Below are 64,380 nucleotides of genomic sequence, written 5' to 3'. Positions count from 1 at the left end.
GAACACAGGGGGGGGACACAGGAGGAACACAGGAGGGAACACAGGGGGGAACACAGGAGGGAACACAGGGGGGAACACAGGAGGGACACAGGGGGGAACACAGGAGGAACACAGGAGGGAACACAGGGGGGAACACAGGAGGAACACAGGAGGGAACACAGGAGGAACACAGGGGGAAACACAGGAGGGAACACAGGGGGGAACACAGGTGGGAACACAGGAGGGAACACAGGGGGGAACACAGGAGGAACACAGGAGGGAACACAGGGGGGAACACAGGAGGGACACAGGGGGGAACACAGGAGGAACACAGGAGGGAACACAGGAGGAACACAGGGGGGAACACAGGAGGGAACACAGGGGGAAACACAGGGGGGAACACAGGAGGGAACACAGGAGGAACACAGGGGGAAACACAGGGGAGAACACAGGAGGAACACAGGGGGGAACACAGGAGGAACACAGGGGGGAACACAGGAGGAACACAGGAGGGAACACAGGGGGGAACACAGGAGGGAACACAGGAGGAACACAGGGGGGAACACAGGAGGGAACACAGGGGGGAACACAGGAGGGAACACGGGGGAACACAGGGGGGAACACAGGAGGGAACACAGGGGAGAACACAGGAGGAACACAGGAGGGAACACAGGAGGGAACACAGGGGGGAACACAGGAGGAACACAGGGGGGAACACAGGAGGAACACAGGAGGGAACACAGGGGGGGACACAGGAGGAACACAGGGGGGAACACAGGAGGGAACACACGAGGAACACAGGGGGGAACACAGGAGGGAACACAGGGGGAAACACAGCAGGGAACACAGGGGGAACACAGGAGGGAACACAGGAGGAACACAGGAGGGAACACAGGAGGAACACATGGGGGAACACAGGAGGGAACACAGGAGGGAACACAGGGGGGAACACAGGAGGAACACAGGGGGGAACACAGGAGGGAACACAGGAGGAACACATGGGGGAACACAGGAGGGAACACAGGGGGGAACACAGGGGGGAACACAGGAGGGAACACAGGGGGGAACACAGGAGGGAACACAGGAGGGAACACAGGAGGGCACACAGGGGGGAACACAGGGGGAAACACAGGAGGAACACAGGAGGGAACACAGGGGGGAACACAGGAGGAACACAGGCGGAAACACAGGGGGGAACACAGGAGGGAACACAGGGGGGAACACAGGAGGGAACACAGGAGGAACACAGGAGGAACACAGGAGGGAACACGGGAGGGAACACAGGGGGGGGACACAGGAGGAACACAGGAGGGAACACAGGGGGGAACACAGGAGGGAACACAGGGGGGAACACAGGAGGGACACAGGGGGGAACACAGGAGGAACACAGGAGGGAACACAGGGGGGAACACAGGAGGAACACAGGAGGGAACACAGGAGGAACACAGGGGGAAACACAGGAGGGAACACAGGGGGGAACACAGGTGGGAACACAGGAGGGAACACAGGGGGGAACACAGGAGGAACACAGGAGGGAACACAGGGGGGAACACAGGAGGGACACAGGGGGGAACACAGGAGGAACACAGGAGGGAACACAGGAGGAACACAGGGGGGAACACAGGAGGGAACACAGGGGGAAACACAGGGGGGAACACAGGAGGGAACACAGGAGGAACACAGGGGGAAACACAGGGGAGAACACAGGAGGAACACAGGGGGGAACACAGGAGGAACACAGGGGGGAACACAGGAGGAACACAGGAGGGAACACAGGGGGGAACACAGGAGGGAACACAGGAGGAACACAGGGGGGAACACAGGAGGGAACACAGGGGGGAACACAGGAGGGAACACGGGGGAACACAGGGGGGAACACAGGAGGGAACACAGGGGAGAACACAGGAGGAACACAGGAGGGAACACAGGAGGGAACACAGGGGGGAACACAGGAGGAACACAGGGGGGAACACAGGAGGAACACAGGAGGGAACACAGGGGGGGACACAGGAGGAACACAGGGGGGAACACAGGAGGGAACACACGAGGAACACAGGGGGGAACACAGGAGGGAACACAGGGGGAAACACAGCAGGGAACACAGGGGGAACACAGGAGGGAACACAGGAGGAACACAGGAGGGAACACAGGAGGAACACATGGGGGAACACAGGAGGGAACACAGGAGGGAACACAGGGGGGAACACAGGAGGAACACAGGGGGGAACACAGGAGGGAACACAGGAGGAACACATGGGGGAACACAGGAGGGAACACAGGGGGGAACACAGGGGGGAACACAGGAGGGAACACAGGGGGGAACACAGGAGGGAACACAGGAGGGAACACAGGAGGGCACACAGGGGGGAACACAGGGGGGAACACAGGGGGGAACACAGGAGGGAAAAAACCCCACAGTGAACAGATGAGCAGCAGGGACGAACCTTCACCAAACCTTCATCATTCTAATGTGTGTGTCAGTCTCCTGGATTCCCACCTAGTATATTTATAACTCTCAAGGTGTGTGTGTGTGTGTGTGTGTGTGTGTGTGTGTGTGTGTGTGTGTGTGTGTGTGTGTGTGTGTGTGTGTGTGTGGGTGTGTGTGTGTGTGTGTGTGTGTGTGTGTGTGTGTGTGTGTGGGTGTATAAGTCTCCACTACCACCTACTTGACACCATTGGGCCCTTGGGCAAACCTAAACCCTGGATTGTTTTTGTTGTATTCTGTCACAAATGTAATTCTCTTTGGTAATGTGGGCCAGTGATAGCTCAGTGGTTAAGGTACTGGACTAGTAAACAGAAGGTTGCCGGTTCAAGCCCCGCCACCACCAAGTTGCCACTGTTGGGTCCTTGAGCAAGGCCCTTAACCCTCAATTGCTCATCGTGTTCTGCTCATTGTGTAAGTCGCTTTGGATAAAAGCGTCTGCTAAATGGTGAAAATGTAAATGTAAATGTAATGTCTCAATGTTGTGAATGAGATTCAGGGAGGGTTAGGGTTAGTGGTTAAGGTGCTGGTTTAAGCTTCACAACCTTCAGGTAGCTCCTCAATGGCATAATATAAAGTTCTTTATATTAAAAATTAAAGCATTAAAACATTAGAACCTCAGAAAGGCTCTTTGCAAAAACAATTACAATTAAAAGAACATAAAATCAAAAATGTAATTAATTTTAATTCACTTTTGGTGCGTTCTCTTCACTGGCTTCCTGTACGTTTACATTTACATTTTCAGCATTTAGCAGACGCTTTTATCCAAAGCGACTTACACAGTGAGCAGAACACGATGAGCAATTGAGGGTTAAGGGCCTTGCTCAGGGACCCAACAGTGGCAACTTGGTGGTGGCGGGGCTTGAACCGGCAACCTTCTGTTTACTAGTCCAGTACCTTAACCACTGAGCTATCACTGGCCCTGTAGCTGCACGCATTCAGTTTAAAACACTTTTGCTCGCCTACAAAGCCAAAAATGGAGCAGCCCCAAGCTACCTTCGTGGTCTAATCAAACCCCGCTCTGTACCACGAAACCTCCGAGCCACCAACTAGTCTCGCTCGACTTGAGCCGCGACCCAGGACTAGAGGAAGACGAGCATCAAGGCTCTTCTCTGTTCTGGCATCCAAGTGGTGGAATGAACTTCCTCTATCTGTCCGAACATCTGAGTCTCTTGCTGTCTTTAAAAAACGATTAAAAACCTTCATCACCTTTTTACTAAACACTTAAGCTGACTTGTACTTATTTACTAACATTTTGGTTCTAACAGGGCAGTGATAGCTCAGTGGTTAAGGTACTGGACTAGTAATCAAAAGGTTGCCGGTTCAAGGCTCACCACCACCAAGTTGCCACTGTTGGGCCCCTGAGCAAGGCCCTTAACCCTCCATTGCTCAAAAATTGTGTTCAGTCATAATTGTAAGTCGCTTTGGATAAAGGCGTCTGCTAAATGCCGTAAATGTAAACAGGTTCCAGCAGATTTACATTCTTGGACTGTTGTTACTTAAGCTAGAGTAATGTAATGTTCACTATGGAAGCTCTTCTGTAAGTCGCTGTGGATAAGAGCTTCTGCTAAATGCCCAAAATGTAAATGTGTACAATGCAACTGCGTGACGTCACACCTCTAGCTCGAATGTGACGTAATAGTGACTCTTATTTTGAAGTTCCGGTTCGGCTGTGTTACTGTAAACATCACCGCGTCCATCTTCAGTCTCTGTACCGGAGTCCGCAGTGAGAGATGGGCGCAGTTCTGGGTCTTTGTTCTCTGGCGAGCTGGGTAAGTTTTATATTTTATTCTGGTTTATTATTCTGCATTTATCAATAATATATGAAAATAAACACAGATGTGAGAGAAATAAAGTGTCGCTGCATTAGTAGCTGTTATTAGACTCGCTGTCTCATCTGCTGGGTGGGAGAGAGACTCGTGTTTATTATTAAATTACTTTATTTATATAGAAATGTATTCTACAGTTTATGACTTTCTGTTTTTATACATTTATACATCATTGTTTGTTTGTAAATAATATCAGAATATCAATATGTCAGAATATGTCAGTGTTTCTCTGATTGGCTCCTGTGGCCTAACAGCGTTATATAATGTTATTAAACCTTAAATTGTCTAGAATAAACAATCGATCTAACCGTTACTGATCTATATAAGCTGCAGTATTTATATTCTGTATTAATCTGTAGTATTTATCTGGTATTTAAATGTAGAATCAGAGTTATTGTGATCTGGTCTGAGTTGTTATTGTAAATACGCAATAGCCGCTGATGCGGTTAGCTTAGCATGTTGTGCTAACGCCGTGTTGCGCCACACCGACAATCAAACAACAACAAACCAGATCCAGATGTTATATTATATTATATAAGATAAATATTAATAAATTACACTTTCATTTTATCTCTATTTATATTTTCCAAAAAACACATAATACAAAGAACTGATTTATAATGAAATTGTACAACAATCAATTTGATCAGATTTATTTCCTTATTAACTATTTTTCTCTGTTCGTTTTTGTTTAAACATTAATAAAGAATTTAGGAAACATAAAATATTTATATATATATTTCTGTCAAAATCATAATTCAGTTATGCTCTGAAATGGTAAGAACATTTACATTTTCAGTATTTAGCAGACGCTTTATATTCAAAGCGACATACAGTACAGTGACAGTATATGATCTAAGCAGTTGAGGGTTAAGGGCCTTGCTCAAGGGCCCAACTGGACCAGCACCTTAATCACTAAGCTACAGCTAACCCTAACCCTTCTGTATGCTGCTGGAATGTGTAACATTCTGCACATTTTATTCTTCTATAACACAAAACACACACAAACCTTTAATAACATGAGCTGTTTGGTAGAATCATTCTACATATGAGACCAGGTTCACCATGTTTAACCCATCAGGTTCTCATACACATGTTTGGCTGAAATAAAAAGTAAAATTATTTTCTGATGAAGAATAAATACTGGAACTCAGGATTATTTATTTATGATGATTGTAAAGTGATGTTTTACACTTTGGTTCCATTCATGACAGGACGGGTAGTTACTCATTACACAAGATGAATCAGTTCAGGTTTAATTAGTGTCATTAGGTCATTAGTGTCTCCAGTTCACCTCACTTACACGCCTCTGTACTGTGGGAGGAAACCCACACAGACACGGGGAGAACATGCAAACTCCACACAGAATGGACCCGGATCACCCCACCTGGGAATCAAACCCAGGCCCTTCTCACTGCAAAAACTAATTTGTCTAAATTAATGTTGCAAACTTCTCTTATTCTTATTATTTACTGTTCATTCCCACACCTCTATAATGGAAAGTTTTATTCAAATGAGTAAACCTTCATATAAATGAACATGGATGGTGGTTGTAATTAAATATGCAGGACGTTTGTTTTTGTTCAGTTTAAATGTAGTTTTTTGCTCTTATATGATGACGATCTGGATACCCTGGGTAGACAGATGTGACTGAAACACGTCTGTACCCCTCTGCAGGTCCCGTGCCTGTGTGGCAGCGCCCCGTGCCTGCTGTGCCGATGCTGCCCCAGCGGGAACAACTCCACCGTCACCCGCCTCATCTATTCCTTCTTTCTGCTGCTGGGAGTGGGCATCGCCGCCATCATGCTCATGCCTGGCATGGAGGGGCAGCTGAAGAAGGTACCAGTGATACTATCATCTGTATTATATCTTAAATAAATGAAACCACCTGCCCCCTCACAGCTGGATTCATTATGATTGTGTTTTGCTGCAGATTCCAGGATTCTGTGAGGGAGGGATGGGTTCGTCTGTCCCGGGGGTGCAGGGCCACGTAAACTGTGACGTGCTGGTGGGGTATAAGGCTGTGTATCGCGTGTGCTTCGGCATGGCCATGTTCTTCCTCCTCTTCTCTCTCATGATGATCAAGGTGAAGAGTAGCCAGGATCCTCGAGCTGTGGTGCATAACGGGTAACGACAGAGCTGGAGGGTTTACAATCACTGATGATTAAATATAGAGTTTAGATTTGCTTTGTGATTCAGCGTTGTTCTTAATTCTGTGCAGGTTTTGGTTTTTTAAGTTCGCTGCTGCTACTGCTATTACAGTCGGTGCGTTCTTCATCCCCGAGGGCCCTTTTACAACCGGTAATAATCACCAAATACTTAGATTTGTTTAAATAAGGGGACATTTTATTATTATATAATCTAAATCATGTCTAAACGGACGGAGCTGAAGATGCTTTATCTTACAGGAAGGGTTAAACGGTTCCCGTGTGTATTTTGCAGTGTGGTTCTATGTCGGGATGGCTGGAGCGTTTTGTTTCATTCTGATTCAGCTGGTGCTTCTGATCGACTTTGCTCACTCCTGGAATGAGTCCTGGGTGGAGAAGATGGAGGAGGGGAACTCACGCTGCTGGTACGCAGGTACGAGAGGATCCACCTTCACTAAACTAGATAAAACGTTTCACAGGACCCGCCCTGCTCCCCCTACCTACCTGATCAGCTCCTCAGTAGAGAGGATTCTAATAACACCTGGAGTCATAATCGGATTATTTACACGCTCTACTTATGTCACCGCTGTTTTAGCATACTAAGCTAACACAGTTAGCATCAGGACGTTCAAACTGACGCTAGCACGCCGGCTAACGTCTCCCTCCGTGTCCCGAAAGCGCGTAAACTGTCCCTGACGCCCCAATTTATAAATAAACCCACTCGTATAATTCCACCTTTATACAGATTACACATCAACCAGAATTTATTTACATGTGAAAGGAACTCTGTTGGTTGCTCCGCATTTCATTCGTCCGCCATGTTTGTATTTTTTTGTGAGGAAAGTCGTGCCGCACTGAATGCTGGGATTGATCTTCAGCGCTGAGGAGGCGTCGGACGCTCCCTCGTCATTCAGTCAGATCATCACTCAGAATTAAGAACCTCAGTAGGAGCATTTTAAGGGAGCTAAGGATTTAGACACGCCCTCTTCTTTTCTCGGGAGTGTAGGATGATGGGAAATGTGTCTGTGTGTAGAGAGAGAGAGAGAGCGAGAGAGAGACAGGTTATCACTTATTATGAAAGACTCTTGTAGGAATCCTGCACTGTATATAAATCATATTTACATTTTTGAACAGATGATTGGTTATTTATTCTTAATTCCAAGTTCAGCTTCTTACATCAGTGCACCAAACAGTGACAGTAAAACCTCTTCGTCCTCAGTCAGACAGGTTTCACTCCTGTGCTCACGTCCTGTTATATATTACAGTGTGGAAACGTGTCGGTACTATAATCTGACGATACAGAGCATCTCTCTCGTGTCCTGTAGCTCTTCTCAGTGCCACGGCGGTGAACTACGCCATGTCCCTGGTGTGTGTGGTGATGTTCTACGTGTACTACACCCACACTGACGGCTGCGCTGAGAACAAAGCCTTCATCAGCATCAACATGCTGCTGTGTGTGGGAGCCTCCGTCCTGTCTGTGTTACCCAAGATTCAGGTAACGGACCGCTGTCGTGCTCTTATACCACCTGTCTGGTTATAATGGCACTAATTTGAGATTGGGATATGCTTAATAAAATAACTGAGGCTTCATTTCTTATTTATTTATTTTATTTTATTTAACCAGGAAATTAATCTCACTGAGATTTACAATCTCATTTGCAGGAGAGTCCTGGCCAAGATAAGCAGCAACATAGTACATAGTTACACTTACACAAACAACATACGACAAACATGAATACATAATATAGACAATACAATGCTCATTTAAAACAATTACAAACCGTTTTACCTATGTCCATATTCAACAACATGTTTTTAAAATAACTTAAATTCACCAAATCCTGCAATTTTAAAACATTCTGCAGTGTATTCCAGTCTGATGGTGCAGCATGATTAAAAGCCTGTTTCCCTAATTTCGTACGTGCCAAGGGGACCTTAAGAAGATACAAGGTGCAAGAGCGCAGACAATAATTTCCAGGTTCTTTACGATTTATAAAATTGCATAAATATGAAGGTAATAAACCTAAAATAGACTTATAAATTAAAATGTACCAATGAGTTAATCTTCGTGTGGTTAATGAGGACAGAGCTGCTTTTTCATAAAGAACACAATGATGCGTAGAAAACGAACACTTTGTAATGAATCGCAGTGCACTATGATAAACAGTGTCAAGTGAACGTAGATAAGATATGGGTGCATACATATAAATAACATCTCCATAATCAATTTCTGGTAAAAAAGTGGCACAGACAAGCTTTTTCTTTGCTTGAAAGGATAAACATGATTTATTTCTAAAATAAAAGCCTAATTTAACCTTTAATTTCTTTGTGAGCTGAGTAATATGAGCCTTAAAAGTCAAAGAACTGTCTAACACTAAACCCAAATATTTATATGTGGATACAGTTTCAACCACACTCCCCGACAAGGTGATTATTGATGGAAGATTTAGTGGCATCTTATTTGACTTTTTAAACATTATTACTTTTGTTTTATCAGCATTTAAGACCAATTTCAAATTAAAAAGTCTCTGTTGTATAATTTCAAAATTTTCCTGCAGAATACTTACAGCCTGATTTTGAGTTTTAGCTGAACAATAAATAACAGTATCATCAGCATAATAATGAAATCTTGCATTTGGCACATTATCACAGAGACTATTTATGTAAATAGTAAAAAGCAGGGGCCCCAGGACTGACCCTTGAGGTACCCCTTTATCTAGTACCAATGAAGATGATTTAAAACCTTCAACCTGCACACACTGTGTCCTACCAGATAAATAGTTTTCAAACCATAGAATAGAATCCTTAGATACACCGATGTTCAATAATCTAGATTTCATTATTACATGATCAACTGTGTCAAATGCCTTTGACAAATCAATAAACAGTGCTGCACAATAATCACCCTTATCCAACGATAAAATTAAATCATTTATCACTTTTAATGCTGCTGTAGTTGTACTATGTTTTTTTCTAAAACCTGATTGAAACTCAGTTAAAATATTATTCACTGTTAAATAGTCCTTCAATTGCTCACTTACAAAGGTTATGTTTCTGTTGTGCAGGAATCTCAGCCGAGGTCCGGACTCCTGCAGTCGTCTGTGGTCACCCTGTACACCATGTACCTGACCTGGTCCGCCATGACCAACGAGCCTGGTAATAAATCTGAGCACGATTACAGAGTGTACAGTCTGTACTGTGTTTACTCTCCACCGTATCTGATCTCAGACCATTTAGAAAAGCATACACCACAGCAGCGTGGTAAAAAGAACGGGGAACTCAGACCACCACCAAACTCTAGGAGATCCATGAGATCCACCCTTCCACAAAAACAAATAGAGCTAAAAGAGACCAGGCCCCCACTCTCTAGGACTCTCATGCTGTGTGTAATATCAGCCATAACATTGTTTCTACACTCACTGTCCATGTTATCAGCTCCACTTACCATTGAGAAGCACTTTGTAGTTCTACAATTACTGACTGTAGTCCATCTGTTTCTCTACATGCTTTGTTAGCTCCTTTCATGCTGTTCTTCAATGGTCAGGACCAGTGACACTGACATGGTGGTGGTGTGTTAGTGTGTGTTGTGCTGGTATGAGTGGATCAGACACAGCAGCGCTGCTGGAGTTTTTAAACACCGTGTCCACTCACCGTCCACTCTATTAGACACTCCTACCTAGTTGGTCCACCTTGTAGATGTAAAGTCAGAGACGATCGCTCATCTATTGCTGCTGTTTGAGTCGCTCATCTTCTAGACCTTCATCAGTGGTCACAGGACGCTGCCCACGGGGCGCTGTTGGCTGGATATTTTTGGTTGGTGGACTATTCTCAGTCCAGCGGTGACACTGAGGTGTTTAAAAACTCCAGCAGTGCTGCTGTGTCTGATAAACTCATACCAGCACAACACACACTAACACACCACCACCATGTCAGTGTCACTGCAGTGCTGAGAATCATCCACCACCTAAATAATACCTGCTCTGTGGTGGTCCTGACCATTGAAGAACAGGGTGAAAGGGGGTAACAAAGCATGCAGAGAAACAGATGGACTACAGTCAGTAATTGTAGAATTACAAAGTGCTTTTATATGGTAAGTGGAGCTGATAAAATGGAGTGTAGAAACAAGGAGGTGGTCATAATGTTGTGGCTGATCGGTGTAAATTATTACTCGTATCTGACGATGTCTTTACCTTTGTTTTATTTAGACCGTAAATGCAACCCGAGCCTGCTGGGCATTATCGGCTTGAACAGCACCAGCCCGGCCACCCAGGGCCAAGTGGTGCAGTGGTGGGATGCTCAGGGCATTGTGGGATTGATCCTGTTTCTGATGTGTGTTCTGTACTCGAGGTGAGACCCCGGTGTTAAATCGTGATCAGTATTCATCACAGCATGCAGGACGGTTTAGTTTATCAGTGTTTGTTTCATCCCAGCATCCGCAACTCCAACAATTCCCAAGTGAACAAGCTGACGCTGACCACCGACGAGTCGGCTCTGATCGAGGACGGCCCCGCCCCGGACAACTTCAACGACGCAGACAGTTCAAACAGGGCGGTGGATAACGAGAAGGACGGGGTCACGTACAGCTACTCTTTCTTCCACTTCATGCTCTTCCTGGCTTCTCTCTACATCATGATGACTCTCACCAACTGGTACAGGTACGACAAAAATCTGATCCACCACAGAGCTGCAGCATCACACAGTAAAATGTGTTGCTCAGTGTGCTTGTGTCAGAAGGCTTTACTACTCTGGATGATTTGTTATAATTGTTAAAACTATATATTTGCAGAAAATACAGAAATACATCGAGCAGGTAGAACATTATGACCACCTACAGGTGAAGTGAATAACACTGATCATCTCTTCATCACGGCACCTGTAAGGGGGGGGGGGTATATTATATTAGGCAGCAGGTGAACATTTTATCCTCAAAGTTGATGTTAGAAGCAGGAAAAATGGACGAGCGTGAGGATCTGAGGACCAGATTGTGATGCTAGACGACTGGGTCAGAGCATCTCCAAACCTGCAGCTCTTGTGGGGTGTGTCCCGGTCTGCAGTGCTCAGTATCTATTAAAAGTGCTCCAAGGAAGGAACGGTGGTAAACCAGCAACAGGGTCATGGGCGACCGAGGCTCATTGATGCCCGTGTGGTCCGATCCAACAGATGAGCTCAAACTGCTGAAGAAGTTCATGCTGGTTCTGATAGAAAGGTGTCAGAATACACAGAGCGCAGCAAAAGGGGGACCAACACAATATTAGGAAGGTGGTCACAGTGTTATGCCTGATCGGTGTATAGTAAACATAGTAAACAGGATCAGCAGTGTGTGATATAGAGCTCTAGGTTATGCAGCAAGACTACGATCCAAAATAGAAGAGCAAGTCCACTTTTAAAGGATGAACCAGCAGAACCAAAGCTTTCAGATTGGACTATTCAAGGTCCTGATTTAAACCCAGTTAAGAGGGCGGCACGGTGGGTAGCGCTGTCGCCTCGCAGCAAGAAGGTCCTGGGTTCCATCCCCAGGCGGGGCGGTCCGGGGCCTTTCTGTGTGGAGTTTGCATGTTCTCTCCGTGTCTGCTTGGGTTTCCTCCGGGTGCTCTGGTTTTCTCCCACAGTCCAAAGATGTGCAAGTGAGGTGAATTGGAGATAGTAAATTGTCCATGACTGTGATAGAATCTTGTGTAATGAGTAACGACCCGTCCTGTCATGAATGTAACCAAAGTGTAAAACATCACGTTACAATCCTAATAAACAAACAAACCCAGTTAAGAAATAAATTAAAGCAAAAACCCCTCTGTTAAGCAGCCTAGAGCGACAGTGGCAGGAAAACACTCCCCAGATATTACAAGGAAGAAGCAATAAAGCTTAGCATGTCTCTCCATACATGATACGGCTCTGTGTGGGAATCCAGCGCTGGCAGGTGATAAGAAGCGGCGCAGATCGTAGATGTGTCGGAGGGGGCGTGTGGTGATCCGGCTCTCATGATCAGATCAGGGGTCGTGCAAGCAGCAGCAGATTCACCATCGGGAATTCCCCCGTCTCTGTGCAGCGCCATCGATCAGCCAGCAGAGGGCGTAACTGCAGCACTTATGAGGAATCCCTGTTCAGCCGTTGTCCCGCCTCTCGTGTTTGTATAGGTGCCCGGCAAGCTGCTAACAGAGCTGATATTACCGCTGTGCCACCTGAGTGCCCTCTGTTTTGTGCTTTATATGTATAATACTGTACAGATTCTCTGAGGATCCAAAACCATTTAGTTTAACACAAGTGTAAGTGAATACTTTCTTACAGCTCTGTATCGGTGGATCTGTTATGGATAAATTTTATGATGATATAATAATAACTCTCCTGTACTTTCAGCCCCGACTCCAACTATGAAGTGATGACCAGTAAGTGGCCGTCCGTGTGGGTGAAGATCTCGTCCAGCTGGATCTGCATCTCTCTGTACGTCTGGACCCTGGTCGCTCCGCTCGTCCTCACCAACCGTGACTTTGACTGATGAGCCTGAAGAGGGATTGAACCTCGCCCCTCGCCCCTCAGTGTTATGAATATGTGTGTGTGTGTGTGTTTCAGACCGGGGCGGGTGATCGGTGATTGTAAATAGCTGTATTAGGCCGTGCATTCCGCTATTATTAGCTCTGTTCAGGTTTTACTGCATGTGATGATGTGATATTTATTTGTGGTGATAATAGAATTATTATAAAGATAAATAAATAAAACTGTACTGTTACATTAGCCAGAAGATTTGTGAAGCTCTGTGGTTCCTGCACTTCATTTAGTTCATTCCTGTAAAATGAGCAGAATTAATCCAGTATTGCTGATTGGTGCTTTTTCATTTTTAATATTTATTATTTATGAAAGCACATGGATATGAGATGTGTGATGTTTCAGGAACATGCTACTGTAGGTTGGTTTGATGCATGCCGATGATTCCAGGCCTTTAGTTAGGACTGTATATGTTACAGTGCTAAGACTTATTTGCAACTTGCACAGGTTAGTTTAGTTTAGAAATGTTTTGCATTGATTTAACCTCACCTGTGACCTCATGGCACTGTTAGATGTTTTTATTTGCTTTTACACCTTTATATCATGTAGTCGTGAGTTCCCATCCCGCTGGAGTTCACTGTAGTAGCTGCTGTTAGTACTGGACTGATAACTGATGCTTGTGTGGTTATTGTACTAGTGCCATGTAATCACGTCTTACTGATTAAAGGTTTAAAACCCAACTAGTCGTGTGGTGGATTTTCTAAAGCAGGTTTTAACCATAGAAACCTGGGATATTTCACTTCATTATCAGTTACAGGCAAAGTAATGGGTAATTATAAGCTTGTATGGGAAAACATGCCATATATTTTTTTTTATAAAGATAAACATTTATTGCTTTAATGTATGGTGTGAAACATCTGTGGTTGTACAAACAGTGTAGTATAGTTTGCAGTAGCCGACTGCATCTCTTCACCTGCACGAGGTGAGTTCATATGTGGATCAGCTGTGTGTATGGAAAGACACACCCTTATCAACGCATTATTCCTCGACTCTGCAGCGGCATCAATCAGCCAGCACAGGTCATAACTGCAGCAGTCATGAGGTCCCGTCCGGCTCCCACCCTGTACGAACAACAGCCAATCGTTGTTCATGTAGCTGCCCAGCCGGATGGCAGAGCCAATGACAGTTGGGTTAACATTTTCTCTTTAGCCAATCAACAGTGTAGAAAAGATTTGGGTTCCAAAAACTGCACTGTGTCCAATTATTGTGTTGCTAGAACTGCAGAACTGACGTTGCTTTAAGATGGTTGGGTCAGCAAATATGACTTCAATCCCAAAAATGTTTTAAAAATCAAACACCTAAATAATTACTATAAATTACCGATTTGATAACAGAAGATATAAACAGTTGTAAGTAAATGTGGTCAGTATTTGTCCAGTTCCATGTACTAAATGTCCTTGATTTTATAGATGATTTTTGATTACAAGAAACACGTTCTTGAAGTGTCTGAAGAGCTGCTCCTAAATCTTCTCCTCTCTGGTCCTCTTTGTTAACAGTTTTGTCTCTTCATTCCTTCTGATATCTGATTAGAATCTCAGGCTACATGAGGAGATGTTTTGAACTTCTGGACGGTCCTTCCCGTCTGAATGTTCCTCCAGCTCTAGTGTAAGTACATTTTTACTGTTTGCTGTTTTCTGTTCTGTTTTCTTCTTTCTAAACTTTTTGTTTTACTGCCTCGCTGTGCAGCTTCTTTTTCATTCCAGTTTTGATGATGAACTCTTTAGTCTTAGAGCTTTATTCTTCTAAACCTTTGTGCTCTTCCTCATCTTCCCCAGCGAGTGCCAAGAGGAAGGGATTTACCCATGGAAGGCCTTAATGGTATTGATGGGCATGGGTTAGTTTAACCGGAGGCGTCTCATTTGTTTCTTTTGGCGGCTCCTGTATATGTATTAGGGGCCCGACCACAGTGGATCCGGTCCACCTGACTTTGAGTGAGTTTTTACACTGGATGCCCTTTCTGACACAAGTTCTTTATGTTTATCTGGGCATGGAACTGGCACGGAGAGCGCACGGCTGTTTCGACCAGCCCTCCTGACACTAGCCAATCATGTCTGTGCAAATGTTCGTTAGTTACAGTGGTGTTCAAAAAAATAGCAGTGATTTTAAAAAAGCGAATAAAGCACAAAATCATTATAATAACTTTTATTTCCATAAATGCAAATGCACTGAAAATACTCCACTTTCAATTCTAAATCAAAACATTAACAAAATTTAGTCAGTTTGTGTTCATCCTTTACAGAACATTAAGAAAAATGAATATTAGGCTGTTCAAAAAAATAGCAGTGCAGCATTTTTCTTTAAAAACTCAAAAAATGTATCTATAACATGAAAAATTTTTTGAGGTTTCACTTTACTTTAAATTACTAAACTAATATTTAGTGGCAGAACAATTGTTTCTGAGATCTGTGTTGCATGGAGTCGACCAACTTCTGGCACCTCTGAACAGGTATTCCATTCCAGTCCAGGATGAAACATGTTTCAGACGTCAGAACACAAGTTCTCTCTGGGATTGAGGTCAGGGGATTGTGCTGGCCACTATTACCTCAATCTTGTTTGTCTGTAACCAAGATGTTTTGGGTCATTGTCATGTTAAAACACCCATTTTAAGGACATTTCTTCTTCGACATAGGGCAACATGATCTCCTCAAGTATTCTGATATATTTAAACTGATCCATGATCCCTCGTATGTGATAAATAGACGTAACACCACGGTATGATAAACATCCCCATATCATCATGTTGTACCAGCATGCTTTACTGTCTTCACAGTGTACTCTGGCTTGAATTCAGTGATCGGGGGTCGTCTGACGTACTGTCTACGGCCACTAGACCCAAATAGAACAATTTTGCTTTCACCAGTCCACAAAATGTTCAGCCATTTTTCTTTGGACCAGTCAATGTGTTCCTTGGCAAATGTTAACCCATTCAGGACGTCTTTTTCTTAACAACGGGACTTTGCAGGAGTTCTTGCTGGTAAATTGGCTTCATTTAATTATCTTCTGTACTCACTGGTAAATTTAGATGTTCCTTGATCTTTCTGGAGGTGATCACTGGCTTAGTATTTGCTATTTTGGCTATTCTTCGATCCAATTGAACAGTAGTTCCACGCTTCCTTCTGCATCTTTCAGGTTTTGGTTGTCACTTCAAGGCATTTGAAATCATTTTAGCTGAGCAGCCAATAATTTGCTGCACTTCTCTGTATGTTTTTTCTCTCTACAATCAACTTTTTAATCAAAGTACGCTGTTCATCAGAACAATGTCTGGAACAACCCATTTTACCCAGTATTTCAGAAGGAAATGTGCTATGACCAACCTGTGCAACATTTGCCCCCCTCCTACCTTAAATAAGGGCCAAAATTGACACCCGTTCTTCTGCAGAATGAATGACTTCACCAATTGAACTCCTCACTGCTATTATTTTGAACAACCCCCTTTCAATCAATGCTTCGATTACTCATAATGAGCGGCATGCACGTCCTAATTGTTGGGTTTGTTTTGTTTTCATTACTCTACTACACTTTCAAGTCAATTTTTTGCTATGTAGAAATAGCATTTCTACTAAAAACAGTGATTTATCAGGTTAATGGTGTTGGACTGCTATTATTTTGAACACCACTGTAAGCCTATTTTTCCCATAAGAAATAATGTAAACAGAATTAATCCATGCCAGACCTCCCAAACCCCCCCTTACCCCTAACCTCTCTAATGTCTTAAATGCTCGTTTTTGTTAAAATACAAGTATATTTTCCCTTAATCTTAAATTATAGAATAGATAATACTGTAATAAACAATAATAAACAACAATACGCAATAATAATGTACAAACACACATCACATTTCAGTACAGTACGTGTGCTGCACCATACACCATAATACATTTCCTTCTTTATATATATAACATGTATCTACCAGAAACAACAATAATTCTCATATTTCTCTATTATTTCCTTCTTTATTTCAGTAATGTTGTATTTTGTAGGTGTAATTGCACGAAAGAAAGAATACTTTACTGAGCCGACTTCCTTTTTCTCTCTCACTCACTGTCCCCTCTGTCTGATACACAGTGACACCGCAGGAGTAATTATACAACAACAAAAAACGCTTCCTCTGCACCTTCTTTCTCTGGGTACATTTTAATATTGAATTTTACAAAATATAAAGAAAACACTGGAAAAACACTGTCCGAATGTTCGCTCACTGTATATATATATATATATAGAGAGAGAGAGAGAGACGGTCAGAGTGAACTTGTTTGTGACGTCATGTGTTTCGTGAATTTCGGTTTGTAATCTGAAATTTGTTCGTACGTTAAGTTGAAAAAGATCGTTCATAACCCGAAATATTCGTATGGTAAACCGTTCGTAACTCAAGGGTCTACTGTACTATTATATACAGTTATTACAGTACCAGAGCAGAAAAAATAACTGCTGGTTTTGTATTAAAAGTCTCTGGAGAAGAACCCCGGACGACCCTGTTAATTCTGACTAGGTTTGAATAACAGACATAAACCACCACTGACTGTTTTACAGCTTCTTTAATGTTAGTAACAAGCTCAGGCTACTGACAGCATAACAGGAAGAGCAAATCACTGCACCGTTTAAACATTATGGTAATAATAATAATAAGAGTAACTGGTTTATACGGAGATCAACATAAACCCACATCATCATCATCACCATCATCACACAATCCTGCGATATATAAAAAAGATAATAACACGAGTCTGGATCCGTGACAGTAACAGGAGGCGTAAATGAAATAAAGGAATGTCGTGACTAAAAATGTATAGATCATCATTTTGATGAGTATGTACAGAGAAGCTCTGGTCCGTTTTGTTCTCCTGTATCAGATGTTGAGTTGGGGCATGTCGACGGGAGGCAGGTTCGAGTCCAGTTCACACAGGTAGAAGAGCGTCTCCTCGCTGGCCTCGGCCTCGGTGAGGGGTTCCAGCCGGATCATGGAGCTGCGCCGGGTCTCCTCCAGGGGCGAGTTCAGCAGGTCCACGGCCTCCTCGATGTTCCTCTTCACTGAGGACGGGCTGAGATCCACGGGCTGCGGTGAGGAGACGGAGGGTAGAGGACTGCAGCCGTCCAGGAACGCCAGCATGGGGTAAGAGGTGTACTGAATCAGCCGCTTATCTAAAGGGAATACAAACAACAACAACAACAATCTCATGTCAGCCACTGACCTGTCAAACTACAGGATCTGTGTGTAACCCTATCTCTCTCTCTACACAGACACATTTCCCATCATCCTACACTCCTGAGAAGAGGGCGTGTCTAAATCCTTAGCTCCCTTAAAATGCTGCTACTGAGGTTTTTAATTCTGAGTGATGATCTGACTGAATGACGAGGGAGCGTCCGACGCCTCCTCAGCGCTGAAGATCAATCCCAGCATTCAGTGCGGCACGACTTTATTCACAAAAAACTACAAACATGGTGGACGAACAACATGGCGGAGCAACCAACAGAGTTCCTTTCACATGTAAATAAATTCTGGTTGATGTGTAATCTGTATAAAGGTGGAATTATACGAGTGGGTTTATTAGTAAATTGGGGCGTCAGGGAGAGTTGAAGCGTTTTCGGGACACGGAGGGAGACGTTAGCCGGCGTGTTAGCGTCGGTTTGAACGTCCTGATGCTAACTGTGTTAGCTTAGTAAGCTAAAACTGCAATGACGTAAGTAGAGCGTGTAAATAATCCGATTATGACTCCAGGTGTTATTAGAATCCTCTCTACTGAGGAGCTGATCAGGTAGGTAGGGGGAGCAGGGCGGGTCGATAGGTTCTCACACAGACCCTCAGTGTGTTGGATTAATAATAATTAATATTTCTAACTGCCCTTCCAGTTCACTGAGTACATTTAGAGGACTACGCATAATGGCTGTAGTTTCACATGTTCTCTGCAGAGCCTCTTAGCAGAGTCACCTGGATGAGCAACTCGTTCATGGTTCACACTGAACAGTTTAGTGCTGGAACCAAAGAAATGTTGTTAGAACAGAACTGACTGTCTTGCAGCGTGAAAGATGGGATGGTCAGGGTTGCAGTGGGTCCAGATTTCCCCAAATTGCCAGACCCAATGCAGTAACACACCCTGGACGGGTCACCAATATCACTGTGCCTCGGCCACCCCACCCTCAGACACAGCCAGTCATGTCTGTATGTACAGTACAGTATATGCGTGACCGGTCGGTAGCACTGCTGGGGATTCGAACCCTGGATCCCTACAGTAGTGGACCGGCGCCACTCAAGTGTCAGAGCTGCATTCTGTCAGTGATAAACAGACCGATAATGTTGGGTTAGCTTCAACCTCCTCTCAAACCATTACACGTAATGTGAACGGGTCCTGCAGCGCTGCAGTTTTATTTTATATCCTCACTCTAATGTTGCTCTAACGTTGTTCTGACGTTGCTGTAACGTTGTCAGCTGCAGTTATGAAGTTCACTTCAAAGCCCCGAAGCTTGTGATAACGTCTATACTAATCTGTGACGTACGTACCTGCGGCGTCGTTTACGTTCTTGTCTTTGGCAGGAAGGACGTCGTCTTTTAAATGTGAACTGATTTCCTGTAGAAGAGGAAGAGGATAAACACGACTGAGTAAAATCTGAGTATCTGATCACGACACACACACACACACACACACACACACACACACACACACACACACACACACAGTCGTACCTCTAATATACTGGAGTCAGCACTGAACTGTTTCCCGTACAGCATGGCCTGGAAGTCCTCCAGGGTGCAGTCGATACTGTCCAGATAATCCATCAGCTCCACTCTGATGAACACACAGCACACGATACCTCAGTCAGGCTTCACCGTACCAGTTCTGGAGCAGGAACGGTTTTATTTTCCAGGATTTTTTACGTGACCCAGGCAAAACAAACAGTGCATCTTACCTTCCCTATACTCGATGTACCATAAAGCCTCCACAAGGGGGCGTTCATGTGCAAGTGTGTTTATTTATTATCATCTTTCTCTGTGACCCATTTTAAGCATGACCGACTGTGGACGTGTTTAGGTGGTGCAAGAGAAAAATGATCATTTACACTAGAAGTATTAATACATAATCAAGGTAGGTATATTTAGGGCATTATTGCCAGTAGTCATATTCCAATATTCCAAGAGTTCTGTACTACTGTGGAGAAATTTCATTTACTGTGTGCGGTGGAGGAGACGTTTAATGTTTATTTTGGCGTGATGGTATAGTGGGATTACTGTGAGTCTGAAGCTCTGCTGGTGGTTACTGGAGCAGCACTGGTGCAGAACTGGGCTCTAGAACTTTAGTTAATTACACATAAAACACTAAGAACAGAGCGAGCCTCCCGACAAAATAAAGCCTCTCACTCATGTAAACAGAGAGACGTGCGCCAGCTAGTGGATGATTACTGAACTACTGGTCTCGGTTCTCGTCTCGTTTTAATTTTAAACAGTTTTTTCAGGTTTTCCAGATTTTGTCTGTTAAATTTGAAATCTGTTATATGGAGGTTCCTCTGTAATTTAGGTTTTCTTAATGACCCTGGAAATGAGACCACTGTTCCAAGCTGAAAGCTGATCTGTTGCTGTGTGTCCTAAATTATTTACAATCCCGCGTTGAGAAATGTTCTTTTTGTACTGATCGATTCTCTGATGTAGTTTGGAACGCGGTGGTGAGCCACGCCCCATCATCGCTTGTACAGACTGATCCTGATCCAGGTGGAGCCTTTTATACCCGATCATGATTCCCTCACCTGGTACCAACTCACCTGCTCACTGTGGAACCTTTCAAACACTGGAACTTCAACACTCCATCAACTTTTCACTCTTATTCCACCTCCGTCCAGACTTTTATGGAGTCTGTTACAGCATCAGATTCTAAACATGTTTCTATTTACAAACTTACAGGTGAAGTTGATCAGTGAAACATTAAAAATAAAATAAAAATGTAAGAGAATTAAACACATCACAGATTCCTATCGTTACTGCGCTTTAGTAAACGTCCCAACTTTTTTGGAAATGTGGTTTGTATATACAGTGATGTGACTCGTATATCTTGGGCTTTACCCTGAACTCTGGTGAACTCTGGTGAACTCTGGTGAACTCTGTACTCACCTGCCGAGCAGGTTGATGTTCTGAGAGATGGCGGCGCTGTCGTTCAGGATGGAGTCCATCATCTTCACAGGGTCCTCCTGATTCAGACCACAAAAGGAGGAGAGGTCGAGCTGCAGGGTGCTGCTGGTGTGGGGGGGGCTGAGGGTGCTCACCGAGGTTTGGTCCTGAGTCTGGATGGTAGCGTGAGCGGGAACTGTTCCGTACGTGTTCAGGGTTTCTGGTGTCGTGCTGTCGTCACTCCTGACATCCACCATCTCAATCTCACTGCAGGATCACAAACACAAACATGGCCGAACAGATGAGAGAGAGCTGCATCACCTGAGGAGTCAAAAATCAATCACCTGTCGACCAGATCTTACCCCTCATCCGTGGGTCTGGCTGGGTCCACGGTGACCTCAGCGTCCTGGTCTGTGATACAGATGATCACGTCGTCAGTCACGTCTGAGCTGCTTTTCATGCCGTTTGCTCCAGACTAACAGAGAACAAGAATGATTATAATAATAACCGACATTTATAATAAATAAATAAATACATAAATACACGTCATCATCAACCAGAAACACACGAGGACTCCAGGAACAAGTGTAGTCCTACACTGACAGATCGAGACGTCGTACGTACTTTACTGTGCTCCACCGGTTCTTCGTAGATCTCAGAGATGTATTTGGATTTCTTTCCGTTGCTGCTCAGTAACAGCGGCCTGAATGAAAGAGAGAGATGAGATGTATAGGAGTTAAATGTAAAGCCGTACTCATGCCTGTGTGACCCGGTGTGGTAACGGTACCTTTTACGCTTCAGGTTTAGCAGCCGGTTGTTCTGGACCAGCGTGAGAATAAACTGTACAAGCTAAGAGGGAATAAAAGAAAGGACAGGCGTTACAGCAGAACTGAATCATGGGTAATGAGGAGTGTAGACGTGATCGGGATTTAATGACGTACCTCTTTTATAGCGTGTTGCTGATGTGCATGTTTGTGTCTCAGCTCTGACATCTCCCTCCACAGAGCCTCGTTCTCACTGAGGAGATCAAAACCATCCACATCACCACGTTATCATGATAATAAACATCTACAGTAGTCATGTGAACGCCTGAAGTCACTTTCTGCCTGCTGTGCCACACTGAATAAGAAAGTGTAAGAAAACTGTTGTGATCGTTACCGTTTCAGGGTGGCGAGTCTGGCGTCCATGTTCTCCTGCCGGTCGTGTACAGTCTGAACACTGGAGAGGATTTTGGACAGGTCCTCCTGCCTCAGTTTGTTCTCCTCTGGTCTGGTACTGGACACCTGAAATACAAAAGCATTTTACACGTTTATATTTACATCATTCTGAGGATCCTGATTTTTGTTCTGTATGTTTAAAAGCTCCACCATGCTATCTTTAGACCTGAACTTTGTTCCCTCTTTAATAATGATGAACCCTTTTATAAAAAAACAGAACTGCAGGAACAGCTTTAACATCATCAAACTTAATACCGAAGTGACTCTCAGGTGGAGCTGAACATGGTGGAGCTGAACATGGTGGAGCTGAACATGGTGGCTATAACTATATTCTAAATCCACGGGGAAAAAAATCACAGATTTCAGGGATTTATAAAGAAAAGAGCCACATTTCACGTCAGTCATTAAATTTCACTCATAAATTAAATGATAGAATAAATGAAGCTAGAACACACAGCACAGCTACATTAATAGTTGAATGTAAACCCAGAACATCCAGCGATGGTGCGAGGCTTCATGTTTTGTCTCAAATACCAAAATCCTCCTCCGTGTTTTCCCCCAAATTCTAAATGAGCTGAGATGCACTGAAATATAATTTTATTATACTGTACATGTGTAGACGAATAAATGATAATAAAGACGTTCTGTTCTATGATCACAAACCGAATTCTGTCCATCATCAGTACTGACCTTCCTCTTTATGTTCTCCAGCAGGTCGTCTCGGCCGTGTCTGAAACACGGATGCTGGAATTCGATCGGTCCGTCACGCTCCTGCTTCACGATGCTCGTGTCCATGTGCATCGCCTTCCGAAATCCATCTGAGAAACACAGGGACAGAACGAGAAGATTAGAACATAATCAGAGGTAAATAATAAAATACAAATGTTTCTCGTGTGTGAACATCACTCACACATGTTGAGCTGTCGAACAAAACTGGCCATGTTATTGTGCTTAAAGAACTTGGGCAGGATTTCTTTAGAGAATCGCTGTTCATCCAGCACCAGGAAACTGTTCCCCTCCTGTAAGAAACAATCTGAGTGAATACGGGCCGTTCTACTGAATCTATATGTAGACATTTATTTAAAAATTTACTTTAAAATGTATTTTTAATAGAGTAAAGTTTCCTGCACATTCATCTAACAGCAAATGTAGTTAGATGGGGCAGTGATAGCTCAGTGGTTAAGGTACTGGACTAGTAAACAGAAGGTTGCCGGTTCAAGCCCCACCACCACCAAATTGCCACTGTTGGGTCCCTGAGCAAGGCCCCTAACCCTCAATTGCTCATCGTGTTCCGCTCATTGTGTAAGTGGCTTTGGATAAAAGCGTCTGCTAAATGCTGAAAATGTAAAATGTAAATGTAGGATCTATCATTTAAAGCATTCACGTCCCCTCTCTCTAACCCGACACTTTAGAATGAAATATAATAAATATAAGAGTAAAATCAGTCAGAAATGCTTTTCTCCTGCAGCGTTCGGTGACTCCAGATCACATCTGTGTTTTTAATCTTTATTTTATATCAGAAATGTAGAAGAATGTGGTTCAAATCCCCTCAGTCCTGTTACCCTCACATATTCATCCTCCTGATCATAAACATGTCAGAATATTCTCATCAATCAGCTCACATTTAGAACAGAAATGTTCATTATCTGTATCTACTGAAGCTCACGGGAAGAGCATTAGTAGGTTCTCCCTTTTCCCTCCTGTATGTTTGATCAAATTGTATCTCCACGTTCATTCCTGTTACCCACGTTTATTCTTAGTTCTTATTTGTTTATTTTTATATAAAAAGAATTTTTTTGATAAATCACTAGACTGTGCCTGGTCTTCTGGTGCTTTAGCATGTTCTCCATGCTGCTATATTTCATGTATTTACTAATTCTAGGTTAAAATTAGAACTCTCAGTCCTGTTACTCATGTACACTCATCTTCCACTCAGAAACCTTGTAGAAATGAAACAAAGGTGCCCGAGATTCGACCCAAACACATTCTGAGTAGGTAAGTGTGTCTGTTATTAGATTCAGTGTTAAACAAAGATTAAAAAAAGACATTTAAATTAAATTCAGTTACTGCACGCTAATGGCACACATTTGATGGAACGGCATGTTTAAAATGTTTGGTAGACAGAGGCAGCCAGAGAGGGCATGAGGTCACATCCCCCAAAAATATACAGTGGTGGTGCTGCCCACTTCAATTTCACACATTGGCCACTTTATCAGAAACGGCACATTTGCCCGCACGGTTCGGTGTTGGTGACCCTGTGCCCACTGTGACCCTTTCACACTGCTCGTTACCCTACGGCGCAGTTGCATCAGAGCCCTGCCCATCAGTTAATGATACTAAATGATAATCAGCTCTCTAATCCTGCCCCCTTGGCTGCTATAACAGCCTCCACTCTTCAGGGAAGGCTTTTCACCATGTTTTGGAGTGTATCTGTGGGAACTTGTTCAGTCAAAAGAGCTTTTGTGAGATCATTTACACAGCTGAGGCAATTTTAGTATCTGCAATCATCCTGACGGCATGTCTTTGTACTGTGGGAGGAAACCCACACAGACATGGGAGAACATGCAAAACTCCACCTGAGAATCGAACCCAGGACCTTCTTTTTGTGAAGCAACAGTGCTACCCCTATGGCATATCACGGTGCCGCCCTTATGGCACTTTGCAGACACTCTTTTACAAAGCAGTTTACAGATGTGACCACGCAAAACAATGCAAGCAATTGAGGGTTAGGGGTCTTGCTCAGGGGCCCGACAGTGTCAACCTGGCACTAATGGGGCTTAAACTGGCAACCTTGTGATTGTTAGTCCAGTACCGTAAACACTGAACTAATCCTAACGCTGCCCCTGCAGGATCTGATACTAAACCACAGGCCTGGATCACAGTGAAGGTTCTGATTCATCCCAAAGATGTTCAGAAGGGTTGAGATCAGGTCTCTGTACTAAACCACGTGTTTATTATATAAATAATAATAATGTATATTTAGTGCATAGATCGAGGCCCATACAGACACATGGGTTAGTGGTGTCGGTGTGGAGCAGCTCCAGCGGCCTGTATCGAACCCTGTCCATCACTAATGATGTGTAGAATGTAAACACGGTTATTAATAACCCGCTTTACTTTCGGTTATCAGTTACTATGCGTTATATGAGACTGTTGCTTAGCAACAAGCGAGCACTAACAGTCGTGGCTGATTAGCCAGTGATGCTAACGAGATTAAAAGCTCTGACCTGACTCCAGCAGATAAACTCATTGGTGTCGGAATCTTCCACCAGAGTCCACAGCTTGGTCAGGAACGCGGGGACGTTGGAGTTGTGTTTCATGTTGCTGGTGTTTATACAGCAGGTGTTTAGATCGAGTACCGTTAGCCTGTTAGCTGCTAAGAGACAAACACACCAGTCAGGGTAAATAACCACACACGTGTCCACGCCACGTCCGGCGTATGCTGATTGGTTCGCCACGATGCTACGTAATCGTGACGTTTACCAAGCACGTGTACTATTGTGCAATGCAGCATGATGCATGAACCTGTGTTTATTTATTTATTATTTATTTATTATTTATTATTTATTTATTATTTATTTATTATTTATTTATTTATTTATTTATTATGTATCTAGTTAATATTTTTTATGTATTATGATGTATTATGTACTTAGCTATTATGTATTTATGATGTATTTGTTTATTATTATTATTAATATTTTATTTATTTATTTACTATTTATTTATTATTAATTTTATTATGCATGAACCTGTGTTTATTTATTATTATTTATTTATTTATTATTAATTAATTTATTATTATTTATTTATTTATTATTTATTTATTTATGTATTATGTACTTAGCTATTATTTATTTATTTATTTATTTATTTATTTATTATGTATTTAGTTGTTATTAATTATTTATTTATTTTTTGTTTCTTTAATTATTATTTATTTATTTACTATTTATTTATTATTATTTTTTACTATTTATATATTATTTATTTCTTTATTATGTATTTTGTTATTAAAGCAATAAGCCACGAGAGGCCGTGCATTACTGTGATTTTAGCACGGGGACGACGTTTTTGGTACAACGCGAAGCGGAGAGCCTAAAACTTCTTTCCCCGTGCTAAAATCGTAACAGTAACGCACGGTCTCGAGTGGCTTATTGCTTTTATAAAACGGCGGTCAACAAAAAATATAATAAATACAACAATGTTTAATTCATAAATGTATTTATCGTGTATAAACTTACAATAAAGCGTTCTTCCGCGACGCAAAATACTGTAGTTCGATTAACAGTGTTGCTAGGCAACATGAGGGCGAAAATAACATTAACTTTTTCCATTCAGTGGCGTATTAATATGGAATGATGTGAGGTGGTCATAGGTGTGAGTTTATCGGGGATTTTACAACGGCTTCAAACGCGGCTCAGCCAATCAGATTTTAGGACCGGAACTATCCGTTTTATAATATTTCTTTATTTCTTTATTATGTCTTTAGTTATTATTTACAGTATTTCTTTATTATGTATTTTGTTATTATTTCTTTATGTATTATGTATTTATTATTTACTTATTTATCATTTATTTGTTTATTCATTTATTCTGCTTGTTAGGTGATTTTTGTTTTTCCACTTTGGTTCCATCCATGGCAGGACCAGTAGATCCAGGTTACCCATGATTCATCAGTATAGGTGCAGTATTAAACACTGTCATGCCTGATTTTTAAATCTCTAATTCACCTCACTTACACGCCTTTGTACTGTTTGGCACCAGAGAACATGCCAAACTCTACACAAAAAGGACCCAAACTGCTCTACCTGGGAATCAAACCCAGGACCTTCTTACTGTGAGAGCACAGTGCTACCCACCGAGCCACCGTGCCGCCCCTGAATCACTGTATTTCTATACTATACTATAGCCCATATCACACTCTATATATAATATACACCACATACCCAAAGTATGTGGACACCTGACAATCACCCTTGATATTTGACACTGATCAGGGTGTAAGGTACTGGACTAGTAATCAGAAGGTTGCCTGTTTAAGCCCTACCACAGCCAAGCTGCCACTGTTGGGCCCTGACTGTAAGGCTCTTAAACCTCAGTTGCATGATTTGTATTTTGTCACAGTTGTAAGTAACTTTGGATAAAAGTTCAAAGTCCTCGAAATACTGGATATGTAGGGTAAGTGGAGCCTTGAAAGGTTGCGAGTTCGAATCCCAGCTCTGCCGTGTAGCCCCTTCACTACTGCATTTGCTCATTTGTTTATTTAATTAAAATACATTTTGGACCATATATTTTTTTCTCAGGTTTTTGTAAACTAGTGCTTGTGGTTTTCACCTTCCAGAGGTCCAGGTAAAGATTTAGGTTTTTATTGTGTTTATATAAGGAGTAAAAAGTTGGTTTCCACTGTTCGGTGAGACAGAAATAAAACCTTTAGTCCTGAAGTAAAAATACCTGCAGAGTGAAGCTGCGGTTACATAAAACCACCACTAGAGGTCACCACCGGATCACCTGAATTATCCACAACCGCTCCGGTGCTTCAGGTTCAGGTTTGGTGTTGAATTGAGTTCAGCAGGTTCCTTTAACCTCTTCACCCCCCAAACACACACATTTTATCTTTTTACATTATACACCTGAAATGGCTTTAACATGTTTCAAGCCTTTCTTATTAAACAGGAAATCAGAAACTAGTTAAGAAAACAAATAAAAATTATGGATTGCTACAGGACGTCTCCATAAATGTATTTAGAGCTATTGAAAAATAAAATATGTTTAATGTTTAAATAAATAGGATTTTAAATATGCAGAAAACCACGACCCTGACCAGGATAAAGTTGATGAAAATTAAACAATAATAATAATTATTATAGAAAAAGAGTTTTTTTAGCTGCTTCTGTACTGGGGGTCAATACAGCAAGACAGTTTTTTCACTGGACGCCCCTCCTGGGGTTTCGGCAGTAAAAGTGCTGTTTTAATGGAACAGTGGGACCCTAGTGGGTGGAGCTTTGTGTGCTATCAACTGAGTTTGAATCCTGAGTTTAAATCCTGGCTCAGCCATGTAGCTACTGTTGGGCCCTTGAGCAAGGCCCTTAACCCTCTCGGGCGTTGTATGATGGCTGACCCTGCGCTCTGACCCCAACTTCCAAAACAAGCTGAGATATGTGAAGAAAGAATTTCATTGTACTGAACATGTGTACATGTATATATAAATAAAGGCGTTCTATTCTAGAGGAGCGACTGTTGTTCTATAGTTACAAAGATCACACAGAGAGTCTCTCTGTTTTAATATGGTTTGTTTTTGAAATGGCAGGCTCATGGTCAGGCGTCCACATACTTTTGGCCATATACCCACAGGAGGAGGAGACGAGTTTCATCCAGTTTAAATATTTACTTGAAATTTACACATTTCTGTCAAACCAGTTTAATCATGGTGATGGTGAATACAGATAAATGTTGGTTTGATTGTTAAATAAAGTTTAAGTTGTTCTACAGTTTTAGTTTGACAGAATAAAAAAGCGTCCAAGATGATTAAATAATGTAAAAACATTATAAAAGCACCAAGAAATTATGACGCAAGAGTGACTGTGTTTTACGTCATCACTTACAATTTTCTCATCATTCAGCAGCATTAATTAGGGTTGCCAGATTAGTTCAACAACAGGAATTTTAACTTGGGTCACTTTCAAGTCACCAAACGTTCAGAACAAAAACACGTGTAACATATTAGAATATAAATAAGCAAACATGAGTTAAACATTGAGTTTTTACTTTATTTTAATCTTATTTAATGTTGTCTTTAAATATTCATAAATTATACATAACTGTGCATGTGCTTAATTATTCCTTATATAATATGTGAACTATTTATGTACTTATACAGTAAACACATCGTCTTGGTCCAGGCAGGTAGGTAGAAACCTGGGTGCCAGGGTGCCAATCCACACCCTACACCAGAGAATCTCTCTCATATGGGCAATTTACTGCAAACAGTGTACTTTTTAATGGTGACACAGAAAGAACATGCCAAACTTATTACAGTTAAAGGCTGGAGGAAGGGATCAAAACTCTTACCTACAAAAACAAAACTAAACTGTTTAGGAACATAACCTATAACAATTAAAAAAATATATTAATAAATAAAATTTTCATACAATTTAGGAACACAATAGATAATTAAAAAGGCCTACTTGAATAACTGATGTTTGGTAAATAAAAAAATAAATAAAAATAATGTACAGTAGCTACAAAACAATTATTTTATTATATTTATGTATTTATTTCATTCTCTCAACTCATAGTATTTTATATAAAGTGCTTATGTTTTTATATTAAACACTTTTTTTACTTTTTGTCATATAATGTATTTATTTTTAGTTGTTCAGTCTTTATTTATGTATTTAAAATCTGTTTAGAAATATAATATATCTATAGAAAAAAATCTCATAGACTATAAACTAAAACTACTTGACAAACCCTTGTCCAGTCCCACTTTTTAACTTCTTTAAGAGGGAGGAGTAAGTTTTCAATCTGGCAACCCGTCTCCAGTATAAAGCGCAGAAAGTTGGATCTGTGCGGCTCAGTTTCTCCTCGGTGCTGCCGGTCGGAGTTTTAGGAAGTTTGCCGGAGAAAGTCCTCCAGGGCTCGGCGTTCCCTTCCTCTCACTCCCCGCTGTCTCTCAGGTACGTTCCCAAAAACGTTTCACCACACTTTTACACTCTTTACTTCTGTTTATTATTTATTTATTTACTTATTTATTTATTATTAGAACTGATCTGAATAATCACAGAGCGGCCAAAAACTTTTGCGCATCGGTGTGTGGAGTCTGGACGGGGTTTAAATTCGGAATTTTATTCATTAGAACAAGTTAAACTTTATCTATAACTTTCATCTCTTTATTTCTGTTTAACTTTTTAAAACTTTATTCACATGTTCATGTTGGGTGTTGCTGTGCTGGGTGTTGCTGTGCTGGGTGTTGCTGTGTTGGGTGCTGGGTGCTGCTGTGACCCCGCTGTGGTTTTTGGGGGCTGAAGGTGCGTAAAGCGCAGTTACTCAGCGGGTCTCTTACTGGGGTTAGTAATGTTTGTTCTGATGGATAAACACACACCACAGAGGAAAAAGTGATCTACATGTTCCATAAACCTTTTACTTTTTCCTTTAGTTAAGATTCCTTCTCTAATAGAAACAGTGGTGCAGATTTTTGGGGAGGAAACTGTTGAACATGACTGTGGGAATCCTGAGGATGTATGACTGTGTCTGTGGGAATGTGTGAACACTTAAAGACAAACCTGAGTTCTGGTATAAAAACATGTTTTGTGCTGTAATAATGGTTTTATTGTAAAACTTGAATATTTTATTTAGTTTTGATTATTCCTAGAGTCGATGGGTGCAGCTGAAGGACAAAACTTGCAGCTTTTATCCACGTTCTGTGTTTCGTTCTTAATTAAAAGCATAATTAATATGATTCTTATTCAGATGTAGATTATAATAACACCACTGGCTGTGTTAATGGGTTCATTAATCAGACCAAACCTCCAAACTTATTACTCTTATTTAAAAAAGGACTTTGTCAATATTTAGAATGATTTCTGCACATGTTAATGTGGACACTTTTACCCTAATTTTACATTTTATTTCCTTTTTTAACCCAAACATTACACTGTACTAATAAAGAGAGTTTATGGAGAACTTTTGTACCCGTATAAATGCAGATTATTTTAGTATTTTGTTTATAAATAGAATGCAATACTGTAATAATACCACCAAATACCACAACAAGATTTTATAACAGTAATTAAAAAAGTACATGCAGCTTTACTAGCACTGGGGTTCTGCACAGAAAGAACAGGAAAAGTTTGTGTCCATTATTATTATGATTAATTATGGAGCGTAACGACGGTTGGCACCTTAAAACTTAATTTGTTAGGAATAATTAAAGGACAAAACTGGTTTGAATAGCAGCTCTTGTAACTGTTGGCCTTGTAATACTGTGCTAGAAGATGGTTCAGTGTAAGAACATTGAAGTCCAAAACCAAAAAAACAACAAAAACTCTCCATTGTTGTGTGACTGCCCCCCGCCCCCCCCCCCCCCCCCCCGAACCCCCCCCCCCCTCCTCCCCCCGAGCCGCTGACCTTCACCTTCTCGGCTGTTAGGTTCGGGTTCCTGCTCCTCCGTGGGATGAAACACGACTTTGATCCTAAACTGCTCATCCTCAGGATTTTCGGAGGACTTTAGTTTCTCTGCTGAGCTTCGGTTCATGTTTTGAGCTGAGAGGAGGGCGCGGCCTCATACGCACCGGCCGGCTGCTGACAATTTACTCGGAGCATCGGCGCACATCTGGTCTCCTGTGGAAAAACAAAAGCTGTATTTCATATTGTGATGGAAAAGTTATTTGGGGATTGGAAGTCATGGCTCTAATAAATTCAACACATTTAGGACAACATAGAAGTAACGTAGAAGAAACTTAGCTCTTACAGGCAGGAGCTGCTCATGAACAGAGGGGTTTTGTGGAGAGTTTTGGGTGGCTGCAGGTCTGAGTCCTTAAGGAACATTAAAATGCACTTGTGCTGGTAGCTGGAACATCAATTCTGTTTTTAATTTGTATATTTTTACATAAATAGAATAGATTAGAATTCCTTTATTTGTCATATATACGTCTACACGTGTTCTGTAAAATGAGAGTATTTTTCTGCTCTTTTTTTTTGGAAGTTGGGGTCAGAGTGCAGGGTCAGCTATTGTTTGGCGCTCCTGGAGCCGAGAGGGTTAAGGGCCTTGCTCAAGGGTCCAACAGTGGCTACATGGCAGAGCTGGGACTCAAACTCTCAACCTTTCAATTGATAGCTTCACCCACTGAGCTCCCACCGTCCCGTGAAACTCCATTTTTAGAAAAGTTGGGACATTTTGTAAAAAGTCAATTAGTGTCTTCAGTTCCAAAAGCTGAACACACCTCCGTCCCAACTTTTATGGAGTCGTTACAGCGTCAGATTCTAAACGTGTTTCTATTTGCAAACTACAGTAAAGTTGATCAGTGAAACATTAAAAATAAAATAAAGATTTAAGTGAATGAAACACATCACTAAACGTCCCAACTTTTCTGGAAACAGGGTATGTACTTCTGTTGTAGACGTGCCTTCAGACATGGTAGGCTGGCATGATTTTTAGGGAGGCTTACTTACTGTACAGCTACGTAAAGTATGTAGACACCTGACCATGAGCTTGTTAGGCACCTGATTTCAGAACCTCGGCATTATTATAGTTGCTTTAATGTTTTATTAGTGTGATTAGTTCAAGATCTGGCAACCTGTGATGATTAAAGTCTATGATTCAGATTTTTAATACCCTCGACCCTTTAGTGACCCTATACAGAGGGTGCATAGGGGCAGAGGTTTCCTTAAAAAACCCTAAAATAATAAAAATGTTCCGTTATGTTGATCAGGTCAAACCTTGATGGACATTCAGGACAACAGAGCCAGCTACCCCAATCCCCCCTTCCTCCTTCCTTCCTTTCTGTAGGGGGTTAAGCATTCAGTCCTAAACCATTCTCTTATTATAATGTAACAAAATTAAGAAGTAAGGAAGCAGTTTTAGGGAATTCTGACCCCCTTCCCTCCCCCATACACACATTTTCTCTATATGGTGTCAGTAACCCTGGTGCTCATGTTTGAGACAGATCAAACCTAATATTATAATATAATAGAATATAATTTAATATAACGAACGTATTTATGATGGCGGTGTAGTACACAAACCTCTAAACTGCTCCAGCATCTGCACGGGGTCTTTATCCAAACCTATAAAAGCTGGTGTGGGTAACTTATAAACCAACGTTATTTTGTCCAAGTCTTTTCTTCTCTCTTGCCAGGTTGAGTTGGCATGATTTGGGTTTGTGTGTAAAATATCAAATGCGCAGCACGTTTTACTAAGATGCTTTAGCGGGACGGTAATAGCATGAAGCTAATAATATAAATACAATATTTATGCAGTGTAATAAATTAGGGTATCAGTGTGCCAGCTGAAATCAGTTTATACCCACAGCAGAACAAAGAAGAGCCCTAATGCCACTAATATTTAGTTTAGTGCCCGGAATACATGTTTACCTGGCACTGTTCCCATCTACACGTATAAATATTTTCTCCCTTTTTCTCCCAGTTTAGTCGTAGCCAGTTCCTCTTCCTCTGCTGGAGACCCCGATGGTGTACGAGGAGGGTATATTCTCCTGACACGCCCTCCCTCCGACGCGACCCCTTCTTATCCCCCTGTACTTCGGTGGATCGGTGTGTGAGGTCGGTCTCACTCATGGAGAGTCACGCGCTGATCTCCACGTTCCTCCACTTCTGTACAGGTGTCTCGGGCTACTAACCAGGGTCCTTACACAGTGTCCAAGACCCCGCCCACTTTTTAGTCCCATCTTTTCCACCCAGCAGACTAGCGGCTGATTTTGTCCGCTGCACTGCCTGGTCGAGAGCTGAAGGATCCAGAGCTGAAGTTTGGTCGTGGTCCTGTGTTCCATCCTCCTCCGGTCGCTCCTCTCCCAAACCCCCGGTATTGAAAGTGGGTTTGAGAAATAGATACTTATACCATGTCAGAACCGCTTACTGCTTTAACAGTCTCCGCTCTGTCTTTGTTACTTCCTTACGTTTGCCCCTTTGACTGAATGGGTACCATTTTTCAGATGCAGAAATTCATGCCAAGGGTTCCTGGGTTTTTGAAAGAGATGATTGGGCATCCAACAAGTTCATGGTCAGGTCTCCACATGTACCTGGAAGAAAACATGTACTTAATTGTTTTTAGACTAATTAATAATTTGGTGATTAGGGGTCAAGGGTCAATAATATATTAATTTCCTGCTTTTTTTAGCCACATGACTGGCGTTACCAATCCTGGCACCTTGTTTGTTTGTTTGTTTATTAGGATTTTAACGTCATGTTTTAACACTTTTGGTTACATTCCTGACAGGAAACAGTAGTTTATCTTCACACAAGATTCATCAGGTCACAAGGTTATATTGAACACAGTCATGGACAATTTAGAGTCTCCAATTCACCTCACTTGCACGTCTTTGGACTGTGGGAGGAAACCGGAGCACCCGGAGTAAACCCACGCAGACACGGGGAGAACATGCAAACTCCACACAGAAAGGACCCGGACCGCCCCACCTGGGGATCGAACCCAGGACCTTCTTGCTGTGAGGCAACAGTGCTACCCACATCCTGGCACCTTAAAGCTTTAAAAGCTGAAGTTTGTTGCTCGTGTTCCAAAAGCTTTTTGGACGGTGGTAGCTCAGCTGTTAATGTACTTTACTAGGAATCAGATAATTGCTTGTTTTAAGCCCCACCGCTACCATGCTGTCACTGTCGGGCCCCTGAGAGAGGCTCCTAATTGCTTGGATCATGTACAGTCATGATTGTGAGCTGCTGACTTTCTGGACAAACTTCCTTTCAGCTTAAGCGGACTGATTTGTTTTTTGTGTTTGAGCTTGGCAAAAGGCAAACTAGCCCTATTTATGTGGGCACAGAGAAGTCCAAAATGTTATTTCTTTTTTTTTTGTCATAAATAGTTTTGAGAATCAGGGTAATTTATTTTTAAGGCCCTGGCACCGTGCACCCGTTTGACAGTGGCATGAGACTGGTGCAACAAGCAAATTTAACTAACTAATTAAAAAGGCTGGACTTTTAGCGGTAAAACACCCCAGCACACGTGCCAGCACATAGCCGGGCACCTATACAGATGATGATTGGCTGGTCTGAGAGTGGGAGTGCTGATGGAGGGGATTCCTCATAAATGCTGCAGTTACGCCCTCTGCTGGCTGGTCGATGGTGCTGCACAGAGACGGGGGATAATAGAGATCAGTGCGTGACTCTACGTGTTAGAGAGGCTGTCTGGTGCAGGTGAAAAGAAGTGGTTGGTACTGAACACGTGTCGAAGGAGGCGTGTGTTAGTCACGACCCTCCACAGTCAGGAGTGGAGGTCTGCAGCAGTAGAGGGGAAATACCATCAGGGAATCGGATATGACTAGGCTGGAAATGGAATTGTGGACTATAAGGATCCTCTACCCTGTGACACTTTTATATTTTATTTCATTTTTCTTTCTTAGCAGCATCATCTCTCTCGAAGATGGGTGACTGGAGTGCGTTGGGTCGACTCCTGGACAAGGTGCAGGAGCACTCGACGGCCGGAGGAAAGGTCTGGCTCTCGGTGCTCTTCATCTTCCGCATCCTGGTGCTGGGCACGGCCGTGGAGTCGGCATGGGGCGACGAGCAGTCCGCCTTCAAGTGCAACACTCAGCAGCCCGGTTGTGAGAACGTGTGCTACGACAAATCCTTCCCCATCTCACACGTGCGCTTCTGGGTGCTGCAGATCATCTTCGTGTCCACGCCCACGCTCCTCTACCTGGCGCACATCTTCTACCTGACCCGCAAGGAGCAGAAGCTGAACCACCAGGAGGAGGAGCTGCTGGCCGTGCAGAAGGACGGCGCCGACGTGGAGGAGCCGCTCAAGCGCATCGAGCTGAAGAAGCTGAAGCACGGCCTGGAGGAGCACGGCAAGGTCAAGATGAAGGGCGCCCTGATGCGCACCTACGTCTTCAGCATCCTCTTCAAGTCTCTGTTCGAGATTGCCTTCCTGCTCATCCAGTGGTACATCTACGGTTTCACCCTGTCCGCCGTGTACACCTGCGAGCGCTCTCCGTGCCCACACCGCGTCGACTGCTTCCTGTCGCGTCCCACCGAGAAGACGGTGTTCATTATTTTCATGCTGGTGGTGTCGCTGGTGTCGCTGGCGCTGAACGGCGCCGAGCTCTTCTACGTTTTCTTCAAGCGCATCAAGGACCGGGTCAAGGGGAAACCGGGTCCGTTTCAGTCCAACACCCTATCCCACGCCCCCAAAGACCCACCCGGCTCCAAGTACGCCTACTACAACGGCTGCTCGTCACCGACCGCCCCGCTGTCGCCCCCGGGATACAAGCTGGCCACGGGCGAGAGGACCAACTCCTGCCGCAACTACAACAAGCAGGCGAGCGAGCAGAACTGGGCCAACTACAGCACGGAGCGCCAGCGCCTGGGTCAACACGGCAGCACCATCTCAAACTCCCACGCCCATGCCTTCGACTTCCCCGACGACACCCACGAGCACAAGAGGCCGGCCATGAGCAGCGAGATGCAGCCGCTGGCCGAACCCAGACCGACCAGCCGCGCCAGCAGCCACGTGAGCAGCCGGGCCAGGCCGGACGACCTGGACGTCTAACGGCGGCGTCCACCCACGCCTCGGCTGTGCTGTGGACGCTGGGGGGACGTGGAGAGTCTCCTGCGCCCGGGGGAAAGGTGCTGGCCGGTGCCTTGTAGACTCTGGACGCAGGGACGTAAATTTACTCACACTGCTGGAGGTACTATGTGTTAATTAACGTCGTCGTCGAAGACTAGCGGCACTAACGCGCTATTAACAGCTGAATTAACGGTGAAATGGGGGGGGGCGGAGGCCGAGAGGCCGAGTTTACGTCCCGGAACACCACCATTCCCCCCGGATGTGTTTAACTGGGTGATATGATCTGTTTCTGAACTGTTGTGTAACTCGTTAGCCAGTCGTTACGTTAACATGCCCGTCGTGTTCTTCATCTCTGTGGACTCCACGCGTCTCACGTTTGGGTTCCTGGTTCTGAAGTTCATGAATTAGCGTTTATTTATTCGTCGGTTACTACAGGATGTTCACCACTTAACGACTTGACGACTACTACTCCAGGTCATATCCATGTAAATTCTCATCACGTTTAGACAATAACCATGACTAGATCCGCCAGCATATTTATTGACCATAATCCAAATTCCAGCAATATACATCTAATTAACACTCGGTTGCTTTTATTAATCGTAGCGGACTCGTTGATTTTTTCCTGATAAACTTTGAATATATGTGGGTGTTAGTTTGATTTCTGTGTGTGTTTAATGGGTGTGGGGTGGAAACACGAGACCTCGTTCACACCCGGCGGTTCATGAGACGCGACTCTACCGAATTCTACCAAATTTAATCAACGTGAATTTACATTCTGCAGAACCAGATCGTAAACTGAACTTTTCTTTAATTCTTCTGCATGGCTGAGAGTTAGGGGCCTCACTCAAGGGCCCAACAGGGAGTGGCTTTGGCAGCTTGTAGTCTCAACATTCCAATCAACAGTCCAGTGCTTTAATCACTGAGCCACCACTTCTCCCCAGTAATATTAGACAGGAACCAGGGTGAGAATCAAACCCAGGACGCTGGAGTTGAGCAGCACTTACTTGCGGACCTGCTGAGGGGTCAAACAGTGGCCCCTCGGTGGTAAGTTTAAATTCCCAACCTTTTAATCAGCTTTTGGTCAAGTATTGCAACCACTGAGCCACTACTTTTCCCCGGTAAGATTAAATAGACAGGAACCAGGGTGAGAATCAAACCCAGGACGCTGGAGTTGAGCAGCATCTACTGCACTTTTATTCTGGGTGGTTTACAGTTGTGACCGTACACAATTCTGATCGGCCCTTCAGCAAAAAAATCGGTTTAAATTCTGATCAGCTTCCGGTCAAATATTGCACCCGCGTCACGTTTGTGGAAAAAATGTAGGTGGTGTTCATGCTGCACTGCATCCAGCGACCTGGGTTCAAACCTTACCACAAGATTAAGTGTAAAGTTTGTTTCTGGAACTTGCTATTTATCAGTCAGCAAGCCAGTGCTTTAGTTGGCGTTTTATCGTGTTTAAATTCTTGATTGGATGTGCTACAAACAGTTCCCCAAAAAATCACTCCCGTTCCCTTTAAATATGCTGACGTGATCCTGCATTCATATGAGCGGCAGGCGGTGTGGGTGATAAACATCAGCAGGGTCTCTCAGACCTGGGTTTGAGTTCCACTTCTCAGTGGAATCTCAGTGGTTTAGGTGCTGGACTAGTAATCAGAAGGCTGTCGGTTCAAGCCCTGTGATCACCAAGTTGGGTCCCTGAATGAGGCCCTTATTTCTAAATTTCTCAGTTTATAATTGTAAGTCACTTTAGATAAAGTATCTGCAGAAATGCTAAATATAAACGTTTGGGTTTTATTTCTGTACTTCCTAAGTAAACGTTCTAAACCCTGCAGGTGAATCGGGAGAGGTAAATCTGCACCCTGAGCTGTAAACACGTGACCCGCTGTTGGTTCCCCTGATTATCCTGAACCGTTGAGATTTTGATCACGTCGCTCCTCACGTATGAACTCTCCGGGTGTAAACGCGTCGGTTTCTTTTATTCTGCTGGTTCTCCTCGTCAGAAAGGCTTTATATGTTTATATGTTTTATTCTTTTGGGTTTTATTTGTTAGAAATGATTTTATTTGTTCTTTTTTGTTGTTCTTTGCTCGGTGTGAATGTTTTTCTCTCTAATTTGGATTTGTGTAATCGTGCTGCTTGTGAGGTAGAGATTTAGTACTGTAAATCAAGCTAACTGTCAGAAATGTGAGTTTTGTTTAGAAGACTCTGTAGTTAAATCGTTAGAGCTGGACTAATATTTAGTCATTTAATTGAAAATAAAAATAAGAACCATGTTTGCCAGTGTAGCGACAACAAAAACCACCAACTTACAGTAAAGTTAAGATGAAAATCCGGACCGGACGTATAAACCTTACATTACAGAATATCGGTACTCGAACCCGGTGCTTCTGGGATTTTTTGTTTTTACTGCTACGCCGGTGTTTGCACTGAGATTTGGGTGGAGACGTGGAGGGTGTCGTACCATGCAGATTTGGCAGCGTTATGAGCGTTTACTAATTTATTTGACCACACGCCAGGCAGAAAATCACTAGGCTGAAGGTTTTCACGTGAACCCGGGCGGGATATTGAACCGGAGCAGGATATACATCCACTGACTGAGGTGAATAGAGTTGTGAGAGCAAAAAAAAATTATTAATCATTCTGTGAACAAAAGTCTGTTTTAACCAATAAAGATTTTCTTTGTAATATGATCCTGTACGATCTCTCTTTTAAAAAAAAAAATATTATATTCAGGCCTAAACACTTTAATTACTGATCTACAACCTGAGATTTGTATAAACTTAACAAAAAAAACCTAATGTTTAAATCAGACGCTTACTGTCTTAATAAAAATCATTTAGATTAAATTTTGATACATTTTACCCTTCAAGATGAAGCGATCGTGTCTGATTTCTCTTTATTTATCTGTATAAAACGTTCTGGCCAGTTATTTAACGAGGTTAAGATCAGAACGAGTCTGGTTCGAGTCGGGGCGTCAGTTTTGTTTTAGTTTGTTTTTGGTCAGAAAGACGGATGTTCCTACCAGTTGGAGCTTTATTCTCTGTATTCATTTTTTAAATCAACCTTGTCCAGACTGGTAGTCCAATGCTACCTAAAAGTAGACGTCTGTATAGCACCACCGTCTCAGGCTACCACCACTATATTTTACAGAACAGTAGCAGTGGAGTGCCGTTACCCTACTGATGTGTGGTGTGAAATTTATCCCCCACATGATGATCACAGTTCAAACCAAAACCTTCCTCATTAATCCCGTCAGAACCAAAAACTTCCTGCTGTGTTCATCACACACTGATTGCTGCAATTTTTCCTTCTAGTTTAGACCTGACCTGACCTAGGCATCGTGGCTGTACTTTCATGATGTACTGAACTGAGCACTGAGGGTTTGTATCTTCAGATCTGTGCTTTTCCGTGATGATTAGATCCCTGATTTGTTCTGTGCCGCTTCTACCATACTGATAGACCTGATAAAGAAAGCTTGTTTGGGAAGTTTAAGGTACTGGACTAGTAATCAGAAGGTTGCTGGTTTGAGCCCCATCACTGCCAGGTTGCCACTGTTAGACCCTTGACAGCAGTTTGCTTATAGACTGTCCCAATTAAAAATGTAATTGTATTGTTTGATTAGTTTGTTAATTAGGTTAATGATCAGCAGTAATTGGTCCATTAGAGCCACCGGATCTCGACCCCATCAACCCGACCTGTTATCTTCATTCACCACTTAATTCAGGAAACGATGAAGTTCCATCTCTCTCATTCAGATCACAGAAGATCACTGAAGCTGCTCTAGAGGAAACACTATCTGACCCATGTTTTCATCAGTTTTCCTCCCTATTTAGTCATATCCAATTCACCTCTCCAGCTGCAGGCCTCCACTCCTGATACTCTGATTTATGACTGAATAAACAGGAGTCGTTAACATCGTTAGTGTTACTGTCGAGTTTTGAGGGGTTTTGGGGTCTGAAAATTAAAAAAAAAAAACTTGTGGACGAAACAATCCACCTGCTGCAGAAGTTACATGAGAGAGCTGCATCCTGTGAGCCAGTCTGGAGTGCTGTGATTATTATTTACTGCACTAATCCTTCATCAGATTCATCTTCATACTTTTCTATCTAGTAGAAAGTTTCTATTAAATAAAGAATTCTAAAATAAACCTATAAATAAAATTCTTTATTTATTATCATGTTTTACACGTTCTAAATAGTTTTATATTCTGATACAGATTTAAATACACCAGTTTATGAAAAGTGTGTCATTCTAACAGCTGCAGAATGTGTCTCAGAGTCTTTATTATAAATACAAAATAATGTCTAGGGTTAAGAGTTTGGTTTTGGTTAAGGGTTATAGTTTAGGTTTAGGGTTAAGGGTTAAGACTTAGAGTTAAGTGTTAGGGTTATGGATTAGGCTTAAGATTTATTGTAAGGGCTTGGGGTTAGGCTTAGATTAAGGGTTTAGGGTTTGGGGTTAAGAGTTAGGGCTTGGGTTAAGGTTAGATTTAGAGATAAGGGTTAATGGGGTTTTGGTTAAGGGCAAATGTAGCTTACTGGTTAAAGTACTGGACTTGTAATCAGAAGATTGCTGGTTCAAGCACCACCACCGCCAGGTTGCCACTGTTGGACCCTTGAGCAAGGCCCTTAAAACTTAATTGCTTAGATTGTATACTGTCACAGTACTGAAAGTCATTTTGGATAAAGGCGTCTCCTAAATGCTGTAAATGTAAATGTAAGGTCAGGGTTAAGATTTAGAGTTAAGGGTTATGGGGTTAGGGTTAAGGATAAAGGTTAGGGTTTAGGTTTAGGGTTAAGGTTAGGGTTAAGGGTTCAGACCACACACGTTGCTTAAAAAGTGTATTTTTACTGTCTGACGGTGAGTTTGTGGAAGGTCCAGGTCTCGGTGCAGTTAGACACGGACGCTTTATGAGTTTGTAGTTAAATCGTTTGGCTGACGATCGGCTCTCCAGTTAATCCAGTTTGTTCAGTAGCGCTGAGGTTCCTCCACACCAACACAGGACTGGACCTTCACCCACCAGACACGGCATAACTCCTGACCTTAGGCGACCCACCCACATTCCTGATTGGAAGCTCTTCTGATTATTTTTAACATTTTAATGAGAAGCTCGACTTCATTCCGGCGCACCGAGCATCCGGGTTTACGAGCTGTTAAACACGTCCAATCCAAAAATGACACAATGCTCGGCAATTTGTCTGGTGCCAGTATGAACTAAGGCTCGGTACAGGCGTTTCGTTTGAAAGAATTAGCTTTACACAGAAACCGCCGCACATAAACCCGGGCAACGAGGCCGAGCCGGCGAGCACCGCCAAAACCCAGCGCCAAGACTCGTACTTACAAACCAAAAAAAAAAAATAATAAAAGAGGTTTTTATATGTGTGTGTGGTTTAAAATGCCCCCGAAACATGAAAATTTCATCAGAGATTTAAATATACGTTTAAAAAAAAGACTTTTGTCTTATCCAAGTTTCGTATTTAACCTTTTCCACAGAGTTAAACAAAAGCACATGTCTGAGCCGAGCCGAGCCGAGCCTGTCGACCACATGTGGCTGGAGCAGAGAGCGCCGAGGGGAGAAAAACACCGGGCTTTGATCTAGTGCTAATTAATACAGATCGTTTATTCACCCAGGCTTTTTATCAGCTTTATCAGCTTGGTGTTGTTTTATGAATGAAAGACTCCCCAAAAATTAGGTCAGGAGGGATTCATTAGTGCAGAAATCATGTTTAAATCAGAAAAACATGAAAAAAAAAGAAGGTTCTTCGTGTCTGTTCCTCCTCGTCATGTCGGCACATCATGTTAGGTGAGGAATACAGCAGGCCGGGTTTTCGGCTAGAGTAAGGACCCCTCTCGGACCTTCTCGGACCCCCTCTGACCCTCTCTGAGGTGGTTGGGTCTCTTTTTACCAGAGGTGAATTGGACGAGGACAGTCACTTCTGTCCACAGTCTTTTGGCAAAAGTATTGGGACGCCCCTTCTGATTACTGAATTCATGCACTTTAGGCACAACAGTTGCTAATAGGTAAAATAAAGCAATCATATAACTTTGCAGCAACAGTTTAGGGAAGGCCCTTTCCTGTTCCAGCATAAAGAAAAGCTCACTTTAAAAAATAAGAAGCTCCAGCGTCCTGCACAGAACCCTGAGCTCAGCCCCACTCAACAGCTCTGGGATGAACCGAAACACTGACTGATCAGTCGCTGCTCTTCTCTCACGTCTGTTCAGGGTTTGTTCAGGGTTCTTTATTAGAACCCTGATTTGTCAGGGTTGCTTTTAGACTGGGGTTTGCTTTTGAGTTTATCATACTGATAGACCTTGTAAAGATGAGCTGTTTATCCTTGAAAACACACTAGCACACCAGAGCTGACATTTCAATTCGAAGCTCAGCTCTGCTATCCGGCTGGACTGGGCGGCTGCATATACAACGATTGGCTGTGGTTTACACAGGGGTTGGAAAGCTGGACCAGGGTTCCTCATAACTGGTGCAATTATGACCTCTGCTGGCTGAGTGATGGTGCCTTATCAGGGTGTGGCTCTCTGTGCACAAAGCTGATCCGCATATGGACTGTACATATGTCGGAGGGGGCGTATGTCAGTCTCACTCTCCTCAATCAGGGAGGGGATCAGCATCAGTACAGAGGAAGCGTTATGCAACAGGGTAATTGGATAAGACTAAATTGGGAGGATAATTGGGAAAAGTATTAAAAAAAACTGTATTTAAAAATGAATGAAATCTAATATTAACTACACCGATTTATTTGATGTATTTCTTTATTTTGTTAGGATGAGGCTGTAATGCTGATGTGGGATCAGACCAACACACCTCCTCCTAAAGAGCACATATCAGGTCTCTGGGGGGGGCGGGGTATACTGAGTTTCACCAACACTTCCTTCCCTGGAAATAAACACTATAGATATTTAAACGTTAGGATAAAGTCCGGGTTTAAACTGAAGCTCACGGTTTAATAGATAAATAAAATGTTATTCATCCTGAGGGAAATTGTCAGGTCTGCTTTTTTGACGTGTTGGCTGGTGGCTGCTTGTGTTGTTTGCTAATCTTTGTGTTTACTGTTAATTACATACTGTCACTCAGTCACTGGCGCCCCCAGGGTTCGATGTGCCAGAGGGGGGCGCTGGACGGGTGGCACACTCATCACAGAATTAGTATTAGTATTAGTATTAGTATAAGGGCGGCACGGTGGCTTGGTGGGTAGCACTGTCGCCTCACAGCAAGAAGGTCCTGGGTTTGATCTCCACCAGGGCGGTCTGGGTCCCTTCTGTGTGGAGTTTGCATGTTCTCCCCGTGTCTGTGTGGGTTTCCTCCCACAGTACAAAAACATGCAGTCAGGTTAATTGGAGATACTAAATTGCCCTATAGGTGAATGTGTGTGTGTGTGTGTGTGTGTGTGTGTGTGTGTCTGCCCTGTGATGGACTGGACTGTTACTGTGTGCCTTGTGCCCATTGAAAAGCTGGGATAGGCTCCACCCCCCCAACCCTGATTGTATAAGCGATTAAGAAAGTGAGTGAGTGAGTGAGTTGATGAGTGAGTGAGTTGATGAGTGAGTGAGTGAGTGAGTTGATGAGTGAGTGAGTTGATGAGTGAGTGAGTGAGTGAGTAAGTCAGTGAGTGAGTGAGTTGATGAGTAAGTGAGTGAGTAAATGAGTGAGTGAGTGAGTGAGTGAGTGAGTAAATGAGTGAGTGAGTGAGTCAGTGAGTGAGTGAGTGAGTTGATGAGTGAGTGAGTGAGTTGATGAGTGAGTGAGTTGATGAGTAAGTGAGTTGATGAGTGAGTGAGTGAGTGAGTGAGTTGATGAGTGAGTGAGTGAGTTGATGAGTGAGTAAATGAGTGAGTGAGTGAGTTGATGAGTGAGTGAGTGAGTTGATGAGTGAGTAAATGAGTGAGTGAGTGAGTTGATGAGTGAGTGAGTGAGTGAGTTGATGAGTGAGTGAGTAAGTGAGTTGATGAGTGAGTAAATGAGTGAGTGAGTGAGTGAGTGAGTGAGTAAGTCAGTGAGTGAGTTGATGAGTGAGTGAGTGAGTGAGTTGATGAGTGAATGAGTTAGTGAGTGAGTGAGTTGATGAGTGAGTGAGTGAGTTGATGAGTGAGTAAATGAGTGAGTGAGTGAGTGAGTGAGTAAGTCAGTGAGTGAGTTGATGAGTGAGTGAGTGAGTGAGTTGATGAGTGAGTGAGTGAGTGAGTGAGTTGATGAGTGAGTAAATGAGTGAGTGAGTGAGTGAGTGAGTAAGTCAGTGAGTGAGTTGATGAGTGAGTGAGTGAGTGAGTTGATGAGTCAGTGAGTGAGTTGATGAGTGAGTAAATGAGTGAGTGAGTGAGTGAGTGAGTAAGTCAGTGAGTGAGTTGATGAGTGAGTGAGTGAGTGAGTTGATGAGTCAGTGAGTGAGTTGATGAGTGAGTAAATGAGTGAGTGAGTGAGTGAGTAAGTCAGTGAGTGAGTATCAGTATAATAAATAGTAAAAGTTAGAATGAATTTTTCCCTGGATGGTCGGCACTAGAAAATTTTGCTCGCACGGTACCACAATAAAAACTCTTAGTGTTTTGCAGATTAACGTGCTTTGTGCACAGGGGCGCCCGCCGTCCCCCCCGCTATTAATGTGAATTTATTTAATAGGAGCTGGAGTAGTTCTAGTGGAACTGAACGCTCCTCTTATCAGCTGTTTAAAAACTTCCTTCCTACATTTCTCACGCACATGATCACACATGAGCCTCACGTTCATATTTTCATCAGGTTATATTACAGACACACAAACCACCGAGCGGTAAAATCCTGATGTGAGGCGAGGCGAGGCGAGGCGAGGGCCGGCTCCTGGACGGAGTGAAGTCGATCCGGTCGGAGAACGCAGAGCTTCTGCACTCGCTGGAAAGCCCACGGAACCAGACGGAGCCAGACGAGGACGTCGTGATCGTAGATTTCTGCAACTGTTCTGCTTCTGTGGCTTAATCATCACCACCAACACCTTTGTTCCAAATCGGATTCTTTTGGCTTTATTCTGTCTTTAGGTTTTATAATATACTGTATATATACACTGATAAGGCATAACATTAAAACCACCTCCTTGTTTCTACACTCACTGTCCATTTTATCAGCTCCACTTACCATATAGAAGCACTTTGTAGTTCTACAATTACTGACTGTAGTCCATCTGTTTCTCTAAATGCTTTGTTACCCCCCTTTCACCCTGTTCTTCAATGGTCAGGACCCCCACAGGACCCCCACAGAGCAGGTATTATTTAGGTGGTGGATGATTCTCAGCACTGCAGTGACACTGACATGGTGGTGGTGTGTTAGTGTGTGTTGTGCTGGAGTTTTTAAATACCGTGTCCACTCACTGTCCACTCTATTAGACACTCCTACCTAGTTGGTCCACCTTGTAGATGTAAAGTCAGAGACGATCGCTCATCTATTGCTGCTGTTTGAGTCGCTCATCTTCTAGACCTTCATCAGTGGTCACAGGACGCTGCCCACGGGGCGCTGTTGGCTGGATGTTTTTGGTTGGTGGACGATTCTCAGTCCAGCGGTGACAGTGAGGTGTTTAAAAACTCCAGCAGCACTGCTGTGTCTGATGCACTCATACCAGCACAACACACACTAACACACCACCACCATGTCAGTGTCACTGCAGTGCTGAGAATCATCCACCACCTAAATAATACCTGCTCTGTGGGGGTCCTGACCATTGAAGAACAGGGTGAAAGGGGGTAACAAAGCATGTAGAGAAACAGATGGACTACAGTCAGTAATTGTAGAACTACAAAGTGCTTCTATATGGTAAGTGGAGCTGATAAAATGGACAGTGAGTGTAGAAACGAGGAGGTGGTTATAATGTTATGGCTGATCGGTGTATAAAACAACTTTGATCATTAATCCTCCAGCAGAACTTAAACTTGTGTCGTTTTACTCAGAGGAAATGAAGCAGCTGCAGAAATCCCAGAAGTCCTAAATCTGTCCTAAAACGGGACTCGTGACGTGTGGTGGACGTGGAGAGGAAACGGAGCGGGACAGGAAGCGCTCGCCATGGGCTGGAGTTGAAGGAAAGGGCAGCCGGGACTACAGCGGCTAAAACCACGTCAATATAAGCAACGACGAGGATGTGTGGAGAGTAATCCAGCGTTTAAACCGCTCCTCACCAGCGCCATCACTCCGGCGAGGCTGTTTTTACTCTCTCTCGCTGGCTAGCTGGACGTCAGGCATGTGGGACGGATTAGCGTGTGGTCCCATCACTGTCCTGTAAACTCGTACTCATCATTCCTGCCTCGCACCGCCAGCGGTCACGCTCCAGCCCCTCCGGTGAGGCGGTCCAGGCGCTGTCCGGTATCTGCAGGCCAGAGATTCGTCACCGGCTCCTCAGAGGTCCACGAGAAAGAAAGCAAAGCCGAAGCCAATAACGGGCCGCTCGGCATAAACAACATATTTCCACGGCGGAGCTTTCGTGCAGCCGAGCGGATTTTCCTGACACGTCCATCAGAGCGGCGCTGCTCATTCCTCATCACACAAAACATGCAGGAACGGTCGCGCTCATTATTCTAAATTTAGTCAGATGGGCCCCAGTTTTCCACTGCAGCATCCAAACGGGCAGAACGGAGCCAGGAATATTCTGAGGACGGAGGAACCAATAACCAATATCTATGTGAGGAATGCCTCAGATTTAATCAGTCTCAGTTCTGCCGATATGTATTTACCACAGCTGGAACTGCGCTGCCACAGAGAGAGAAAACAGAACGACGTCCTCAAGCAACCAGAGAGGAACCAGGGGAGAGGATTTATCATGGGGGGACGGGGTTCGGGACTCGATCAGATTCCCTACAGGACTCAAAAGTTTACATACACCTGTAGAAGACATGGCGTTTGTGACAGTCCTTATGTTTACATTTGCAGCATATAGTGGAATCCTTTATCCACAGCATTTTTAGTTATGATGAATACAGTTTAAGCAGAAGGTTAAGGGCCTTACTCAGGGGCAGACAGTGACAACTTGGTGAAGGTGGGGCTTGAACTGGCAACCCTCTGATTACTAGACAGTACCTTAAACGTTGAGCTACCACTGTCCTGTTTGGTCCTTGGAATTCAAACAATTCCTCTCCATTTTTATTGTGCATTTACAAAAAATAAACGGGGTCGAATACATAATATGAAACTGACCAACCAATTCTGAACTGTTTCTGTGGGAATTTTGGGTCGCTCTCTACACAGACAGCGTTTTACATCATCTACGTGCTCCCGAGATTCTTCTCAATTCTTAATCAACATTTCAGAGCAGAAAACCCGAAGCTTTCTGTACTGGAACCTCCAGCCAAAATAACAAACACGCCTGTAATCATGTCAACACTCAGCAGTGACGCTCCACCATCTTTCATCTGGGTAAAACGTGTCCATAACTTTTCTGTCCACGTCCACTAATCCATCACTGAATTCATTTTCATTTTGGGTAAAATTAATTGACTTGATTTATTATATTGTGCTGCTGTTATAGTGGCTAACAGAACCGTGATGACTGTAACTAATTGTAATATCGTTTACAGTGTCGACTACTAAACGTCATGACGTAGGCCTGAGTACATCTATTTTTTTATTGGCTGCTCTCAGCATGCAACCGACATGATTGTCAAGTCAGTTTTATTAGTACAGCACTTTTTACAATAGACATCGTCTCAAAGCAGCTTTACAGAATCCAGGACCAACAGACCAAAACCTCCTGTTGAGCAGCTGAGGGCGAGGAAAAACCCCCTTAATAATACAGGAAGGAACCTTGAGAGGAACCAGACTCAGCATGGACCCCTGTCCTCCTCGAGTGGCCTGGAGGAAACTTTAAATAAATAGAATTTACACAGATCATACAAACACACAATTAAATTAAACTAAATGTTATAACTAGCAAAAAAATTATAACGTGAGTTCTTCATTATTCAGTCCAGTCTGTGATAAATCCATTGTAAGTTCTGAGCATTTTTGGTGCAAACATGCCAGGTTTCCGTCACATCTAGCAGGAGCAGCATTGTTGGCACGGCAGCCTCGACAACCTCAGGTGGGTAAACAGGTTTGGGTCAGAACCACCTCGTTAAGAGTAAAATATCAGTTCTACAGAGAGCAGCTGTAGACTCCGACACCCCGAATTATTACAGCAGAACTAAATGGGAGAGCGAGCAGGTAACAGATCATGAAGGCTGATTCGCTGATTGTGCCCCACATTTCGTTTGGTAAGCATGTTGACTCCTTGCTTGGTTAGACGAACGCTGAGGGGCCCCACGCTCGCCAAACGAAGACCGCTGGGAGAAGCTCCGGCCTTTACATGAGTACAGGAAGATTTTTGGAACGTATCAGACAGTGAATATGAGTGAATCCCGGCTCTGCCCTGCAGCCACTATTGGGCCCTTGAGTAAAGCTCTTAACCCTGAATACTCCAGGGGCCATACAATGGCCGACCCTGCGCTCTGATTCCAGCTGGGATACATAGTAAAAAATATTTCATTCTACTGAACACGTGTAGACAAATTTATGATAAATAAAGGCACATGACAACATTATTTAGGAAGAAAAAATAGATTGATAAATGTTATAGCCGTCTGGTGGGGCCCCATCGGCCCCTAATGTAGAGACACATCTGAGGACGAGGCAGCAGGACGAGGCTTTGTTAATCAGTTCTGAGCTGCTTTACTATAGTTATATTATAGATCCTGCTCCTCTAGAGTGGTGCAGACGTGTTCTCTGGAGTGACGGATCACGGCTCTCCGTCTGGCGATCCGATGGACGAGTCTGGGTTTGGTGGTTGCCAGGAGAACGGTACCTGTCTGACTCCAGTGAAAGGAACTCTTAATGCTTCAGCACACCAAGAGATTCTGGACAATTTCCAGCTCCTAACTTTGTGGGAACAGTTTGGGGATGGCCCCTTCCTGTTCCAACATGACTGCGCACCAGTGCACAAAGCACAAGCTCCATAAAGACGTGGATGAGCCAGTTTGGTGTGGAAGAACTCGACTGGCCTGCACAGAGTCCTGACCTCAACCTGATAGATAGAACACCTCTGGGATGAATTAGAGCGGAGACTGTGAGCCAGGGCTTCTCGTCCAACATCAGTGTCTGACCTCACAAATGCGCTTCTGGAAGAATGGTCAAAAATTCCCATAAACACACTCCTAAACCTTGTGGAAAGCCTTCCCAGAAGAGTTGAAGCTGTTATAGCTGCAAAGGGTGGTGACATCATATTAAACCCTGTGGATTAAGAATGGGAGTCACTCAAGTTCATATGTGTGTGAAGGCAGACGAGCAAATACTTTTGGCAGTATAGTGTATAATATAGTGTATAATATAGTGTTTAATATAGTGTATAATATAGTAAATAATATAGTAAATAATATAGTGTATATATATATGTGTTTAATATAGTGTATACTATAGAGTATAAAATAGAGTATAATATAGTGTATATATATAGTTTATAATATAGTGTATAATATAGTGTATAATATAGTAAATAATATAGTAAATAATATAGTGTATATATATAGTGTATAATATAGTGTATAATATAGTGTATAATATAGTGTATAATATAGTAAATAATATAGTGTATATATATAGTGTATAATATAGTGTATAATATAGTGTATATATAGTGTATAATATAGTGTATAATATAGTGTATAATATAGTGTATATATATATAGTGTAAAATATAGTGTATAATATAGTATATAATATAGTGTATATATATAGTGTAAAATATAGTGTATAATATAGTATATAATATAGTGTTTAATATAGTGTATAATATAGTGTTTAATATAGTGTATAATATAGAGTATAAAATAGAGTATAATATAGTGTATATATATAGTGTATAATATAGTGTATAATATAGTGTATAATATAGTAAATAATATAGTAAATAATATAGTGTATATATATAGTGTATAATATAGTGTATAATATAGTGTATAATATAGTAAATAATATAGTGTATATATATAGTGTATAATATAGTGTATAATATAGTGTATATATAGTGTATAATATAGTGTATAATATAGTGTATAATATAGTGTATATATATATATAGTGTAAAATATAGTGTATAATATAGTGTATAATATAGTATATAATATAGTGTACAATATAGTGTATAATATAGAGTATAATATAGTGTATAGTGTATAATATAGTGTATAATATAGTGTATAATGTAATGTATATATACTGTATATAGTGTATAATATAGTGTCTAATATAGTGTGTATATATATATAGTGTATTATATAGTGTATAATATAGTGTATATATAGTGTATAATATAGTGTATAATATAGTGTATATATATATAGTGTATAATATAGTGTATATATAGTGTATAATATAGTGTATAATATAGTGTATATATAGTGTATAATATAGTGTATAATATAGTGTATATATAGTGTATAATATAGTGTATATATATAGTGTATGATATACAGTCGAATCCGGTTAATTGGACCACCGGTTAATCGGACCAGCCGCTTATTCGGACCGAATCCTAAAGTACAGAAACAAATCCTATTATGTACGTGTAATGTTATTCGCTTATTTGGACCAAAATTCCGTTTAATCGGACCAAAGAACGTGAGAGCGAATAAGAAAAAGAAGCCACAAGTCGCCACTTAGAGCGGATGCAAAGCGGGTCAGCGAGATATGGGAGGATTCCTGGGCTCCCCGGGAGAATTTATGCTTTTATCAAAGGTCAGGAAATCCGAAAAGTTGTGTTGACAAGAGCAAAACCAGCGGGAGGTGAACACGCACACCACTTTCTTTCCCACAACGAAGCACCCAGTAGCCAGCAGCGTGGTTATTGGATCCATCTGCATCTCCGCTTTTCGGCGAAATGAAGTCAAGCGTAAACAAGAGTGTCCGGCAACACGTGCAAGGAATTCCCTCCCGTCAATCACGATTAAAGTCTACACGAGAAAGCTATCATTCCACTATCAGTCCTTGTAACATAGGGCATGTTCGTGTAATCGGACCAGCCGGTTATTAGGACCAAAACGATCGCGTCCCGATGTGGTCCGATTAACCGGATTCGACTGTAGTGTATATATATAGTGTATAATATAGAGTATAATATAGTGTATATATATGGTGTATAATATAGTGTATATATATAGTGTATATATATATATAGTGTATAATATAGTGTATAATATAGAGTATAATATAGTGTATAATATAGTGTATATATAGTGTATAATATAGTGTATAATATAGAGTATAATATAGACTATAATATAGTGTATATATAGTGTATAATATAGTGTATAATATAGTGTAGAATATAGTGTATAATATAGTGTATAATATAGTGTATATATATATATATAGTGTATAATATAGTGTATAATATAGTGTATAATATAGTGTATAATATAGTGTAAATATAGTGTATAATATAGTGTATATATATAGTGTATAATATAGTGTATAATATAGTGTATATATATAGTGTATAATATAGTGTATAATATAGTGTATATATATAGTGTATAATATAGAGTATAATATAGTGTATAATATAGTGTATATATATATATAGTGTATAATATAGTGTATAATATAGTGTATATATATAGAGAGTATAATATAGTGTACATATATGGTGTATAATATAGTGTATAATATAGTGTATAATATAGTGTATAATATAGAGTATAATATAGTGTATAATATAGTGTATATATATAGTGTATAATATAGTGCATAATATAGTGTATAATATAGTGTATAATATAGTGTATAATATAGTGTATATATATAGTGTATAATATAGTGTATAATATAGAGTATAATAAAGTGTATTATATAGTGTATATATATAGTGTATAATATAGTGTATAATATAGAGTATAATAAAGTGTATTATATAGTGTATAATATAGTGTATAATATAGAGTATAATAAAGTGTATTATATAGTGTATATATATAGTGTGTAATATAGTGTATATATATAGTGTATAATATAGTGTATAATATAGAGTATAATAAAGTGTATTATATAGTGTATATATATAGTGTGTAATATAGTGTATAATATAGAGTATAATAGTGTATAATATAGTGTATAATATAGTGTATAATATAGTATATATATAGTGTATATATAGTGTATATATAGAGTGTATCATGTAGTGTATAATATAGTGTATAATATAGAGTATATATAGTGTATAATATAGTGTATAATATAGTGTATATATAGTGTATAATATAGTGTATAATATAGTGTATAATATAGAGTATAATATAGTGTATAATGTAGAGTATAATATACAGTAGTTTATAATATAGTGTTTAATATACAGTAGTGTTTAATGTAGTGTATATATAGAGTGTATCATGTAGTGTATAATATAGTGTATAATATAGTGTATATATATAGTGTATAATATAGTGTATAATATAGAGTATAATATATTGAGGAAGTCCAGAGGAAACGCTGTCTGCGTCGAGCTCGCAGCATTCTTAAGGACTCCTCCCACCCTGCACACAGACTATTTGCCCTCCTGCCCTCTGGCAGGCACTTTAGGAGCCTCCGGACAAGGACTACTAGACTGAGGAACAGCTTTTTCCCCAGAGCTGTCTCCATATTGAACTCTGTCCCCTGTTAACACCCCCCCCCCCCCCCCACACACACACACTACAAACATGATCATTTTTATCCTTTTTCCGCTTTGTATTTCACTGGTACATACCTCATTTGTACATAAATCTCATAAATACTGTATATATCTGTTTATTATGTTTTTACGTACTCATTCCTTGATCGTGTCCATAGCACCTTAATCACTTTAACCTGCATAGCACCATAATATTAATCTGCACCTTAATATGTATATTGTTTTCAGCTACATATCTTGTTTATAGTATAGTTTATAGATCCTGTTTATACCACTGCTATTTACCCACTGTAAATAATGTATATCATAAATACTGTTTATTCTGCACTTTCTGCTTAGATGCTAAACTGCATTTCGTTGCATTGTACTTGTACATGTGTAATGACAATAAAGTTGAATCTAATCTAATCTAATCTAATAATATAGTGTATATATAGTGTATAATATAGTGTATATATACTGTATATATAGTGTATATTAGAGATGTACCGATCGGGGTTTTTGGCACCGATTCCGATCTCCGATCTCCTTTCAGGGATATCGGCTGATAGCCGATTCCGATGAATTACATGTTGGAATTCATGTTTCCCTCAATGAACTGCAGCTCCCCAGTGCCAGCAACACTCATGCAGCCCAAGACCATGATGCTACCACCACCATGCTTGACTGTAGGCAAGATACAGTTGTCTTGGTACTTCTCACCAGGGCGCCGCCACACATGCTGGACACCATCTGACCAAGTTTATCTTGGTCTCGTCAGACCACAGGACATTCCAGTAATCCATGTTCTTGGACTGCTTGTCTTCAGCAAACTGTTTGCGGGCTTTCTTGTGCGTCAGCTTCCTTCTGGGATGACGACCATGCAGACCGAGTTGATGCAGTGTGCGGCGTATGGTCTGAGCACTGACAGGCTGACCTCCCACGTCTTCAACCTCTGCAGCAATGCTGGCAGCACTCATGTGTCTATTTTTTAAAGCCGGATATGACGCTGAACACGTGGACTCGACTTCTTTGGTCGACCCTGGCGAAGCCTGTTCCGAGTGGAACCTGTCCTGGAAAACCGCTGTATGACCTTGGCCACCATGCTGTAGCTCAGTTTCAGGGTGTTAGCAATCTTCTTATAGCCCAGGCCATCTTTGTGGAGAGCAACAATTCTATTTCTCACATCCTCAGAGAGTTCTTTGCCATGAGGTGCCATGTTGAATATCCAGTGGCCAGTATGAGAGAATTGTACCCAAAACACCAAATTTAACAGCCCTGCTCCCCATTTACACCTGTGACCTTGACACATGACACCAGGGAGGGACAACGACACATTTGGGCACAATTTGGACATGTTCACTGTGGGGTGTACTCACTTATGTTGCAGCTATTTAGACATTAATGGCTGTGTGTTGAGTTATTTTGAGAAGACAGTAAATCTACACTGCTATACAAGCTGTACACTGACTACTCTAAGTTATATCCAAGTTTCATGTCTATAGTGTTGTCCCATGAAAAGATATAGTGAAATATTTGCAGAAATGTGAGGGGTGTACTCACTTTTGTGATACACTGTATATAGTGTATAATGTAGTGTATAATATAGAGTATAATATAGTGTGCATATATAGTGTATATATATATAGTGTGTAATATAGTGTATAATATAGTGCATATATAGAGTATAATATTGTGTATATATAGTGTGTAATATAGTGTATAATATAGTGTATATATATATATAGTATAATATAGTGTATAATATAGTGTATATATAGTGTGTAATATAGTGTATAATATAGTGTATATATATATAGTGTATAATATAGTGTATAATATAGAGTATAATATGGTGTATATATATAGTGTGTAATATAGTGTATAATATAGTGTATATATATAGTGTATATATAGTGTATATATAGTGTATATATATATATATAGTGTGTAATATAGTGTATAATATAGTGTATATATATAGTGTATAATATAGTGTATATATAGTGTATAGTATAGTGTATGTATATATAGTGTATAATATAGTGTATATATATAGTGTATAATATAGTTTATAATATAGTGTATATATAGTGTGTAATATAGTGTATATATACTGTATATATAGTGTATAATATAGTGTATATATAGTGTATAATATAGTGTATAATATAGTGTATAATATAGTGTATATATATAGTGTATAATATAGTGTATATATATAGTGTATAATATAGTGTGTGTGTGTATATATATATATATATATATATAGTGTATAATATGGTGTATATATACAGTATATAGTGTATAATATAGTGTATATATATACAGTATATATATAGTGTATATTATAGTGTATATATATATAGTGTATAATATAGTGTATATATATACAGTATATATATAGTGTATATTATAGTGTATATATATATAGTGTATAATATAGTGTATCTACAGTGGGGTCAAAAAGTATTTAGTCAGCCACTGATTGTGCAGGTTCTCCTACTTAGAAAGATGAGAGAGGTCTGTAATTTTCATCATAGCTACACTTCAACTATGAGAGACAAAATGAGAAAAAAAATCCAGGAAATCACATTGTAGGATTTTTAAAGAATTTTTTTGTAAATTATGGTGGAAAATAAGTATTTGGTCAATAACAAAAGTTCAACTCAATACTTTGTAACATAACCTTTGTTGGCAATGACAGAGGTGAAACGTTTCCTGTAAGTCTTCACCAGGTTTGCACACACTGTAGCTGCTATTTTGGCCCATTCCTCCATGCAGATCTCCTCTAGAGCAGTGATGTTTTGGGGCTGTCGCTGGCCAACACGGACTCCACAAATTTTCTATGGGGTTGAGGTCTGGAGACTGGCTAGGCTACTCCAGGACCTTGAAATGCTTTTTACGGAGCCACTCCTTTGTTGCCCGAGCTGTGTGTTTGGGATCATCGTCATGCTGGAAGACCCAGCCACGTTCCATCTTCGATGCTCTCACTGATGGAAGGAGGTTTTGGCTTAAAATCTCACGATACATGGCCCCGTTCATTCTTCCCTTAACACGGATCAGTCGTCCTGTCCCCTTTGCATAAAAACAGCCCCAAAGCATGATGTTTCCACCCCCATGCTTCACAGTAGGTATGGTGTTCTTGGGTTCTTCTTCTTCCTCCAAACACGACGAGTTGAGTTTTTACCAAAAAGTTCCATTTTGGTTTCATCTGACCACATGATATTCTCCCAATCCTCTTCTGGATCATCCATATGCTCTCTGGCAAACTTCAGACGGGCCTGGACATGTACTGGCTTAAGCAGGGGGACACGCCTGGCACTGCAGGATTTGAGTCCCTCTCGGCGTAGTGTGTTACTGATGGTAGCCTTTGTTACTTTGGTCCCAGCTCTCTGCAGGTCATTCATCAGGTCCCTCCGTGTAGTTCTGGGATTTCTGCTCACCGTTCTCATGATCATTTTGACCCCACGGGATGAGATCTTGCGTGGGGCCCCAGATCGAGGGAGATTATCAATGGTCTTGTATGGCCAGTGATAGCTCAGTGGTTAAGATACTGGACTAGTAAACAGAAGGTTGCCGGTTCAAGCCCCGCCACCACCAAGTTGCCACTGTTGGGTCCCTGAGCAAGGCCCTTAACCCTCAATTGCTCATTGTGTAAGTCGCTTTGGATAAAATTTACACCAACCTGCTTGCCTATTGTAGATTCACTCTTCCCAGCCTGGTGCAGGTCTACAATTTTCTTCCTGGTGTCCTTCGACAGCTCTTTGGTCTTGGCCATGGTTGAGTTTGGAGTCTGACTGTTTGAGGCTGTGGACAGGTGTCTTTTATACAGATAACGAGGTCAAACAGGTGCCATTAATACTGGTAACGAGTCGAGGACAGAAGAGCTTCTTAAAGAAGAAGTTACAGGTCTGTGAGAGCCAGAAATCTTGCTTGTTTGTGGGTGACCAAATACTTATTTTCCACCATAATTTACAAATAAATTCTTTAAAAATCCTACAATGTGATTTCCTGGATTTTTTTTCTCATTTTGTCTCTCACAGTTGAAGTGTAGCTATGATGAAAATTACAGACCTCTCTCATCTTTCTAAGTAGGAGAACCTGCACAATCAGTGGCTGACTAAATACTTTTTGGCCCCACTGTATATAGTGTATATTGTAGTGTATAATATAGTGTATAATATAGTGTATAATATAGTGTATAATATAGTGTATAATATAGTGTATAATATAGAGTATAATATAGTGTATAATATAGTGTATAATATAGTGTATATAAATAATCTACTTATTATTAATAAAGGTTACCCGGTGTTTTGGGGAAGGTCCTGTATCATTTTCCATATTTGTGCATCTCCAGTGTCAGATCCCTTGGTGGACGCTCTCTACCATACTGCTAGATCTCACACAGTTATTATATTAAATGAACGAACTAAACATTTAGATTCAAGATTCAAGAGTTTTATTGTCATGTGCACAGAAGAACCGGCAGTTACACTGTACAATGAAATTCTTACTTTGTTCGTCCTCCAAACATCAATAAGTATTATACATAAAAAAACAATATTAAACTAACAGAATAAAAACACTTAGTATAAAAAACTTTTTTAAAGGATACATAAATTTAAACTATAAAAAAGACGTTTTATATATTTTACAGCCAGTTTCGGGGTGTGAATACTTTTATTAGGGCGTGGCAGCACTGCTCACACTGTTATTATCATCCCTACCTAACAGAAGAATGTCTCAGTGTAATCAGTCGAGTGTTTCTTCAGCTTCTTCACCTCTGAACATCTCAGAACCTGAACCCTCACAGCTGAAGCACCTGGGGGGTCCTGGGGGGGTCCTGAGAACCGCCCGCTCCTGAAGGATCCACTTACAGCAACACGGAGAGAGAAAAGAGAAATAAAACACCTCACAGCATCACCCACCGCCGAATCTACCCAACCTTCACCGCGGGTGTAGCTGTGTGTTGTTATTAGGTGGAGCACAGAGACACGAGGATTAAAAATAATAATAAATAATAATAAAGAAAAATAAATAAAAACGGTGAGGTTAGTGTGTGGAAGAGTGTACATTTTTATTATTAGAAATTAATTAAATACTTTGTGTTTTCTCAATAATTAAGAAATATTTAATATTTTATTAATAAACTTTTTTACTTGTATTGTTATTTTTTTTTTTTTTTATAAATTACAAATTTTCCACCCACTGCGGCTTGGTGGGGAGCACTGTCACCTTACAGCAAGCAGGTTCTGGGTGCTTGTGAGCATTTAGCAGACGCCTTTATCCAAAGTGACTTACAGTACAGTGACAGTATATTATATAAGCAACTGAGGGTTAAGGGCCTTGCAGTGGTGGGGCTTGAACCACCAACCTTTTGATTACTAGTCATGTACCTTAACCACTAGGATACACCTGTTCCGAAACATCTTTTACATCCCTGTTACATTGTACTCCTGGTGTGTTCTATGCAGGAATTGTTAGTAATCACGGTTAATTACCTGGATCTCATGTAGCTCCTCCTGATCTTCTCTGAAACTGGTTTGATTGGTTACAGACCTTCATCCTGAACTGTAGATGATTAATGACCGTGCTGCTAAATACACTAAAACATAAAACTAATCATTATTTAAAGGGTTCACAAACTTTTTCCTTTAATGTAAATGATGTGTATGATGAAATAGACTCATTTTTCTCTTGTTATTGTTGCAATATTATTCAGAACTTTAAGCTCCTGGACCTTCACGAAGCCCCCGGAAGCGTTTATCTCACGTTTCTGAAACCCTCGCAGAAACGTGTGACCGGCAGCATTTTTAGAGAAACAAAGGTATCCAGGCCGAGAGCAAACAACACCCCGACCGAGCCAACGGAGCCGCCGGAGCGCTGATTAGCAATCAGTTCACGCTGGAACACAGTGATCCAGGAGGAGCCTGGCAGCACGGCAACAGCACGAGCAGAACCACCGAGCGGTTGTGTTATTCTGAATCCAACAGAGCAGTCCATTCAGAGCACAGAAGCACAGACAGGGTTCAAATAAAATCACTATTTATTATTATTTTATAATCTTTGGTACTTTCTATTGTCAGGCTGATATTGAGAGTCTGTAAATGATCATTACATGTAAAGTTAATGCACAGAACAGAGGAGGATACGTAGTGTTTATAATAATAATCTCACCCTCTCAAAACTCCTGCTTTTGTCTTTATTTTACACATTTTTATCATTTACATTTTGGGCATTTAGCAGAAGCTCTTATCCAGAGCGCCTTACAAAAGAGCTTCCATAGTAAACACTACCTTACTCTAGTTTAAGTACAACAGTCCAAGAACACAAATCTGCTAAAAACCTGTAAGAACCAAAGTGTTATTTTTTTAAAGAAATAAATGAGAGTGTTAGTAAGTAAGTACAAGTCAGCTTAAGTGTTTAGTAAAGAAGTGATGAAGGTTTTTAATCGTTTTTTAAAGACAGTGAGAGACTCAGATGTTCGGACAGATAGAGGAAGTTCATTCCACCACTTGGATGCCAGAACAGAGAATAGCCTTGATGCTCGTCTTCCTCTAGTCCTGGGTGGAGGATCAAGTCAAGCGAGACTGGTGGCTCGGAGGTTGCGTGGTAAAGAGCGGGGTTTATCATCAGTAAAATAACATTAAGAAATCTAAAAATTGATTATTAATGTACTGAACCCAATGGAATCATTTTGAATCCGACTAACCTGTAATTTAACCTGGAAGGTGATTGGTTGAACCAGATATAATTGGTTATAATGGTTACTATAAAAGCGCATTCACATGAGAAGCAGCAAAACCACTTTTTGTGCTGCTGCGCCGTTGTTTCTTATAGTTTGGCAGTGCTGCACTTTTGCTGCATTGGAGTCGCGATTTCTGCACTTGCTGCGCCACTCAAACTACACCTGATTGAACTTTGACCCAGTTTGCTGTTCGCTGACCTTTTCAAAGCTCCTCCAATGAGACGAACTGTTTGATATGAGACTTTAAACTAAAACAGAGAGTGAGGATTGTGATTAGTGGAGGAACTTATGAGCAGTAATAATGAAGAGAAGTTTAGTGCTCCTGTCTCCTTCTTTTACTACATTAAACCACGTTAAGCTTTATTTTCAACCAGAAGCGTTTTAGACTCTGGGAGAAGCTGATTCTGATTCTCACCATTTCTCAGAAGCTGGAGCTGTAACACAAGTTTAAAAGTGAAACAGGGAGGAATAAACACAGATACATGTGGAGCTGTAACCCAGGATCTGATGGAGATTCGTGTTGTGTCACTTTGATGACGTTTTATTGCACCCATCAAACCAAGTTCTGAACAAAGCAGCTGTTTGTGCCGAGGCTCGCGGTGAGCACAACGCAAAACGCTTCTCATGTGAACACGCCCTAAGGTACTGGTTACTGATCCAAACCAGGTATTTTACCACCTAAATTAGAATCATTTCATGATTTAATAATCATTTTCATGATATAATGTTACAAGGATTTAGACAGAGTCTGATGTCTAGGAGCTGTATTATAAGTGTTAAAGAATCATGGTTCACACATTTCTGGATAATATAATTATAATATAATATAATTTTATGTTTACTCAAGGGTCCAAAAGTGGCTTTATTCAGCAACCAGTAATCAGCGGTGGCTTTAATGAAACCATTTTCATCATGTGGGTCCTGAGTAACTCCTCTTCTGCCTGGCACTCAGGCTCCGTAATCCTGGAAACAACACGTCTGACGAACACTTCAGCAGAACGCCAACGCAAGCTCTAGATGATTTAATAAAGACTTAATAAAAAATAAAACACCTTTAAATCCAAAAGAATGTATTTAATCAGCACTGCATATTCGTATCGCAGCGTTCCGAGCTAAATGCTATTAGCTAACTCGAACTCGATGAACTCTGTGCTGTTTCAGACACGCTGACGTTATTAAAGCGTCGAGGTTCGAGTCGGTGATGAGTTTAGCCCAGCAGATCTGTAATGTGATGATAATGACGGCCAATCACACATCAGCACAGTTCAGGGTGAGAAAGGGAGCCCGACAGGATGTAACGTCTCATCGGGTCTGGTTTACATCCCTGCAGGAGAAGTGATGAGAGGGCTTTTTGTGGATAAATGCGGCGGCTCCAGAGAAACGAAAACTAAACGCAGAACACAGAAGATTTCAGGCGCGCTGGGTTCAGAGGGAAGTGGGTATGTTTAATTTAAAGAAGTATAATAATCTTTACATTAGGATTATAAACTGAGGAGTGAAATCATGACACTGTGGACGATAGATCATTATTCACTCAGATAAAATGTAGTGGGATTGTTAGTAATCAGGAGCTAAACCCTAACCCTGGCCCTGTGGTTGTGGCCCCGTGGTTGTGGCCCCATGGCCCTGTGGTAGTGTATTTTTTACTCCATCTGAACCCGAACAAGAAAACTTTGGACCTTCTTTGTCTTACACGGACACTTTAAAGTCTTGTGAGAAGCTTCTGAATGTTCACACAGACGTCGCTTCATTTGAACCCCGTTTGGGTTTGAAATGAAAGTCCGATAAGCTCACGCTCAGGCGTCCGAATACTTCTGACCACACAGTGTTTATATATAAACAGTAAAGCCGTCTGACATCAGATCCCACAGGGTTTGGGTCTGTTTGTCTCGCTGTCGTTGTGCAGCTCGTGTGTTTGATATTAAACAGTAAAATGATTCCACAGTAATTATCCGAGCCACCGCGCGAGCCGAGCTGTTATTAAATCTGCACACGATATAATCACAATATAATCTCACTAAGCATGCTGGGTAATGACGTGTTTAGATGTAAACATGCACAGATAGAGTTTAATGATGACTCTGTGTTTAAGGTGGATTTAGGAGATTAAGGAGCGGCACTCATGTCTTTCTTATATCTTTATAATAATGAAAGCTTTTCTGCTGTGGTTCAGGTTCTCGTCTCTGTACTGAATATACGCCTCAGAATTTAAGAATTGAAGAATTTAAGAATGTAAGAATTTTGGCAAGGATGAGACGTCCAGCCGGTCTTTAAAGGAGCAGCGGATCAGGATTTACACCCCTGCTCCCGTCAGTTCGTGCAAATAACTGCTTCACTTTATTTCTTTGCTTCTTTTTTGCTGAGCTCAGCGATTAATAGTGAAATGTAAGAATTTATTAGACGTCTTACTGAAGCGCTTGGCTCGAGCCCGTCAGGTTTAGACTGAGCCTAATAAGCCTCTCCGTGTGTTTTACTGCCCATTAAACAGCTTAATAAAGGCCGGCCATGTGCCCACTGGGAGACTCGGCCTGGGAGAGAGAGAGAGGAATTTGTCCATCTAGAAATTCACAGCGAGGATTCGGTACGTCGTTACTGCCGTCTTTAACCAAATCAGAAAACTCTAATAGCTCAAAAAATCTCGTTCTACAGTGTTCCTCCATTTGCTATGACTTTGATGTGATAGCAGACAGGATGAACCTGAGATATTTCACGTTCTGTCGGCTCGACTTCATTTCACTTCTTAATAAACATCCATTGTTGTAGAATTAATTGAGGTAAAACTCATGCACTAGATTGGGCGCCACCTAGCAGGCTCGATCGGCAGTGCAAACGGTGTAGCAGACAGAATCGTCCGCCAGTCTGCTGGGTGGGAAAAGACAGGACTAAAAAAAGGGGGTGAGGTCTTTGCGCTGTGTAAGGACCCTGGTTAGTAGCCCGAGGCGCCTGTACAGAAGTGGAGGAACGTGGAGATCAGTGCGTGACTCTCCGTGAGCGAGACCGACCTCACGCGCCGATCCACCGAAGTACGGGGGGATAAGAAGTGGTCGGTGTTATGCGAATATACTGTACCCTCCTCGTACAGCATTGTGGTCTCCAGCAGAGGAAGAGGAACTGGCTACGACTAAATTGAGAGGAAAAGGGAGAAAATGCAGAAATAAATCTCACACTCACCTACTCATACTCACTCATGGTTTGGGAGGCTGGAGGAAACCTAGACATATCAATAACACCATGAAGAAAGGGGGCTGGTGTAGCCTAGTGGTTAAGGTAATTAGAAGTAATCAGAAGGTTGCTGGTTCAAGCTCCACTGCTGCCACATTGCCACAGTTGGGCCCTCGAACAAGGCCCCTAACCCTCAATTGCTCAGACAGTATACCGTCACAGTAATGGAAGTCGCTTTGGATATAAAGGCGTCTGCTACATGCTGAAAATGTAAATGTAAAGAAAGGAGGCGTAAAACATACAGACAGGAACTAGAACTCAGAACCGAACCCCAGATTTGAAGCTGTGCAGCACCAACACTGCATGTCTGTAATTTGTCGTGTGTTCTACAGAGCATCTTCAGGTAGAATTCCATGTGCACATAGTGCAGAAATAACAAGTCATGTCTGTGCAGTCTGAGGGATAGCAGCGTGTACCTCAAACCCACCGAGTTGCATCAGAACTCCCACAGAGGCTGGCCGTACCTGAGTCACCGTACCAGCAGTGCAATCAGCTCGGTGTTTACAGAGACACGCCCGTCTGAGGGATGAAATTGCTGCTCTGGTGTTTGTTTGGGTTTACAGCCTGTATAATCATCCCACTGTGGTGTACAGTCAGTGGTGGTTATTCTGGAGCCGGACTCGGCAGACAGGTAATTAAACCTGAGTAACGTCTCAGAGCTCGTCACTCCATCACCAACCTGCCGTTACCGACCGCTGCGGGGCGTCGAACCTACAACCACACGTTTACACTCACCCAGATCATAGCAGTACCACGGTGCTGGAGGATAGACTTTAGGATCAGTGGTGGAACTTTGGGCTAACAATCAAAAGGTTGTAGGTTTGAATCCAGGATCTGTTATGCAGCCACTGTCGGGCCCTTGAGCGAGGCCCTTAACCCTCTCATCTCCAGGCAGGCCAGACAATAACTGACCCAGCGCTCTGACCCCAACTTCCATATATGCAAAAAAGAATTTCATTGTACTGAACACGTGTAGACGAATAAATGATAAATAAAGCCAGCAGGTATCAGCGGTAGCTCAGTGGACTAGTAATAAAAAGGGTGCCAGTTCAAGCCCCACCACTGCCAAGTTGCAACTGTTGGACCCCTGAGCAAGGCCCTCAATTGCTCAAATCATGTTTAGTCTTAATTGTAAGTCACTTTGGGTAAAACTTTTTAGAATGTCGCAAATCTAAAAGACACGACGGCTTCAATCCCAGCATTCAGTGCAGCACGACTTTATTCA

At 41.8% G+C, this 64,380-nt stretch overlaps 3 protein-coding genes across 4 annotated transcripts; 2 read left to right on the top strand and 1 right to left on the bottom strand.

Moving 5' to 3' along the window:
- The first annotated feature begins 4,150 nt into the window (after positions 1 to 4,150).
- Positions 4,151 to 13,654, top strand: serinc1 (serine incorporator 1). The gene is made up of 10 exons (XM_063002452.1): positions 4,151 to 4,233; positions 5,968 to 6,129; positions 6,224 to 6,417; positions 6,512 to 6,591; positions 6,733 to 6,870; positions 7,763 to 7,932; positions 9,503 to 9,593; positions 10,643 to 10,784; positions 10,868 to 11,092; positions 12,789 to 13,654. Exons 1-10 carry the CDS (start codon positions 4,195 to 4,197, stop codon positions 12,925 to 12,927), a joined length of 1,380 nt encoding a protein of 459 aa, XP_062858522.1. The 5' UTR covers positions 4,151 to 4,194; the 3' UTR covers positions 12,928 to 13,654.
- Positions 13,655 to 17,490: 3,836 nt separating this feature from the next.
- On the bottom strand, positions 17,491 to 25,690 carry hsf2 (heat shock transcription factor 2). The gene is made up of 12 exons (XM_063002451.1): positions 25,511 to 25,690; positions 23,194 to 23,302; positions 22,974 to 23,101; positions 22,225 to 22,349; positions 22,008 to 22,083; positions 21,854 to 21,915; positions 21,691 to 21,769; positions 21,429 to 21,541; positions 21,070 to 21,333; positions 19,654 to 19,756; positions 19,471 to 19,537; positions 17,491 to 18,113 (listed from the first exon to the last, which is right to left on the bottom strand). The coding sequence occupies exons 1-12, from the start codon at positions 25,601 to 25,603 to the stop codon at positions 17,821 to 17,823; spliced, it is 1,512 nt and encodes a 503-aa protein (XP_062858521.1). The 5' UTR covers positions 25,604 to 25,690; the 3' UTR covers positions 17,491 to 17,820.
- Positions 25,691 to 29,876: 4,186 nt separating this feature from the next.
- Positions 29,877 to 39,232, top strand: gja1b (gap junction protein alpha 1b). Of its 2 annotated transcripts, none has more exons than XM_063002449.1 (2): positions 29,877 to 29,962; positions 35,375 to 39,232. In XM_063002449.1, the coding sequence occupies exon 2, from the start codon at positions 35,395 to 35,397 to the stop codon at positions 36,520 to 36,522; it is 1,128 nt and encodes a 375-aa protein (XP_062858519.1). In that variant the 5' UTR covers positions 29,877 to 29,962; positions 35,375 to 35,394; the 3' UTR covers positions 36,523 to 39,232. The 2 variants fall into 2 exon arrangements, with proteins under 2 accessions (XP_062858519.1, XP_062858520.1); XM_063002450.1 differs by having other exon boundaries at positions 29,886 to 29,962; positions 35,378 to 39,232.
- The last annotated feature ends 25,148 nt before the right edge of the window (positions 39,233 to 64,380 follow it).

This window comes from Trichomycterus rosablanca, chromosome 9 (assembly GCF_030014385.1).
Source record: "Trichomycterus rosablanca isolate fTriRos1 chromosome 9, fTriRos1.hap1, whole genome shotgun sequence".
NCBI lineage: Eukaryota > Metazoa > Chordata > Actinopteri > Siluriformes > Trichomycteridae > Trichomycterus > Trichomycterus rosablanca.
Note: the sequence above shows the minus strand (reverse complement) of the source record. Positions and strands in the feature narration are given on the sequence as shown.

Coding starts and splice junctions, on each gene's coding strand:
- serinc1 (XM_063002452.1), top strand. CDS start 4,195: ATGGGCGCAGTTCTGGGTCTTTGTTCTCTGGCGAGCTGG. Junction 6,592..6,732: donor CGAGGGCCCTTTTACAACCG/GTAATAATCACC, acceptor TGTATTTTGCAG/TGTGGTTCTATGTCGGGATG. Junction 6,871..7,762: donor CTCACGCTGCTGGTACGCAG/GTACGAGAGGAT, acceptor CGTGTCCTGTAG/CTCTTCTCAGTGCCACGGCG.
- hsf2 (XM_063002451.1), bottom strand. CDS start 25,603: ATGAAACACAACTCCAACGTCCCCGCGTTCCTGACCAAGCTGTGGACT. Junction 22,084..22,224: donor AGACTCGCCACCCTGAAACG/GTAACGATCACA, acceptor TGATCTCCTCAG/TGAGAACGAGGCTCTGTGGA. Junction 18,114..19,470: donor GAACGTAAACGACGCCGCAG/GTACGTACGTCA, acceptor TATTCCCTTTAG/ATAAGCGGCTGATTCAGTAC.
- gja1b (XM_063002449.1), top strand. CDS start 35,395: ATGGGTGACTGGAGTGCGTTGGGTCGACTCCTGGACAAGGTGCAGGAG.